The sequence below is a fragment of the Ascaphus truei genome, chromosome 2, assembly GCF_040206685.1.
Source record: "Ascaphus truei isolate aAscTru1 chromosome 2, aAscTru1.hap1, whole genome shotgun sequence".
Taxonomy (NCBI): Eukaryota; Metazoa; Chordata; class Amphibia; order Anura; family Ascaphidae; genus Ascaphus; species Ascaphus truei.
Genome location: NC_134484.1, coordinates 67,310,934 through 67,375,034, shown reverse-complemented (window position 1 = coordinate 67,375,034; position 64,101 = coordinate 67,310,934). Strand labels below are relative to the sequence as shown.

The 64,101-nt window shown below is 41.3% G+C and overlaps 2 protein-coding genes across 3 annotated transcripts; one reads left to right on the top strand and one right to left on the bottom strand.

The window, feature by feature from the left end:
* Positions 1-3,372: 3,372 nt before the first annotated feature.
* LOC142480167 (2-iminobutanoate/2-iminopropanoate deaminase-like) lies at positions 3,373-22,364 on the bottom strand. 2 transcript variants are annotated; one of them, XM_075582656.1, is made up of 6 exons: positions 22,095-22,364; positions 13,403-13,508; positions 12,500-12,554; positions 8,384-8,452; positions 6,249-6,304; positions 3,373-4,695 (listed from the first exon to the last, which is right to left on the bottom strand). In XM_075582656.1, exons 1-6 carry the CDS (start codon positions 22,157-22,159, stop codon positions 4,630-4,632), a joined length of 417 nt encoding a protein of 138 aa, XP_075438771.1. In that variant the 5' UTR covers positions 22,160-22,364; the 3' UTR covers positions 3,373-4,629. The 2 variants fall into 2 exon arrangements, with proteins under 2 accessions (XP_075438771.1, XP_075438772.1); XM_075582657.1 differs by lacking the exon at positions 22,095-22,364 and adding an exon at positions 19,953-20,669.
* A 55-nt stretch (positions 22,365-22,419) lies between these two features.
* Positions 22,420-43,469, top strand: POP1 (POP1 ribonuclease P/MRP subunit). The gene is made up of 16 exons (XM_075582655.1): positions 22,420-22,599; positions 24,135-24,278; positions 24,982-25,119; positions 25,253-25,428; positions 26,221-26,469; positions 27,537-27,624; positions 28,359-28,546; positions 29,487-29,740; positions 30,698-30,791; positions 33,668-33,779; positions 35,432-35,551; positions 36,160-36,275; positions 36,951-37,142; positions 39,881-40,035; positions 40,228-40,509; positions 42,027-43,469. Exons 2-16 carry the CDS (start codon positions 24,137-24,139, stop codon positions 42,661-42,663), a joined length of 2,943 nt encoding a protein of 980 aa, XP_075438770.1. The 5' UTR covers positions 22,420-22,599; positions 24,135-24,136; the 3' UTR covers positions 42,664-43,469.
* Positions 43,470-64,101: the final 20,632 nt, after the last annotated feature.

Below are 64,101 nucleotides of genomic sequence, written 5' to 3'. Positions count from 1 at the left end.
CCCAGAAGGAAGCTTCATAGCCACCGGTAAGAGGCCTGACCTCCACCGCCTCCAGATCCACAGACGACTGCACACCGGGATTGCCCACCGCGGCAAAGAAAGAAGAGATGGAACTGCCGACCCACCCGAGCACCAGTCGAGGACCCGGAACAGCTGACCAAGTCCTGCCTGTGCGGAGGAGCGAGAAACCGGGGGATCAGGGCCCTCGGAACACAGAGGGAGGTATCAGCCGTGAAGGAGTTGTCACCCCTTTTCTCTTCCCCCATCGGCGCGGCATTTGCTGGGCATCTCCGGCAGAACGGCTTGGGGAATGGGCTGGCAGGATTGTGAGTGACCACCGAGGCTGGTGGCCCTGTGCAGAGACCGGGTAGAAATCCCATCATAACTGTGAGTACATTAACCCCTTAAGCTGGGCCCCTATAGCTGAAGGAGAAAGACGCTCCGTGAGCAGCCTCTGAAACTCCAGGAACCTAAGCAATGGATAGGAACACAGACTGTGCACGATGATATACTCTTGATATACCCGCAGACAAACATTGTTCCCAAAATCAGACTATGGCCGAGAGTGACACCAGTTTTTATAGTTACAATAGTTAATGTGATTACAGTTAATAACCCCTGAGTCCAATTATCTCCCTCCCCCCCCCCCTCCTCGGGTTACCAAAAGCTGCCATATCAGTGACTGTCAGGATCAAGATGAGCTGCTGGGTCCACATAATGTATATAGTTGATGATCAAAGCTGTACTATGATAGACCCCCCAGCAAACCTCCCCCTCCCCCCTTCTACTCTTCCCCAACCCCCCCCCCCCCTCTCCTCCCCCTCCCCTGAAGACTGGCCCACAACTGGAGCTAATCTAACTCCAACATAATAAGAGTATGATGAAATGGTTAAAGGGTCAATTCATGGTAGCCCTATACCAACCTGTCTCTCCTCACCCTCCCCCCACCCTCCCCATTCCTCGAGCAAAAAAGATCGCACGGGTTATTTCTATTGTTATGCTTAACCTACATGAGTCCTAAAAATGATATCCACTATGTCGGGAGGCCCAACTCCTAGGGCTGATGTTATTTTTATTGTGGTGTGTGACTTGTGGGATTGGTATCAAGCAAGATGCTATCGACATGATCATGTCCAGCAGGGGAAACTACCACTACGCACGCTATTACTCACATTGATTGGTTCAAACAAGGGGATGAATGTTATTTATGATGTTACCGATACTATGACGCCCAACATAGAGGATTGAAACTGTATAAATTGCCATGTATGTTGTCCTTCCCGCTCCGTGGAGTGGATAAAGACACTCTCGCGCACCGAGTAGTAATAATAGTAAGCTCCCACTATAACAGCGGTTGTGTCTCCCGCCCTCTTTCCTCTCCTCCAGCTGAAAAAAAACACATCAAACTCCTTAGCTGCTCACTAGACAAACCGTACCCAAGCACCCTCCCCCTTCCCTCCCCCCCTCTCCTCCCCCATTTCAAACCGACTCTCCAAGCAGCTCACCTGCTCCTATGGTTAGCTACAGTGTCCTGTAGCAGAGAATGCTCTATGACGACAAATGAGATGCACCGCTCAATTCACTGAACAGATACTGACTTCCCTGTTATTCGTGTTATCATCCCAGACTCATGGGACAAGTTAGTGCTATGTCAATTTACCTAGTTGTGGTGCCTATTTCATGCGCTACAGGTAGCAAGACTGTTAAATATTGTTGAATGATGCAGAATCTAATGTTAAATGATTAGTAGAAAAATGTCTAAGGGTTCCGAATCCCCCTCCCCTTCCCTGCCCCCCCCACCCATTCCAACCCTCCTCCCACCCTCCCTCCCTCCCCATCACCCCCCCATCTCTTTTCCTTTCTTTTTCAAAGAAACTACACTGGAAAATCCAAATACTATCGTTGGAAAGGGGGGGGGGGGGGAATATTTAGTAAAAGCACCAAAGGGTCTGGACCTCTCTGATGCCCACCGGTCGTCGACGGGTGGGCATCACCCCTGAAGGGCACTCTAGCCCAAATGCCGGTCGCCCATGGACCTGGCGACTTTTTGTTAGGTCCCAAATTGGACCTAATCACCTCTATCTACTATCTGCTGACCCTGTCCCAGCGGATCTTTACCCCACTCTCTCTCCCCCCCATGCCTCCTCAGTACACCTGGTTTGTCTCACAGGGAAAAGGCACCCACTCTAAATGTTTGCTGGTGCCCTGCAAGCCCCTAAATTACAGAATCAATAGCCGTGCGGCTATTTGCACTCAACTCTGAATATCCACTGCCTGTATTGTGCGGTAACATGGGAATTGGCACAATTAGATGATGTTGTATTGCGAATCGCAGGGTTACTGTTGTGTGATCCGAATGTTTATATCACCCAATATTAACCATGCGATTCGCAATGCAACATCTCATGTAATAGGTTTTCTATACCCACCAGGTATGTTACACAGGGAATATAATGATGGGACAAGTGCACAGAGACAGAAGTACTGTAAGGATTGGAGACAGCAGTTTCTGTCCTGAGGATCTTACAGCTTAATACCTATGTGGTGAGACAAACAGTAGATGTTCATTCCGGCAGTAACATGATCGGGAGCTCTGCTCTCCTAGGAGTGTACACAAGCCACATCCCACAGTGCGCGAGACTCACAACCAGAAGTGTGGTCACCCAAACCAAGGCAGCCAGTGGCAGAGCCAGCCCTGAGACCACCAAAACTTGAACCAAAAGGCACCAACCACATGCAGGGACTGGATAATCAATGCAGCTACAGCTCGTGAGATTGCATCACATAGCCAGCTTACTCCTGTTTCCTGCAAAAAGAGCTACTCTGCCTACAAGCCCCATGGTTGAGGATACCTGGGTGTATGTGGTTGCACGTAACAAGAAGTGATCCTATGAACAAAAAAAAACAGTACAGTTCCTGCCCTAAGATACCCGTTTAATAAAGTTAAAGAACGTTCCTGGCGCCCTCTGCTTCATTATTTGCTCAACACCCCAGCACCCTGAGAAAGAAGGTAACCGCTGAGCATCACCTACACACATTGGGACAGTTTGATGTGACCCCTCTTCTATTGTCCGGGGGTATAGGGGCATGTGTATACATATATACACCACCCTGCCCCCCAAACCTAGGTCCAGAGTAAAGAGGCAGCACATCGCAAGGATAAGCAAAAAGAAAACAACGTTTTAGTCCCTAGGAGTGGGGACTTCATCAGGGTTGCTATACTTGCTTATACATTCCATACTATCTACTACTGGTGGGCCTTCTGCTTTCAACTCCCCCCACCCTCCTCCCCCCTCCCTCCCCTCCCCCCCCCCACACCAAAAACTAGGATTCATACCATGTGAATTAATCAAAAACACAAAGCTAAATGAATTCAAGCATCAAAAACCATTTATTTTATGCAAGAGCACATTCACTGGTGAGGTACTGCACATACCATTAATGCAGAGGGCATTATAAAAAGGTCATACTGGAACCATCAAACCTCTTGGAATCATATTTTATAATCTTTTATTTATTGCTTTATTTATTTTTTAAATAGTGCGTGTTTTATAGGTTATGGCACAATTGGCCGTGTGTTGTAAGAAGGCAGCTTGGAGCCCCTCAGCGACGGGGCTCATGACCGCTGGGGCCAGGCTCCCTCCTCTTCCCACCTAACCCCCACCCCTTGCGGGGTCCCCTCACCTGTAGCGCTAGGAAGCGCATTGCCTCCCTGTCCCGGCCGGCCGGATACTGCTTCCCCTCCCTTCTGCACGCGCGCCCCTCCCCCTTTTCTTCCCACCATGCCTCGGGGGGGGGGGGGGTTGGGCCTTAGGGGATTTAAACTGGGGAGGGAGCGGGAAGGCAGTAAGGCGCAGGAAGGAACTCCCACCCGGCCCTTTGTGTGATAAACGTGACAGAATTTAATTATATTGTGTATGCTGTATTTTTTTTTTTCCCTTTCAGAATGTGGATAAAAGACTTTGATGTTGACATACCTGAGGTGGACATTCTAAAGGCAGGTGTTGCCTTAGTCGCGGCGGCTGTTGGGCTGGGGGAGGTGAGTGCACCTTGCCAGCGGGGACTCTATGGTGCAGATAACCCCTAAAGCCTTCGGGTGGGGAGCGAGTGGGCAGGGCTCATTTGTGCGTGATTCCCTGAGCCCAGTATCGCTTAACAGCCGGGCCACGGCCGCCCGGCTTGGTGGGTGTGCGGGCCGTGGTGGTGTGCCATCGGCCGCCCGGCTTGGTGGGTGTGCGGGCCGTGGTGGTGTGCCATCGGGCGCCCGGCTTGGTGGGTGTGCAGGCCGTGGTGGTGTGCCATCGGGCGCCCGGCTTGGTGGGCGTGCGGGCCGTGGTGGTGTGCCATCGGACGCCCGGCTTGGTGGGTGTGCGGGCCGTGGTGGTGTGCCATCGGCACCCGGCTTGGTGGGCGTGCGGGCCGTGGTTGGGGTGCCAATGGCCTTTACCCGAGGGGAGAGCACGCTGGCAGGGGTAGCACTCACCAAGGTGTAGTATTATTTGTGTAAATAAAGCCGCGGCTCTTGAACCTCCAGACCTTTGTCGTGCGTTTATTTATATGTTGGGGGGGGGGAGGTGGGGGGGAGTGATCAGAGGGGGAGCTTCCTCGCAGGCTCCGAGGTCATGCTTCTTATAGGGATGCCATTTCGGTAATTGGTCCAAGAACAGCTACAGCTTCAATCTCCACTCTTCCTCCCTATTTGGAAATATGCAAACATTAAAAGTAAAAACAGCAGAAAATTGAGCTATCATACAGTAGCTAGAAAAAGTTTAATACATCAAAGGAATTTACACCCAAACACCTGATCGGCGGCACTGCCGACCCATGCAAGTGAACAGTTGGCCAATGATACATGTAAAAGAATGCTCTACATCAACATGTTGTCCACCACTGGTATCATTGGCAGCTAACTCTTGTGAAATATTACTGTATGTTTATAACATAAATGTGATTAACTTGATAATATTGACGTTAAAAATAAATGGATTAGCAAAGAGGCTCATTTCCAGTACATTGCTATTTGCATTTTTTTTAAACCTTTCTATAGGACTCGTGCATGAATATGTATTGAAGTGGAATTTGAGCACAACTCTGTACATCTGCTCAAAAAGAGGCGTATTCATTACTCATCTTCATATTATTTAAAATCAATACTACAAAAAGTGTGGCATGGCGGCAATGGAAGGCGATCACTGTCAAACTTGGAATATGGAAGGTTGTCCTGTTGACTGGTAACATAACTCAAAGTTACCAGGTGGTACTCAATTTTTAAACATGTTTCATTGATGTAGCCTTTATTAAAAAAAATTAAAAATCCAAAAAAAACAACAAACACTACTTGCCACCATTTATTTTTAATGCTGTAGATCCATAGTAATTCCACGATATAATATGACATTCCATGAGGCTTAACATTAGGCCTCTGGGGACTGGAAAAAAAAAGGTCTGTTTCCAGTAGAAATGTCACCAATTTATTGGTTTATATATTACCATGAAAGATATATTAGCCAGGAGTTATTAAAGCACGATTCCATGCCTGAATCGTCCGCAATCCCGTTTGGATGACTCCCGGTCATGGAGACAAACCCATGAAAAAAAAGGAACTACAATTTCATCTGTTTTTTCAGCCATTTCTATTTCAAACCAATTACAAGCAGCAATCCCTGGAAGATGTGGGGTTTTTTTTTAATTGATTTTTTATGCATAATTTGAATTGGGGTTGTTTTTAAGAGCAGGAGCGCACTTCTTTAGACTTCAGGGGACCTCACCGGTTTCCTAGATAATTACCAGTGAATGTACCAGGTATAAAAGTTACTACCTGGGGAAACAATATGGCCACCAAATCTTGTGGGACCAGTGGGCCAATAGGACGTCACAAAGTTTGTAGCTTCCTTTTGGAAAATGCTAGCGGCGATATTAACTTTAACATGGAGGTGCAATGGCATTAAAAAAGGTAATTATTTGGGGAACCAGGAGGTCCCCAGGGCTGAAAGTAGAGTGCTTAAGCAACGCATGACCCATCGGTTCAAATAATATAAAAAACAAAGTTTAATTTTGCCGGGTTTGCTACTTTCAAATTGAAACATGCCTGGCTAGTGCTGATTAAATCACCATTACAATGAGAAGATAGTCATTTATAACACCCAAAAAGTACAATATGTGACAAAACATTTTGTTAAGAAACAAACCAAGAAGGCAACAAATTATAACTTCGTCATTATTAAAATATTAAGAGAATTACTACTTACTTTTGGCAAAGCAGCAACCTGATATGCAGCTCTTGCTGGGAAACTATTCTGGAAAACTGAAAACAAGATCATTCAAGAACACGTTTCAGTCCATTACAACATGCTACATACTGGTATCTCCCTGTGCCTCAAGATTAGACTGTTAGTTGTTCTGGGCCTGCAAATTCAATGTGACGCCTGTAATACATAAAGCCTCTAATACATTCAACATAGAAGAAGATAACGCATCCTATCACCAACATCAAACCAAGATGTCCTCCGGAGCTGTACCACAACTCCCAACATTCACCACTCCCAAATACCCAGAGATTTCATTCTTTTTAAACTCTTGCCAGTACATGTAAGGACAAACAAAGATGGCCACAGGTTCACCCAGTAGGAAGCTGCAAAGTCATCTCACGATTATGTCTCCGCTTTCTTTTGGCCGCCAGAGTGAGGCTGACCCCAGTGGCCACATTGTTTCTCCCGGACTAGAAATCTTTAAAAAAAAAAAAAAAAAAACAGTCCTGGTGGCTATGCTTTTTTTTTTTTAAATGGGATTGAAGCAGGGAGTCTTCAGAGCTGAAATGCATTGAGTTCAGGTCCGTGGGATCCCCTGCTTCCAGAGATACGTACCTCCGTATGGGGTGCCGGTATCGCTCTCTGGACACACGGGCCAGTAGGGGACAGTAAGGGATGATGTCACGTCTTCCTATTGACCTGTGTGATACGGGACTTTTAAACCACCATATTGTGAACCTAGACAGGGCACCCAATACAGAGGGAAGTATCTCAGGAAGCAGGGGGTCCCTGGAGCTGAAACCAACGCCGTTCAGCTCCGGAAACCCCTGCTTCAAACCCATTTGAAGAAATACATAAATAAAAAAGGCATAGCCGGCAGGACTGCTCCTTTTGAGAGTATTTCACAATGAAATCTCTCACGAACTTCGGGGTCCCTGTAGTGTTGAGTGCTGGGGTTTAGCCACGGAGACCCCTTGATTCAGAAGGTAAAACATTTTCATATTTTAAAAAAATGCATTCTTAGTACTGACATTAAACAATTATGATTGTATCCTTAGCTGTCCGTATTTTCAATACAAACCAATTTTTAACTCGGTTTTTGCCGATTTACACCAGATCTTTCGAAAAATAAAAAGCTTAATGTGATTGTTGAGTATCTTGCATCTCTAAGTAAAAGCATTTCCTGTAGTAATTGGAAAAGTGAGAGCCAAGCACCCCAAACAAATGTAAGGTCAAATTAATGCAAAAAGATTATTTAATGACTAAAGAGTCATGGTATCCAACGTTTCGGTGCAGTGCACCGTCATCAAGGATAATGGAGATGCACTGCACCGAAACGTTGGATACCATGACTCTTTAGTCATTAAATGATCTTTTTGCATTAATTTCATCTTCCATTTGTTTGGGGTGCTTGGCTCTCGCTTTTGCTATGCTGTTCCCTGACAAGGATTTTTGCCTTTAGCACACTTTGTTTTACTCCTTGTTTCATCGAGTCCCCTATATTAGGGGCACCCAAAACAGCTTTGCCTGTAGTAATTGTCTCATGTATGTCACAAGGAGATGCCGTTCGCCTATTTAGTCGCTATTGGTTCTGCTTGAGTTTGGCTCACCTGAAGGTAAAATGTGTATACATTGCATTTTTATTTTTCCCAATGTCTTTATTTTCTATACATTAAAACAGAAAACAAATAACAAGATTTTTTTTTCTTTTTTAGTAATGAAAAATGAAATGCATATGCATAAGGATATGTATCCTTAACAAGTATAATTGTTTGCAGAACATAATACTCAATGTTTCAAAGAGCCACAGAACACACATAGTGTTTAAATATTAAAATGGTTGATTTGTTTTAACCGCAAACCATAAAGAAATGCTTTACAAACAAGTTGTTTTGAGAGTGGAGATTCCCGTTATGAGAATACCACACAAGAGTCACATGAAGAAGATTTTGGAGCAATTCAAGCCGCCCCTTGAAAGTCTTTTTAGTCTTACCCAAGATATTTGTAAAACATGGTGTAGTTTAGAAGAAGTTTACTAATTTGTGAAAAACTAAACTGTTACAGCGCAGCTTCTTGCAAAAGAATTTAAACAATGTTGAAATATATAGTCTTCACATTCAATTAGAAGTACTTACACTGCTTGTAAACTTCGTTCATATCATTGAAGTCGTTAATGTCCGCAAGTAAGACCGTTGTTTTCACAACTAAAATACAGGCAGATGTAAATTAGAAAGACACATTGCTTTTACATTGTTAATTAATATGTAACCCTTTCAGTGCTAAGGGTTTGTAAGTTCCAACGCTGAAGGCATTTGAGAATTTGACGCCAACAGAGTTCAAGCCCCAGTAATGATAATATTCTTGTAAACAGCCCAGGAAATGTTTTGAGGGGCAGATTTCACATGTTGTATAACTGGTTTATTGTTTTCTGGTCACATTTTTCACCAAAATGTTAAAAATCATGCATATTTTTATATGATACAATAAAGTAAAATAAATTGCACACTTATTTCAAACTTTTTACAAGAAATGTTGCAATTCCCAGTCCACATTGAGTCCTTCGGGGGCCCTTGTATTAAACGGAAACATCCAATACATTTCTCGTTTATTTAAAACTTTAAATCTGTCACCTCGTTTTAACATTTCTATATGCTCACATTTCTTGTAAAAAGTTTGAAATAAGTGTGCAATTTCTTGATTTAAACATGCCTATATACTGAGAGGTTAATTTTTCATGTATTGATGTGTGGCCATCTAACCAAATAGAAAATTGTTTATTCTGTCACATGACACCTTTGGCTAGGAAAGCTTCTTCCTTATTAATAACCCTTATTGTAAAATTCTGATCAATAACTTCCATATTATAGTAAGTCACATTTCTGATTTACATTGAATCCAGGGTTGATTTGCATAATCATCTTGTTCTTCTTGCAATTATACTCTCCATGCAACTATGTTCTGTCAAGATACAATGTTCTTTTGAAAATTATTGCAAACAAATAAGAATTATTTAGCATGATTTTGGCAATATAAAAGTGTGGTCAATACCACATAACAACAGGTTTTTAACTGTATATATCTTTTTGTGTATTGTGAGGGTAATGTACAGCTATTTGTGTGTTTTTTATAAATTGTTCCACTATAGTGTTGATAGTGGTTTTAATCTCTTACATGTTATTATGTGGGTCATTGTCTCTTTAAGTATTGCAATGTAAATCATTGCAAGATAAACTAATGAAATATGTATTATAGCGGTGACCCAGTATGTTCTATGTTTTCACTGATATACCCACCATTCCCTTTCCTCCGAGTAAAAGATTTTTAGTAGCTGTTTGTTTACATTCAGGACTCCCCGTCCGAACAGGCATGTGATTGGCTGGACAGGCTGTCGCGTCATAGATGGGAGGTTACATTACCTCCCTGGTAATTACACAGTGAAGTTCAGCTGGCTGTGTTTCAGGCTTACGTGCCTCACGCCAGCTAGAGGAGTGTGACGCCTCCCAAGCTTCCGATTGGCCCTAGCAACGTAGCGTCATAGGATAGAACAGGGAATTGTGGGTATTTAAGTATGCGATCATTTTGTGATATTTTCTCTTTGATAAAGCGTGGGCTACCACGTGAAACGCGTTAGAGTGTCCTTTTGGCTGTTTTTATTATGCCCCAAATACATGTTTGCACCTAGTTCTTTGCAGTTTGCAGTTCCAATTCATCTACAGCAACAGCAGATGCACCGCCGTTTTTCCTGTACCTTCTCCAATTGCTTTTCGGTAGGAGCACGCCTGACAGGTTATGGTTAGCATCACAAGTGGGAATTACCCCTCCCCTTTCCTTTTGTTTACAAATTTAGGAGCAAGATGGTCAAAAATGACTCGTTACATCCGTCATAAAATTGCCCGAATCTATTGATATGACTCATGTGTGTAAGTATTAGAGAAATTAAGTTCCGAGTGTGTTTATATATTGAGGCAGGAAATTAAACGTCTTTTTAGGAGTTATTTTTTCTTCTGGTCGTAAAACAGTCAACCTAGCAGCTGATTTACGACCGGGGTGAGCTTATGTGATTTTCAATGGGAGAAGAATGGTACAGTATGTAGGGCTTGCCCTGGAGTTATGAAATCAGAATTCAAAAGACGTGCTTTTGGGATCGCTGTTTAGCCCTAAACTTAATAAAAACTGTTCCCATTCTGATATCTCTGTCTCTCCCTCCCCTTTGATGACCATCACCTATCATTCACCACCACTCATTCCTTTCACTCCCTCCTACCTGTTCTCTTCACTACTCTCAAGACTTTCGCTCCATTGACTTCTACCCTGTATGTTAATCTCTCTCTCACTCAATATCTCCAAATCTCTCTCTCCAAATCTCTCTCGATCTATATGCCTCTTCTCAACGCCGTCACACCTGTCCCCTCTAACCCACGGCCTTTGTTAAATTCATATACACGCTTCCTTCACACTTGCTCCTCTGAGGAAATCTCAAACTCGGGAGAGGAGAAATTTATAGTGCAGAATATCAGCCTGTTTTAGCTCTGCTCTCATGAAGGCCAAAAAACGACTTTTTCCTCACTCAACACTCTCAAATCCAATCCATACCGTCTTTTCTCTGTATTCGATTCCCTCCACAAACTTCCCCTGAAGCCTTTGCCAACTACTTTAAAAAGGCAAGGTGGATGCTATCCATTCCTTCTGTCCCTGCCACCTCCTCTCTGCTTCTATCTAAACCTCCTTATTCCACTTTTGAGTCGTTTTCTCCTATTACAGAGTTGGAAGCTTCTAAGCTGATTTTCCCTTTTTGAGGGCTATATTAAAAATGAGGTTATCATGGGATGACATCTATTCTGAAGAATAACATTTAGATATTTATAGTTGTTGCAAATAGACACGTGCAATAAGGTCAACCCCTTAACGTTTAGGAGATGGCAAGGGACAGATATCCATGTGTCGCTCAAACATTAGGAGCAAGTCGGTCAAAATGAGTATTGTTACTTCCAGAAAACTTGCCTGAACCTATTGATATGACTCGTGTCTAAAGTGTTGGAGAAATAAAGTTATGAGACCTTTTATATATTGAGTCAGACTTTAAACGTCAAGAAAAGCTATTTTTTTCTACTTCTTTCATGTCGTAAATATTAACCAAGTAGCTGATTTAAGACAGGAGTGGACTTACTGTATGTTGTTCTCAATGAAGGGAAGTTAGCATATAAAGCCCTATTTTTCAATTATGAGTTAGAATTCAACAGGTGTGTGTTTTGGGATCAGAACATGTGAATTATTTTCTACTCCAGGAAAGGACCTATGACTGACATACATACATACTAAACTTTAATAAGTGATGGTTTGGGCTCTGAATTAACCGTTTGCACGCTTTGTATAGAGTAAAGTACATTTTCCGACACATTTTGATACAACAAATGTGTTTGTTAAGTGCATAGTTCTTTTTTCAATAATAAAACAGGGACCGTAGAACCTGGGAAATAGATACATAATTTGCACATTTCTTGGGTGGTGGCAGCAGGTATTATTGCAACAAAGTAAAGGGTAAATATTAACTCATTGAAAGTACCTTGCACAGGAGAAAGGTGAGTTGGCTAGAGTAGCCGTGTGTATTAACCCTGGTTGTATACTGTATATAAAAGTCACATGCTCACAAGTGTGCTGTCTGTGACAACTGGTATATTGGGACAGAGTGAGGGGAGATGGTACGCATTTGAGGGACCTTTACGGAAGTTGGAAATTGGGTCAGCTAGTTAGCTGTGTATTAACCCTTGTCCCATATGCAGGTCACGTGCTCGTAGGTGTGCCACACGTGACACTCGCCTCTTAAATTAAAACATCCCAATAGCCTGGTTTCATGGCTAATGTCTCACCTACAGTCACTCCTACCAACCATTGTGGCCAAGCACTGCCATCAACTGCACTTATTCCCTCACCTGCTGTAAATCTCCCAACATATCAAGTAGATTGTAAGCTCTCTGTGGCATGGTTTTCTCTTTCCGATTGTCTGATCTTGTTTGTTGCACTTATTGTCTTGTATTATTGTAGTCTCTCTCTTGTAAAGTGCAGAATAGAGCCGTGGGTGCTATATAACTACATACTGTATGTAACAAGCGGGAACAAACTCCAGCAAATATGCTAAGGACGATGAGACTCTTATTGGTCTACATGACTGTTCTAATGAACTCATGTCAGTCACCTGGCACTTACTAGATATTTAGCAGCTTTGGTTAAGTAAAAACGTGCACTAAACTTACCATTACTATAACTACATCCTGCTACTTTCAGGATTTCACCCATGTTCACTAAAGCCTGGAAAAAAAAAAAAAAGTTTCGTTTTACTGCAGCTAATATTTTACTGTTTATGTAGGAAGCACAATTAAGCTCTCACAGACCTGTAATAAAAATGAAATGTCCTCAATGTGTCCGTTGATACTATAGGAACTAGTTTATACTCTTTGAAGCATAAAGCCGTCATTAGGAGAACAAACTTCAGAAGTTTACAAATTATTATGTTTAAAATATGCTTAGACCTCCTGGTCCTACTCTGTAGGAGCTATACAAAATTAATTCTAAAATAACATGGTTGTGACACCCGTACTTTCTCCTCCTGGGTTAGAAGGTAGACATATTGGGCCTCTGATGTCATTTATCAAATTGGCAGTATCAGTCTGCAGCTCACTAATCCCTCTGCGTATGACTTCTGGAACCATACAACCTTCTCCTTAACGCTCCAATGTAAACCACCATTGGAAAAAGAAGATGGAAGAGGACAGGTCTGTGATGTGCCTGAGGAAGCAAAACCTCATGGATCACTTAATGAACGATTCGCAACTAGTTCCCTTGTCTGAGGCCAATTTAAGTTTCCCCAAGAAGCTGCATGTAGGATGTGAATATCTCCTAGATTTAGGAGCTTTTTGGTGGGAAGACAAAGGAGTCCTGCACTCAGGCTCCATGACACAAACATGCTTAAGCAGTGCTAATGTTTTGCTCTAAGTCACAATTCTCATGTTTGTCACCTCTTTTTTTCTTTGTTGATTTTTATCTTTTTTTTCTTATTATTATTAGTTGTTTGTTCAATGGTTTCCACATGAAAAAAATATTTAATGAAAGAAGTCAGTATTGTTTTATGCAGCGTGAATAAGGTTTTATTTATTTACCTGCGTCGCCTCATTCTTAATCCCACCAGCCACAAGCTGTCCGCTTACTGGATCCATTCCCAGTTGCCCAGACACATACATGGTTTTATCTACCACCACAGCTTGGCTAAAAAAAACAGAAAGCACATAGCAGCAAATAAAAAAAAACAATCCACCCAATGTGTACCCGTAACCGCTGTGTGACATAATAGGTGAACAAAGCAGGTTTGGTGACCTGTGGAAGGAATGGAAACATACTCCCGGGTACAGCATGTTATCTTTCCTGTACTTTGTATGGTGAGGATTAGGGACAGGGTTAAAAAACACACAGTATAAGAAATGTGTTCCTTTATCAGTATTTTCCGTCACAGCAACATTGTACTGTCACGTCTCAACATCTGGGACCTAACATGGGCCCTGCATAACGCGCAGCAATTGTCAAAGACAACGAGATGATGATTGCTTTCAGCAAAGATTTAACCTTTTAAGAAACGGAAAGCGTTTTACAAATATTCTTGACTCCATGGAACCTCAGCATACCTAAATACAAAAACAAAATATGTACTGTATGTATACTCCATAATTTGCATATCTTTACAATATTATAGTTTGAACGTTCATTTGAAATGATTTCTAATTTTGTTTAAAAATCCAATAAAAAAAAAGTGCTGCAAGTATATAACTACATTTTTTGGAACATTTGTGACGTTCTATTTAATCCCCTGGATGATAGGAGGTTGAAAACTAGTGACTCTGGGAAACCTTTTCTCAGATATTAGTAATGCTTTGGAATACTCTAGGAAGATGTTGTCTCTGGGGCTGAGATTTCTTTTCCGATCATGTTATAAAATCACTGTACTTCGATGTCTATTTTGGTAAGTGCTGTGCAGCTTGCTGGCATTTGATATATATTTTTATTTATTTATATACATACAGTACCTAGGTAAATCACAAGAATACTTAACCAAACATGGTATACAAACTTTCTTGGTTGTTTTTATTAATGATATAGATATATTACTATTTCTTATACCGCGCTGACATTGTATATTTATTTAACAAATATTTTACCAGGAAGTAATACACTGAGAATTACCTCTTGTTTTCAAGTATTTCCTGGGCAGAGTTATAATGACAAATACATGGTTAAAAATACATAGTTACATTAAGTGAAAAGGGTTATCTTATACTATATAATTGAAAGCACTGTATGCCTGTCTGGATGTCCGGTGTCCCTAGGGGAAATCTCATTGGTCCCTTGGCCCGCCCCCGCACACCTCTCATTGGCCTGAGGCGGAGTGACGGGTCAAAGGACACACAGGGACACACACACACACACACACACAATCCCCTCCCGGTGCCCCTCACTCTCCCCCGTCAGCTGGACCGCACCTCAACTTCCAAACCCCCCCCAACTTTCCCTCTCCCTGTGCCCGAACTTACCCGGAGTCCCGTTGTCCGGTTGGGCCTGCGCGCTTGATGCCGGCACGGGGGGGGGGGGAGAGGGGGTTCGATCACCGTGCGCTTATGATGCCTGGGAGCCGTTGGTGCGGCCGCTTGATCCCCTCCCGCTCGACGGATGGGGGGCGCGCGTTGCCCGCGCAGTCCCGCCTCCATCACAGCAGATGGTCGGTGTGCTCGGCCGGGAGCGCGTGTCTCCCGCGTGTCTCCCGTGCGGCGGTGCTGCCTTCTCCCCCAGTCGTCCGGCTACTGTTGGCTGCCGGTTGGGGTGGGGGCTCCGGCCGTAATCGGGGGCCGGGTGCGCAGGTTCCCCACGCGGTCTAGCCTCCAGCACAGCAGGAGGGCTGTGGTGGTGTGTTTGGGGTGGGTAACGCCGGGGGAGAGTAAGCTCGCGCTGGGGCGGCCGCGTGTCTCCTGCGCGCCGCCATTTCTTGCCCCTGCACACATTTGGGAGCCATGAAGTGCCCAGCCTGCCACTCTTGCCCCCCCGCCAACTTCCCCAACCCACCTCCTGCCCCAGCCAGATGCCACGGGGATATCAGTGCCAGGAGGGGAACCGTCTGCCGCCACGAACCACCACCCGGTCAAGGTAAGTCACCCACCCACGCACCCGACTGACGCGCGCGCGCACACCCACCGACTGACGCACACACCCCCACTGACGCACACACCCACCCACTGACGCACACACACACCCACTGACGCGCGCGCACACCCACCGACTGATGCGCGCGCACACCCACCCACTGACGCACGCGCACACCCACCCACTGACCCACGCGCACACCCACCCACTGACCCACGCGCACACCCACCCACTGACGCGCGCTCACACCCACCCACTGACGCGCGCGCACACCCACTGACGCGTGCGCACACCCACCGACTGACGCGCGCGCACACCCACCGACTGACGCGCGCACATTACATCCCGGGCAACGCCGGGTCTCTCAGCTAGTACATTATATACAAGACATAGCATGTACAGTTAGAGATAATATATATTATAGGCGTATGTAACAGTTACAGACCAGATTAATGTGAGACAGCTTTAGTTTTGAAAGAACTTAGACTGGTGGCGGCAGTGAGAGTCTCCGGTAGACTGTTCTAGTTGTGGGGTGCACGGTAAGAGTGGATTATATATAGTGCTGTACATAGACTATTGCAGGCACAATGAGTCCCGGCTCATAGAGCTTACACTCTAATTTGTGTGCCTGAGGCACAGGGAGATAAAGTGACTTTTCCAAGGTCACAAGAAAAACTGACCCTAAGGCCCGTTCCATAGTGCCTGCGCTTGCTGCGTCGTGTGCGCGGCAGTTTTAGTTGGGTCAGCCTTTCTATAATGGCGCCGCGCGCGCACACATGGCAGGGAGAGTGGAACCGGCCGACAGGGGGGGAAGATGAGAAAAATAATGATTTTTGCGCCGCTACTGCCGCTGAAATGAAAGTAAGTGTGTGTGTGTGTACAATGTTATTAAAAAAAGTATTAAAGGATTTATTTATTTGAAAACACACACACACAAAACATGTGCGGCACGTGCACGCGCCTTTGCATAGGCAAGCGCGTGCGCACGGCCGCACACAGTATATAACAGCCCTAAGATTTGAACAAAGTTCACATGCTTCAAAGTCATTGACATTACACCCAATCTACTTCTTCAGGTTGCTTGTCATAAAAATGCCTTGTTTTGGCAATATATGTTGTGTGTATGTCGACTTCAAATGTTTCTGATACACGTTAAACAAAGCTAAAAAGTATACGTGTGATCAATGCCTCATGTGCTTCTCTACCCCCAACCGCCGCTAATCTGTTTGCATTTGTATTGTCAGGATATGTGTTGGAACGACTAATCTAACAGGTATACCAAGATACAATACACTTGTTAGTGACACAATAGAACAGCTGAGAGCAATGTGACATTCTAGGATGTAACCAGCAAGGGGGCAAGAATTGCATGGCTTCTTTGATTGGACAACTTAGGACAACCCCCCCTGCATTTTTGTAACTTATTTAGAGACTGGAAGTTCAAAGGACAAAGGTCTTTGAGAAACATACTGTAGTTAGTAATTGTAATGCCATCAGCAAGTGCTTCCCAAAAAAATGGAATTTCAAGTGGCTTGTCTTTTTCACATACACAGACTTCGTGCAGATAAGCAGTAGCAGGAGTCAAATACAATGCGGTCTAATAATTCACAGAAATGGTTTCATTCTACACATTCAACTTGACATTTGAAAGCTGGTCCTTTTTAGACATAGGAAAAACAGGATAAAAATCCAAATAGTAGTGCTTCAGCAAGGTGGATACATAAAAAGGCAAACAGTATCAAATATAGCCAGTTGGAGGAGAGGTGAAATAAAGCTGTCTGTGGTATTGGATCCAGTGCACTTGATAGCAGTAAGAGTAAAATAACATGTAATGTCCATGTGGGTTGAAGACAAATATAGATATAAGTATCAAACAATCCTGATATTGCTTCACCGGACTTCGTTGATCTTACCTGCAGCACTGTTCCTGGTCAACAACTCCCCTTGGTAGACAAGGGAAGAAACAATACTCACTTGCACAGCCACTTCTCCATTGGTGCGTGCATTGCGCAGTGTTGTATAGGCAAAGTAGAGAATCCAAAGATTGCAGCGGTGCACAGCAGAAGGAGGGGACCAGTACCAAAAATATGAGTTAAAAACGAATATTTATTGAAACATGGTGTAGAGGGGGAAAGGCAAACACACTCTGACGCGTTTCAGGCTAAAGCGCCCTTAGTCAAAGAGTACAATCGCGTCTCACATGCTCGCAGTTATAAAGGGGATTCCCCGTCCACAAAACTCACTGATGTCGCGCGATTTTGGCGCGAAAATCAAAGTTCAATGCTATTGGTGAATCCAGCTCCCAATCAGAGGCTTCCCATTTGACTGCGAGGACGGACAAAAATGTAAACAAACAGATAATGTTAAAACTAAACAAACAATTAACACATATATTTATAAATTCGCGAATTGGTTCCTATTATGGATGATGATTGAAGGAGACATAGTGTGAAATAAGATATCTCCATAGTGGTAATACATAAATCATAGTAAACATCGGGTAAATTCATGATATATGCTTATAGTCTAGTACCCATGTGTTTAGTGAGCAAACGCAGGTATGACAAAACAAGAAAAACATGACATGGTATATGACAAATAAATAAATGCATAATGAGGGCATATGGGATATTGGTCAAATTAATTAAATAAATAAATAACAATAATTTTCATATGTCCATAATATGAAGGTATAAATTTGGCAACGGATAAACATTAGCCTGTCCACTTAATAATCATAGATAGATCATATATTAAATATGTTGGTGAAAGAAATCAAAATAATTGAAAAAGGATAAACAAGGGAGGGGGGTGGTGAGGGAAGAAGGAAGGGGGGAGGGGGAAGGGAGAAGGGGAGGGGGACGGGTGGGGGGAGGGGGAAAGGACAATTCTATTCTTTATATATATACCAGTAGTCATAACAACAAATTTATTAGTAAATATGAAACTAAATAAAAATAACAATAGAGGGAAAAAATATATCATGTTAACTTAGTTCAAAAAATGTTTAAGTTCCCAATCCTGGTTCATGCCCTTGGGTGCTAGTGTCCTAAGGGCATACATCCAGTGCATCTCTCTGCGGTTAAGTAAAGCTTCCCTATCTCCCCCCCTAATATTGGCATATATGTGTTCTATAGCGCTATAGGTAAAGGAGGTAAGTGTTCCAAGGGGACAGCTGGTGAAGTGGCGTGCGACTGGAAATCTATCATCGCAATTTTTTATACTTCTAATGTGTTCATTTATTCGAACTTTTAAGGGCCTAATGGTTCGGCCTATGTATCCGCTCCCACAACCACATCTCAGTAGGTATACCACAAAATTGGTATTACATGTCAAAAATGTTTCAATATGATAAATTTGGTTTGTGTGAACATTCCTAATTGACTTAAGTGGTGTGGCATATTTACATGATCTGCAATTACCACATTTGTGGAATCCTTTGGGCACTTTATTCTTATTAATCTTTGTAGAACAATAAAGGCTGGGGGATACAAAATTCCCAATAGTTTTAGCTTTTTTGAAAACTATTCTAGGGTTAGATTTTGTGTAGGTTTCGAGATCTTTATCTAGTTTTAAAATAGCCCAATGTTTTAGTAGAATAGACCTGATTTGTTCCGCCTGTTTCGAATATGTTGTTATAAAGAGTGGTAACTGGTCTGTTGCATCTTTTCGAGTATAAACTCCACCTTTATTCTTGTTGTTAATGCGGTTTCTATTCTTTAATTGAAGTTCTTTCCTATTTGTGTTTAATGCATATTCAAATGCAACCTCCAGGTCACTCTCTCTATAACCTCGATTCATGAATCTTTGTTTAAGTTCTTTTGCCTGGGTAAGGAAAGATTGTTCTGTTGAACATATTCTCCTAAGTCTCAAGTATTGTCCTTTAGGAATGCCCCGGTTCAAAGGTCTTATAGGATAGGTAAGTGGGGGTTCGGCCATGTTACCACACATTTTTTTAAGCTGATTTTTTTAACACTGATTTGCACAAAGGGCCTTAGTCTACCTCACAGGACTTGTAACACTTTGTTACTGAAAGTCCCTTAAAGTACACAGTTGTCAAAATAGTTATTGACCCAGCTGAGGCAATATGAATGCTGTTGTAGTTAGTATTCAGAAGTCCTTAGCAGCAAAACGGAGAAGAACGAAACACAACTTCCACCGTATTTTGCACAATAAACCTTTAAATGACATGCTTTGAAAAGAAATGCATTGAAGGCCCCTTGGGTAGCGAAGGGGTTAATTCACTCACCAATACACACATCGCAAACGCTGGTTAGTTCCTTTTGTAAAGATAGTGTAAGCAAATTATATGTAAAGTTTCAAAACATAATAATGATCTCACTCAGTCAATAACTATCCAGTGTCCAAAGAGCATGACATACAGTACAGTGAAGTTCCACTATACAAGTCTCTGGAACACAACATGCACATTACACAATGTAGGTATTGATGAGCGCAAGTATGTAACCTTCTCTATTTCATCTGGGATTCCAGCAAGGTAAAATTCAATTAAAAGATTCATACTTGTAAATGTCCTCTCCCACAGGTGCCTTGGACGTATAGAGAATACGTCTTAACGTCAAAGACATGATCAAGTGGAAAATGTCTGCCTGCAAATCCTGTACAGTATCTGTGTTCCAAACAGTGGCTGTAACCTTTGATACTTATCGACACAAGGAGTCACCCAGCCCTATGATTATCGATCCTACGCTGTCACTACTTCATTATGACCAGTAAAGATGACATCACAATAGGATTTGTTTATAGTAAACATGATGTGTTATATGAAATAGCAAAAAAAAAAATCCCTATGAGATGCACTCAACCTCCACTAATATAAAACATAACTTTTCATCATAGAAAAAAAAAAAATCCATGTAATATTAAAACCTCTGGAGCAACAACCTGTAACTGAGGAGGTGGGGTATGTGGGGGACGTGAGGTATAGTGCTAAATATGCAAATATATACAATGAGTGTAAAGTGCAATCTATATATAAGACTGAAATAATGTGTGTGTATTTGTGCCCCCTGTGATTGGCCGGCGGACAGCCACAGCTCATTGGCTTGCGGGGTGGGCTGACGTCACGGTCATGCCAACACAGGGTGTGACAGTCACACCACCCTCACACAGCGTGCACCTGTTGGCCTCACTGTCCATTTGGTGACTTGCAGGACCGCACAGGGACCCACAGTCAAAGCTTCTCCACTCCGCAGCCTCCCTCACTGTCTCCTCCTTCCCCCCCGCGCCGCCATCCTCCCGCTCAAACCACCACCACACACACACACACACACACCCTCTCTCCTTCGCGCTCTCCCCCTACCACCCTCTTCCTCACTCCCCATTACCAACGCGCCATCCTCCCGCACACCCCCGGGGGGAGAGTGTGCGCCCGCAGGGGGGGGGGGCGGAAACGGAGCAGTGGTGGCCGCTCTTTTCTCTCCGCTCCCCCCGCTCCAGTTGCTGGTGCGGTGTCCCCCCTTCTGCCCTGGTCCCCGTGGTTGCCTGCCCAGGGCCGGAGGTGGTAGGGGGGGGGAAGGGGCGGTAAGTGTGCGCCCGCCGGGAGGGAGAGAGCAGAGCAGTGCTTACATGTGCCGTGCTTACATGTGCACCATTTAAAACAATAGTATTGAGTATGTTCTCTCCTTAACACACATTATTGTGCAATAACGTCTGCTACATGTGTAGAAGACTTCTAGGTGATGCCGATGGAATAAACACAGCTCACTGACTAAAAAACAGTTTGAGGTTCTCAGTTTCAGAAATACCAAAATATCCAACCATTTTCCTAGTGTACTCATTAATAATTGTATAACATGCCTGGGGAGGGGGGAGAGAAAGCGTGACATATGGACAGACAATTGCGACTTATGCGCCTATAAAAATAATAATATAAATGTACAAGATAATATAATTGACTGGTCTTAAACATTGTTAAAAGGAGCACATATGGAGCAGATCATGGACTAAGTCAGGAAGAGTTCCACCTACAAAGTTAAATGCTGGGCTTAGCTGGAGGGGAAATAGCATTAGCTGTGTTGTGCAGTTAATTTTTTTTTAATCAAAGTCCAGAAAAGATTGCACTTGCCCGGAACTCCCTCCATATCCAATGGGTCCTGCAATCGTTTGATGGGGTGATGTGGTCTTCTTACATACAGGATACCCATTTAACTGCCACAGGTACACTGTATCACAAACAAGTTATGCCAAACGCACAGGTTGTCCTCGTTATCCAACGTTTCACTTTACAACGAATGGAATATCCAACGCTTTACAATGCAACCCTAAGGGCCATTTACCGACGCCGGAATGCGTTATCCAACGCTCACCGCCACTGATTAACATGGGACTCACTTTACAACTGTTTCACTATCCAACGCTACTTCCAGAACGGATTCCATTGGATAACCGAGGACCGCCTGTATCACATCTAGTGCCAAGGCTCCCGGGGGGCCATTCACTGCGTATATACAAGACATGGCGGTGCACAACGTTTCGGGGCACACAAGTATCCCTTCCTCAGGTGCAAGCCGCCTGTCGGTGTGATACAGGTAACACATATGCTGCACGTTTGTTTTGGATGACTTTATAAAAAAAAATGTGCATGCTAGAAACAGTATAACTTTACTGCATTCATTGTGCGGAGAAATATAATTCATGTGTTACCTGTATGGGCCAATTGCAGCTGGTGCCTTGGTGGTAGTAATAATTCTTCTGATGAGACCTGCCATGTTTCCTCAGCTTGGACCTGACACAAATGCGGGGACGTGCGTCTACTTAATCTTATTTTCAATGACACTCTCGTTGAGCTCAGGTTGAACACATGGGATGGGGGGGTGTAACATTCACTGCGCATGCGCCAAAGCCTTGCCTGCAAGTGGGCTAGGCTTGTTGGACTCTCCCTCGGAGCAAACGTCACCATTCCACTACACTCGAGCAAGTAACTAATACACCAATCGGATCCTTCTTACGCATTCTAAATCGAGGCTTGGAACGCGCTGGGCGTCGCACACGTGTGGACCTGTGTGCTCTCCAGTGTCAGCAGCAGGCCAGCAGTAGTAGTGTGTGGTGTCTGGTGCTTCCTGGGTGCAGATATTTGGGAGGAAGCCGGGTGCTGACTGTAGTGTGTTTGGAGAGAAGGTGGCCAGGCTAAGCCAATGCTACAGATCAGGTAATGGAAGTATAGATTGCAATCACCTATGATTTATTTACCCTTTTGTTGCTAGGGGCCATTAGTACATTGCAAGCGTGTTGCTGGCGCCTGGTAAAAAAAATGGTGCATCGAGTAATAGTTGTCTAAAGCTGTAGAAACCTTTTTAATTGATTACATTGATCACACTACAATGAAATCGGGGTTCACACCTGTCAAAATATCATGAATGGGAGACCTGTACCACACCCTATGACAACCCACACTTCAAGTGTCCTATTAATATTTGGTTCTTAAAAGGTATTTATCATTACATTAATTTACCTTTTCATCTGTAAAATACAATGATAATGGTAAGTTGAGCAGATGCTGATATATCTGTTGAATCGATATGTGAACCCTGTCCCAGGGTATTGTGTTTAGTACAGTAGTATATTGCATGACTCTTCAAACTTGCTGTAATACGCTGTGAAATATGCCCTAGAAAATGAGTTAAACTGTGTTAGAATGTAGTACTTGCATGTACATCTTCAAACGTAAATCAAAATAGTAGAATTAACATTTTTAAATACTTTTTTTATCCTGATCACTTGGGGAAACAAGTGACACACCAGTGTTCTCAGTCAGTGATTTCAAAGCTTTAACAATGATACAGGTGGATAATTATATAAAACAAAAGTGCAGACAAAGATTGGATGATATTTACCCTGCCAGCCGGATAAATAGGGGACATACTCCGGCTTAATTAACTAGTAGAATAAATAAGACTTGTTTTGTCTAACCCAGTGATTCCCAACAGGGGGTTTGTCCTCAAAATATATACAGTATTGGGGTTCCAAGGCAGTATAGTGGATCTGTGGGCCGGAGGGCGGACTGCGCACTTAGTAAGGCTTGCAACTTGGCGTAGGTGGTATAGTTGTCAATTGCAGTAGAAGCTTCCAAAGTCGCTCCCCCACAATGCTTTGTGATCAAAGCAGCAAGGCATTGTAGTGTGTGAATCTGTAAGCTCCCGAAGTAATTAACAGCTATACCAATAGAGGTGCAGGTGAGGTGCAGTTTAGGCCCTTCTTAAGCATCTGTTTCCCCCATGATCTCAGGGTACTGTACTGCCTGAGATGGGTCAAACTGTTTTGTTAGCAGTAGGCAAGAACGTTTATTAGTTTGGGGGTTGTGGAACCAATATTTTTTTTGCAAGGTATGCACAATGTAACAAAAACATGTAACCACTGGTCTACCCATTGCCCTAACCAGCACTGGGTCCCAGTAATCTAGGAGAAAATAATTTCTGGTAAAATAAGGAAAAAGGTTTATAGAGCTGGCTGCCAAGTAAACGGACACTTTGATAAAGGGTCCCAAAGGAAATGTGGACTTAGATGTACCTTAGATAGTTATGTTTAACTGTAATCTTGAGCCTAATTTGTTAAACCCTTGTATTTGTAGAGACTATGCAGGTTGTGTTTTTTATTTTATTTTTTAGTATTAGAGTGGTGCCCTCTTTTGATTTTGGAAACTGTGGTGCAGGCTTAAACCTTGTACTACTTCCTTTTTTATCTTAGAAATGTCGACTGCAAAAGAAAAAAAGTATGCCAAGAGGATGCGAAATCAACCTGCCAACGTGAGTCTGTCCTCTGATTTGGGTGCTGATCAGAGTGGAAGATCCCATCGCAATGGTGGACGTGGAAACTTTCAGCCTCCCAGAGGTAAGAGAGAAACTAAAATCAACATGGGGCCTCCAAAATTCCACCGACACTCACTGGAGGATAAACATTATGACCTGCGTCAGTGCTTGTGACATGTATAGAGCTTTGAAGTGAAGCTTGTTGCATTAGCTAAAAATATCTCTGTAATGGAGATTAACCCCACCCCAAACATGGCGGATTTATTTGATGCATAAAGAAAACTAGACCAGTTAGGCGCACGTTTTGGTACATCTCATAAGAATTCACTGATTGTCTTCTAGAACCACTGCCTAAATCTCTCACTGGCGCAGAATTGGAGCGAAGCGCCTGGATATATTGATGCAGAATCCAAATGAGACCATTTGCACTTTTTTTTTTTTTGCGCAATTCTCCAGTTTTCCACCATTGTATATCCCAAACACTATTCTTTTATAGAATAGATACTTTTTACTAACCCTTTGTTCTGGAGTGTACCATAAAACGGGCTTGTTTGGGCAAGCTTCTACTTTCACTGGCCAATTGAAGTTTAATATTTTAAGCTTTTGAAAACATTTGTTTTTGAGTTCTTGAAAGTTTATATTTTTAACACAGGATGTTTTTGGGGCACACTTTTTTTTTGTACTTGATTACACAGGGGTCCCCACTTGTTGACCTCTTTATGGTTGAATAAAGTCCTGTGATTTTGCATCTTGTGCTTTCTCTGAATTTATCCACTCCTTGCTAGGTGGCCATTCTGGGCCTTCAGGACCACATCCGAGGCTCTCGCATCAATCTCCTGGTCCTCATTTCCAATCTAGAGGAGGTAGAGGTAGAGGAAGAGGAGGACACAGTGACGCGCCTCTAGTTCCCAAATACATAACTGGTAAGTGTATCCAATAGACTAAAATCAATACATTGTATTGCTTTGGGAATGACGCTTTTCAGATATGCACCTTTTTTCATATAAGGTGTTGATTTCTGATATATGCAAACTTACCTTGATTTTATTGTTCTAGCAACAATGTTTGCTCAGGCCCGCGCTGCTGAAATCAATGCAATGGTAAAAGCCGTCTCACAGAAATCGTCAAACTCCCTGGTGTTCCAGTCCTTACCCAGGCATATGCGCAGACGAGCCATGGGTCATGACATCAAGCGCTTACCCAGAAGACTTCGGGAGATTGCTAAAAAAGAGGTGCCGTGTTTTGTATTGGTTTGGATGCATTACTACTTTATATAGCATATATCCTACATGCATAATGTTGATCAATATCTATGGTGTAGGACTTTAATGTAATAACACATCTTGCAAGAAATAAACAGGACATGCACTCTTGAGAGTTAAAAGGTTAATGACTTATTTTTACTTATTTAATGGTCTGTTTGGGGCATTGATTGACAAAATGATGACTGAATTATTACTCCCATTTTGTGTGTGTGTGTGTGTGTATATATTTCTCCCCCCCCCCCTGCTTATTTTTTCTACAGTTTAAAGGCCTTTGGGGCTCCTCAATGAGCCAGTTCTTTTTATTAACTTTTGCGCCCTTGAGTATTTTTATTTCTGCTTTTGCAAAGAAATTACTTTTTACTCCATCATAGATTACATAATGTGTTTTTTTTTATTTTGTTTCAATCCCACTTTGCCTTCTCTTGTTTTAGACTTCATCATGATGAAAAACACACCGTATTTTGTAATCAAAGCATCTTTGTCTAACTCCTGCTACATTTTGACATTAAATGTTCATACATTTTTTTTTTTTTTGCACATTCATTTAACAAATAACCAATAATCAGATTAGTAAAGTTAATATTCCTATGAAGTAATGCATAAATCTCCCCGGCACGCAATATTTCAAACGCTTATAACGGCTGTAAAAACAGCAAAGGAAAAGAGATGAGACCAGAAAAATGTCGATTAGCGTATACTGCTGCTTTTTTTTAATTTTTTTTTAAATTTTTTTTTTTTAAAACCTTCTGCTTTTCTCAGATGGAAAAATCTGTGCACCAGAAAAAGGAGCAGTCAAAAAGCAAGTGTCGCAAAGCTCGGCGGCGCCATGGAAATCTTCAGCTGGAGTTTAACCGTAGGCAGAGGAAGAACATCTGGCTGGAAACCCACATATGGCACGCAAAGCGCTTTCACATGATGAAGAAGTGGGGCTACTGCCTTGCAGACAGACCTACGATGAAGAGTTACAGGGCTTGTTACCGAGCAATGACAAGCCAGTGCCTTCTGCAGGTATCCCCGTGCTATGTTCTGGAGGGCTTTAGGACAGGCTGTAGGGTCCCAAACCCTTGTTGACCCTTCAGCCTCGTGCAGAGTTCAAATAGTTTGCTGAGCCACATCAATAATATAGAAGCCCTAAACATAAAAGTAGACTTGGCATTAATGTTTTATATATCCTTTTCTTACAAACGTGCAAAACTGTTCTTATCGAACATAAACAAAGACTTGGACACCATGTCATAATGCTGCATGCATGTACAAAGTAACAAACTGCATTTCCACCATCCGAAATAACACACATTGCAAGCATCTCCAGAACTATATAGGAAAAATAATAATATATATATCTATATATCAACTGTAAGTATTTCTGTGTCCTAGACAGGTCTGCAACCCTGTCTTTCACCTTAATAAATAAAGTGTGTGTGTGTGTGTGTGTGTGTGTGTGTGTGTGTGTGTGTGTGTATGTATATATATATATATATATATATATATATATATATATATATATATTTTTTTTTTATTAAGGTGAAAGACAGGGTTGCAGACCTGTCTAAGACACGCAAATGAAGATACAGTAATATTTACAGTAGATATATATTATTATTATTATTATATTTTTTCCTGGTGTGAGGGGTGGGCAACTAAGCCTCTGGGTGTGGACTGTGGCTGAGCCCCTCCTGGGCCTCCAGTTGCATGTGAGGTGCCTGGGCCTCCAGTTGCATGTGAGGTGCCTGGGCCTCAATGGTGCTGCAGGGGGGGGGGTGGGTGCGCATCTGGGTTTGAGGTGCACCCGGATGATGCGACGATCTGAAGGAAAGCCACAATCTACATCCCTCTGAGCAATATGTTGCACACGAATCACTAATTTGGGGACCACTGGGCTATAGCCTAAAAGGAAGGGATGTTCATATAAATGTTTTGGACAATCTTTTGCTGATTAAAAAGAACATTGTTTTTGGTCTTGCATCATTCACTTTATCATTGTCTGCAGGAAACGTTTAATTGCATAATGTGCAATATTGCTGCTTCAGGGATTTCAATACTTTTCATTGCATGTTCCTTTTTTCTTTTTGTAGGATTTATCTTACCTCTGTTGTCTGGAGTTGATGGGCAAAGAAGAGGATCTCTTGAAGGTGCTGTCGAGGCTGACTAGCGTAGACACTGGTAATATGAATATAGTTCCACGTTTGGTTATCCGCGTCGAGATGTGTACGAGGATTATTTCAGTAGTATGAACAGATGTCCCTCGCATCCGACCTGTGCTAGTTTTGGAACTGATATGACTAGTGGGGAAAAAAATGTTTGGGTATGCCGTGATTATTGTAGTTTTTGTTTTATTTATGCTGCTAAAAAAATTTTGACGGTCGTTCTTGTTTACAGAACTGTAGAAAACTATTTGGGACATTTAAAAAAAGCATTAAAATACTTTAGTGGAAAGGGAATCATGATGTTTGCTTTATGTATTGGTGACACCACAATTACAAATTGGAGCAGTAGTTGAGATGTATTGCTCCTCACTCGAAGAACTGAATATATCGCAGTGCATATCAATATTGCACATTTATTGTATAATATTACTTCCCACTTCCCATTTTTTACTTGGAGAATGAATAATTGAAACAATAAATGATGCTTCATATTGCAGTCTGTCCACACTCCTTCCCAACTCGTACTGATATCCAGCTGAAGTGGACATGGCTTCCTTATTCACATGATTATAAACAGAAAATTTCCATAGTCTGACATGGGGACTTCAAATGTAATGCGCTGAGCATTCTTTCATTGCAGTGTCTGCGTGCGTGTTCTGCTGTTTGCATTTATATCTCCGTTTAGGACATTTCAGCTCAAAACATTATTCTGTTGGCTTAACATTTGTTTCTTGTTTTTTTATTCTTCAGGACCATCTTTTGCTGCTGCACCTCATCTGTCTGGGAAACGCCAAGGCTCTCTAGTCCTTTACAAGGCTGATAAATACCCAGAGGAAATGTTAGGTCCTGTTACCTTTATTTGGAAACCAAAATGCGTTCCTGTGTTACTGTCTGAAAATAGGCAACTGTGGGTTTGGACTCATCCAGCTCTGAAACAGGTACGAAACCAGTTTTCCTTTCTCGCATAGAATGCAATGCTCAATAGTCTCCTGTACTTTGTTTTTTTTTTAAGAACAGTTTTAAACAGCATAACATTTAGCACTGATTTTAAATAAATAATTATTACATGATTGAAGTAGGGGGTCTCCGGAGCTGAACTGTGTTAATTTCAGCTCTGGGGGCCCCCCTGCTTCCAGAAATACTTCCCTCTGTAGCGGTGCCAGTATGTGCAGCCAGGGAACACTTGTGCCTAACATATATAAGCGGAATTTAAATGCCCTGCGTCACACGGGCCAATAGTTAGCTGTGACCTCATCCGTTGCAGCTTCCTATTGGCCCGCATGACATGGACATTTAAACTCCACAGATACCGGCACCCGCTATGGAGGCAAGTATTTCAGAAAGCAGGGTGTCCCCAGAGCTGAAATTAACTTTTTTTTATTTTTAGCTCTTGAGACCCCCTGCTTAAATCCTGTAATACAAAAATTGCACAGTGCTACATGCTTTGCTGCCTTTAAACTTGCCTGTTTTATTACACCATTTCAAGTGCAACTATCCACTTTTTAAAAAAATGCATCATAAGATTAAAGAATAACTATTTTGCAACCAGTAAAATATTTGCTTTTGTAAAATTAATTTGATTAACAATTGGGGACAAATAAATGGTTGCCTGTCATCTCTTTATAAAAACCCACCCTTCTCTAAGTCAGAGGCAGTGCACCTGACTTTCATTTGAAGACTTGCTTTCCGTATGTATGTAAAGGTAAACCTCCAACTTCTAAAACCTGCATGGAAATAATTGTGTAGTAATGTCGTTCCCTTTTTTACATTGTTTGTGAAATCCCATTTTCTTTCACCTTTCCTAAAGGGAGATGTTTAATGTTACTTTATTGAAAGGCTGCTTGTAATGCAATACTAACCTTATTGATTCTGTGTTAGGATATATTGAAAGAACTACGGCATGTTTGTCTATGTGAAGAGACCCCAGACAACATCATTTGTAAGCCAGAGCCAGTTCCTGTCCCGCAGACGGACGAGCAAAAAGCCGTTCTAAAAAGTGTAGGCAAAAAGAGGAAGAAGCAAGATGGGGAAGGTGAGAGAACGGTACCCGTGAAAAAGATCATCGGCGATGGAACAAGGGATTCTATTGAACCGTATAGTTGGTTGTCGAAAGCTACTTCCATTACCATTAGGTATGTTCCACATTGTCTGATTTGCTGGATTCTACAAATACATCACAAATAGGTTGTACCCAAGAGAATAGAAAAGAAACACAAATACGTATGAAGTCACCAGGGTGCTACCAGAGTAAGGTAACACATCCTGTAGTCATTTGTAGACCTCTTCATAAGGAAATGGCCAATAAGTGGCCTTCATCAGTGATAAGTGGCATGAAGGCCACTTAATGATCGAAATGTTGACTATTATGTTTCAATAAATTGCTGGCAGCGTGCTGAATTGGAGGGACTGGAGACTCTGTGGTTTATAGATGATAACATCTGATATCCCAGGGTAAAGGGGTTCTAGGTGTGGGGGGGTTAATGGTCTCACTCTCAGGAGGGAGAGTGTGAGGAACGAATTAAGTACCCCAGAGGGATGATGTGTGGATGGAGGGCTCAACAAAAAGAAAGGAAGAGGTCTTACCATTCCCTGTTGCAATACGCTGCTCTCGCATGCTCTCTCCCCATGCTGCCTGAAGCTCCTCCCCCCTCCCTCTGAGTCCCCGTTCAGAAGCAGAAAACTGGGGGAACTCGGGGAAGAGACAGAGGGAGCACAGCAGCAGCTTCAAAGCTTCACATTTGACCACCGGCATCCCATAATATCGCGGTAACAGGTTATCTCGCATATCGGCACTCGGGGAGAATGTTTTCACGGTATTACTGAATACCGGTATAGCGACCAGCCCCAGCTGATCTCAGAGAGAGCTCCCCGCTAGTTCCCAAGATAGTTGTAGTATTTCTGTGTCAGTTTGTATCTATGAGCATAACAAACATTTGAGAACTGAAGGGTCCACAAAGGTCAGGGGAACACGGGTCTGCTCCGTTGGACCCACCCCGATTTTCAGGTTTAAAGAAGAAAAAATGTCGGGCGGGACTACCGCTTTAAACTTTGATCCGTTTGGTCATATGGATGACGTCTTTGCTTTCCAGGGACCTGACTATGGAACTTGTCAGGTATCGCTTGATCGGCCCTCTGTCCCACTGTGTTCTTACTGATGCCCTACGTGCTGCTCCTGTTCATAAAGTAAGTTTATGCAATTTTAAACATATAACAAATAATGTTAATATGTAAAAACATAACTAATGCCATTCTAAACACATACGTGTATCTATTAACAGAATATTTGCAACTTTTTTGTTAGTAACAACTCTTACAACTACAAACTCCTATCATTTTGGTGGTATTTAGAAGATTTGTTTAAAATTACATACCTGCTTGATGCAATTTAAAATAGTTGTGCATCCTTTTTATAAATAGCATTAGTAAATATGAATAGTTTAGATGTTTATAATTGCCATACTGTAAAAATATTATGTATTTGGTAATGAAACATCTATGCTGCGTCAAACATGTTCATGCAACTTTAACACTTCGAATTCTGCGTTAACATAAGTGGACTTTGTAGAATTTTTTAGGATCAATATTGTAACACAATTTTGACGGTTTCAACTAGTTTTTTGACGCGTACTGTTTTTACTATATAGCATTTACATCTGCGTTCTAGGCATCAGTACTGTTCTGCTTTTTAACACCTATTTAAACCTGACTCAAACACCTTTTTTGACACCTGTTGTACACATTCTCGATAAGTTTGTACATAGACGCACACATGATATACTTTTTTTTGTTTTGTTTGTTTTTTTGTTTTTTGTATTTTTTCTTGACAATTTGTACACTCCTAGTACATGGATCCCAACATGTCACAGCTTTGATTTGCAAGCCATTTTAATCGTGTTCTGACACCTGAGCCTATGAATTATCCGGGTAGTGATTGGCATTCTATATTACCACATCGGGGCTGGAATTTGTAGTTCAGTTAATGAATAAGCACAGCTGGGAGAAACGTGTATACAATACACAAGATGCACTGCTTTTGTTGGGGCCTCTTGCTTAATTTAGACAATGATGCAGTGATTTCAAAGAAGAGAATGCACAATGGTGCCTTGTGTTGAAAGGAATAAAAATCCCATGAATAATGTAAGTAGGACTGGGACTTTCGCAACTTCTCTCTCGTTATGGGTTATGTCTTTGACTGTTTTTTTTGGAGATGAGCAAAGCTGAAATTGGTGGCCAATAATGCACCTGCTTCATTCTGTTACAATAATACTATTACTGTCCAGTCTGTATACTTGAACCGTGTGGAATAAAACGGAACCAAAGTCATTATTTTACCAATTTCATTTCTTCATGTTTTTGGATGTCTGATATATTTGCACATAATTTCCCCAGACATTTTGTTGGGGGAAGCAAAAAAAAAAAAAGTAATCACTTTTTTTCTGTGCATCAGATATGTTTTCCTAATGGGAATTAACCTGAAGTATCTGCCTAGATGGCAGAGGCACATGGCCATGGAAGGGGGTATGTAACGCCATGATAACCTTCTTAAATATCCAAGAGGGTTTATATTAACCAATTCCATGTCTCTTGAAACAAAATGATGAATTAGACAAATGATGAGTAAGAGTCCAGGTACATTATGTGCCAAGTTAAGGGAAACCCTGGTTTTATCTGCTAAATTAAAGGGGATAATTGGAATCCGGTGTTTAAATAATTAGGTAGATCTTCTTCAGGAGTGAGTTTGGGAGGCCCCACCCTATATAAAGATCAGAACCGTTAAGTTTGGTCTTCACCATACAGGTGTGTGGAAACAAGTCGTGCTACTAACCAGACATTTCTGAGGACCTTGGAAAAGCCGTTATTGATGCTCATCAGTCTAGAAAGGGTTACATCACCATTTCTAAGGATTTGGGGCTCCACCAATCCACTGTTGGTCTACAAATGGAGAAAGTTCAAGACCACAGTCACTCTACCCAGGAGCAGACACCCTACCAAAATGTATCCAAGAACAACCGACAAATCATCCAGGAAGTAACAAAGAACCCCCCCAGTGTAATATCCAAGGATCTGCAGGCCACTCTCGCCTTGGCTAATGTGAGTGCTCATGATTCCACTATCAGAAAAAGACTTGACACAAATGGCGCTCATTGAGGATAGCCAGGAGCAAACCACTGCTCTCTAAAAAGAACATTGCAGCCTGTCTGAAGTTCACCAAAGAGCATATAGATGATCCACAGGACTTCTGGAACAATGTTCTCTGTACAGACGTGTCAAAGGTAGAACTTTTTTTTTTTTTCCCCGCAATGTGAAACGTTGTGTTTGGCAAAAAATGAACACTGCGTTCGAACAGAAGAACCTTATCCCAACCGTCAAGCATGGTGGTGGGATGGTTTTGGGGGCTGCTTTGCTGCCTCAGGACCTGGGCGGCTTGCCATCATTGACACAACCATTAATTCTGCATTGTATCAGAAGATTCTAGAGGAGAATGTTAGGCCATCTGTCTGTGAGCTGAACCGAAAGTTGGTCATGCAGCAAGACAATGATCCTAAACATTCTGCAGGAGAATAAACTATGGGTCTTCGAATTGCCTATTCTTAGTCCTGACCTAAACTGCCATTGAAATGTTGTGGCCGGACCTGCCGTGGGCTGTCCACGTAAGGAAGTCCTCAAATGTCACGGAGTTGAAACAGTTCTGTAGGGAGGAATGGGCCAAAATTCCTCAAAACTGATATGAGACTGACCAGCAGTTACAGGAAACGCTTAGTTGAAGTCATTGTCGCTCAAGGGGGCGCCACCAGGTACTGAATCTAAAGGGTCACATACTTTTTCACACAAGGATATTGAATGTTGAATCCTTTTTGTTGATAAATAAATGTTGACAAAGTATCCATGGTTTTTGTGTCATTTGTTCAGGTTATATTTATCTATTAGGGCTTTAGATTAAGATCTAATAACATCTTATGTTTGAAATATGTGAACATATCCTAAGTTGTTCAGACTTTTTCTCGTCACTGTATATCTTGAACCTGCGAAAGTGATGTGCATTCTTTTTTTTTTCTCAGGGAATGGAACATGCTGATGCAGGACCTCACAGCTGGTGGACTGAGTATTGTGGAAACCCGGACAATATCAGTCTTCATGATCGTCAAGAATCCATGTTTAAGTTGCTGCAAGGTACAGACGAAGTGGCCTTACCATACATTTATACCACATTGTAGTTTTTAAAAGCTTTTTCAGCACCATGCCTTCAGCTGCAAGACTATTGGCAAACCGCATCATAGCATTGCAGTGTCACACTTTGCTATTGATATTTTAATTTATATATGCTGGGGTTGACAAATGCGGTCGCCACGGGCGACTGCATTTTGGCCGCTGTCGACTGCTTACCTGCGGCGGCGACTCCCGGTCTTCTCCGTCTTCTGCAAATTCAACTCTTTCCCCTGCAGCTCCAGTTCAAATATCCGCGCGGCAGAAAATGTTGCCGTGACATCACGCAGAGCCACGTTACCTGACGCCGCATGATGTCATCGCGTCCTGTTGCCATGGCACCGTGGCGTCATTTGACGTGGCCATTTTAACTGGAGCTGCAGGGGGAAACTTTTGAATTTGCAGGGGAGAAGACAGAGCCACACTACGCCGCCGGACCCTGCCGCAGGTAAGTGTTGTGTGGGGGGGGTGAGGGAGTGTTTTTTTGGGGGGGGCGGGGCCGATGGGGGTTTTGCCCAGTTTGTCAGGCCTCTTGTGAGGGGGGCAGGCCTGAGTTAGTAGGTTTAAAATGTCACCTGCTTAGAAATACTAATTGAACCCTAAAAAATATATCGTCTGCAATTAATCTCTGAAATTAAAATAAAATATTTAATGATAAAAAGGAAATACATTAAAAGGAAAAAATACATATTTAAAATATATATATATATTTGAATAAACCTGTAAACTTAGTTACATAGTAGATGAGGTTGAAAAATGTTCAACCGATGGCATATTTATATGACAGATACTTTATACTATATTCGTACTTGCAGTATATTGATCCAGTGGAAGGCAAACAAAAACCCAAGTGAAATATCATCTTATAAGGGGAACAATAAATTCCTTTCTGACTCCAAGAATTGGCAATCAGATTACTCCCTGGATCAACATCCTTCTCATGTTTACTTATTTGGTATATCCCATTATATCTTTTTTTTTCCTTTCTAAAAAGATGTCCCAACTTTTTATTTATTTTTAAACAAATCTATTGTATCTGCCTTTAGTCTCCATGGGTAATGAATTCCACATTTTAACTGCCCTTACTGTAAAGATCCCTTTCGTTTTGTTACTGGTGATTCTCTCTTCCTCCAACCTTAAGGGATGACCCTGTGTCCTTTGTACTGCCCTTGGTATTAATAGGTTTGTGGTGTGTGGGTTTAAAAAAAAAAAAAATTCTTTATATTTATTTATATGCTCCTTGTACTATCCCTGTATATAGTTATCATATCCCCTCTTAAACGCCTCTTTTCCAATGTAAACAAATCTGATTTAGCTAGCCGTCCTCATAAATTAGATTATTCATCCCCTTTTTTCATTTGGTGCCCAAAATTGTATTCCATATTCGAGGTGTCGTCTTACTAATACTTTATAAAGGGACATAATTATGTTTACTTCCCTTACATCCATTACCCGTTTAATGCAAGATAAGGTCTTGTTTGCCTCTGCAGCTAAACTATTAATCCCATGTATATACAAATTTTAGTGGAGACAGCCATAATATAATAATTTAAATATAGTGTCTGCTTTAATGTTTGGCGTATTATGTTTCATTTTATTTTTGCCCCCTATGTGCCCAGGAATAGGATCTCCAGGAGAAATTCCGCCTGGTACCATTTTGGGCCTCACCGTGGGAGATCCAAGGCTGACCTTGCCCAAGAAGAAGACCAAGTCTGTGCCGAATCTAGAAAACTATGATGGTAAGCATCTGAAGTCAACTTGCATAGATACACATACAGTAGACTGGACATTCAGTGTTACTGTTAGCTGTGGGTGTCACTCTTAGTTATAGTATACAGACTCGGTGAAGGAGCATGTTCCTGATTCTGGCCTTGTGCTCGGAGGGAGCCTCTGTCTTGCCATACAGATGATCCAGGTTCAAATCCTGGCAAGGCCAACCAGGGGTCCAACATTTTAGCATTGTGTTATCAACTTTATCATCCTCTTCCTCTTTTCAAAGTCCTGTTGTTTTATATTTATGTTTTGGTGGTGATCAGGATTTGAATGTAACATTTGTTGCGTAAGATTTCCATTCCAAGATGCAGCCTCGCTCGGGCTCACAAGTGATTTCTATGACCATTTCTTTTCCTCCATGGATCAGGTATGATATAGGGATAGCGCACTGGTAAGTACTCTGATCTTAACATCTTTTTCAGCCTTTCTGAAAGGGAAGGGGTTAAAAATGTTTCCATATCACCTCGGCGTAATATCTTCATTTTCTATAGATGCCGAGAGGACTTTAGTGAGCTCGGCTGATTTGGTGCTCACTGACGGATGAGCGGTTTCTGCTCTTCCTTTGCTTCCATAGATAGAGAGAAAGTTAAGTCCATTACCTTGGAAGGTGTCCCTGTGGAATGTGCTCAGAGTGTGATTTGGTCTTCTGATATCCGCTCAAATGTAACAGGAAACAAAACCTCGGAGCAGGTAAATGCAGCAGCTCATTAAGTATTTTAATAGCGACCTCCTGGAAATGTCAGGCTTGTGGCTCTGGTTCAAATCCCAGTGTTCTACAAGCTGCCTTATTTCCCCGGGCCTCAAGCACTAAACTGGAATATAAGCAACGATTTATTGTGCCTATAATGTCTACCTACTGTATACTACACGCACAATCCCAGCAAGCTCAAAACCCAAACACACTACACTGTATATATGTGTCCAAAAGGAGTGTTGCTGGTTTAGTGACCTGATGTATACAACAAAAGACAAAGCCCCAATGATGCATTCAATCTGACAAATAATACAGTTAAGAAAAACACACAGTATTTATCAGTAAGGGTCATTTAGTTAAATTCTTTGATCAGAGCATTATAAGCCTACAACCACATTGCTGGGAGGTCAGTGACCTTTTCAGAAGTTCCTACACTACCTGTAAACGTTCCTTTCATTTCTCTAATGGAAGAAGAAATGCCCCAATTTTAAACTGGTCATTCACAAGTATATGACAGGACTAGCAACTAAAAATGGGCTGGGTGAGTTTAAAACCAAGGGGCAGGGGTCACAGACCTCCCTGCAATTGTTTCCACTTGACATTTAGAAACACATCTATCTCCTATGTCAGCGTTGAATACAAATAAACCACTACTCCTTTATTTGTTGCAGGAAATAAACATTCTTAGGAGTGAGCTGCTTGTACCCGGCTCACAGCTCGATCTGGGTAGCAATGAATCCAAGATTCCTGTTCTGCTAATCCAGCAGCCTGGGAAAGTGACTGGCATGGAGCGCCCGGGGTGGGGTAGCGGCTGGGATGTCTGCCTACCCAAAGGGTGGGGCATGGCCTTCTGGATTCCTCTTGTAAGTTTGCTAATCGGCCTTGTCCCTTGAGTTTAGCCATGAGATCTTTCTCATCTTTCACTTAACCCCCCCCACCCCCCCACACACACATCTCTATATCGGATCCAGTACTTTTTGGCTGATCTGTACGTAGTGCAATTGAAGTCATTTTGAGAAAACAGTCTGTATAGTGCAATGTGCTAGCACTACCTCTGTAGTCCTCAATATTATGGCATCTGTCCTATCTTGCCCCATTGCATTATTACTCACCGTCTGAATTACTTCAGGATCATTTATTCTGATGCAATTGCAGCTATACTTATTTTCCTTGTGTAGTTCTACCTCATTGTATGTACCTGCTAATGAGAAAATTATATTGCTTTGGCTGTCTACATGTTGTACTGTTTCTGCTGTAATAGTGATAAAGTGAAAACAGGTGCAAACAGATAAAGGGTGATCACTGAAAATAAAGTGAAAAAATATATCTCTTATAATAAGTGGAACATAAAAATAAAGTGTATACAATTTCACCCCCTGCTCAGACCCACTGGGAGGGGTAGTCTTCACTCGTCCTCAATGGTAACAGTAGTAGACACGAAATCCAGGGGGAGCATAGGGAAGAAACACAAAATAAAAAACAGATCTAAGTGCAGTAGAATTTCAATGGGAAAGATGCGTTTCCAAAATCTTGGCTCTTAAGAAATAACTACTTACAAGATGTAAGAGTCAAAACAGCAGGGTTGACAATCAGTCAATGGTGGGTGTGTAGTGTAGTGTTCGTCAGGGTGGTTCAGGTACTCAGGAAGGTAAGTCCCAGATGTAAGAGAGAGAACAAACTTGCATAGCGCAGATCAACCAAGGTATAAAAATAGTTTATCTAAGTAAATAATGCACTCACAATATAAAGGATAAAATCGGGCATGTCACACTTAATAAGTATGAGAGGATATCAACAGCCAGCTGGCTCACCATCCCGCAACTCTCCGCACTCATCCGTCTCTCCCCAACTGCGTCACAGCTCGGCGTCTGACGTCGGATCCGGTTTCGTCTGTTGGTGGGGGCTGGACCTTCAGTGTCTCCTCTCCAGACTGCTCCGCAAGAGACTCCCACTCAACGCGTTTCGCTACGTAATCACGTCTGCTTTATCGACGTGAATACGTAGCGAAACGCGTTGAGTGGGAGTCTCTTGCGGAGCAGTCTGGAGAGGAGACACTGAAGGTCCAGCCCCCACCAACAGACGAAACCGGGTCAGACGCCGAGCCGTGACGCAGTTGGGCAGAGACGGATGAGTGCGGAGAGTTGCGGGATGGTGAGCCAGCTGGCTGTTGATATCCTCTCATATACTTATTAAGTGTGACATGCCCGATTTTATCCTTTATATTGTGAGTGCATTATTTACTTAGATAAACTATTTTTATACCTTGGTTGATCTGCGCTATGCAAGTTTGTTCTCTCTCTTACATCTGGGACTTACCTTCCTGAGTACCTGAACCACCCTGACGATTACTACACTACACACCCACCATTGACTGATTGTCAACCCTGCTGTTTTGACTCTTACATCTTGTAAGTAGTTATTTCTTAAGAGCCAAGATTTTGGAAACGCATCTTTCCCATTGAAATTCTACTGCACTTAGATCTGTTTTTTATTTTGTGTTTCTTCCCTATGCTCCCCCTGGATTTCGTGTCTACTACTGTTTCTGCTGGAGACATTTTCTTCCGATATCTGGTTGAAGGAAGGGTTCATCTATATATGTATATGTTAAGTTATGGTGAGTAAAAAAAGTGACAAAAACCCTCCACCGCAAAGCATATAACCCTGGCTGTGCTTAAAGCTGTGACCATGCAGCAAGCTTAAGCCTATGGGGAACCATGTTTTAAAATGGTTTGGAAGCAAAAAGTGGCATTGTGTGCTCATTTGCATGTCATTTCCCAGAATCCCTTGCTGCAGTGGAAGTGCTGTGTGCTGGGTGATAATGGTGAAAGGTGGGGCTGCAGACCTGCCTAAGACATGCAAATGAATATACAGTAATATATGTATGTATGTATATATATATGTATATATATGTATATATATGTATATATGTATATATATGTATATATATGTATATGTTCGACAAACCTATACATTTGCTCGCCCCGGGCGAGTGGATTTAACCCCCGGGCGAGTAAATATTGGCCCAAGCAGCACACGTTTGGTACTAGGTGGCGAGTAGATTTTTTTTGTGTGGCGAGTAGATTTTTTGGTGATTTGTCAACCAATATATATATATATATATATATATATATATATATATATATATATATATATATATATATATATATATATTCTCATTCTTACATTTGTTTACAATTAATATCCTTTTGTAAGGGTGATGGTTTTGAAAGGGATGACCTTTACAGGAATACTTCACATTTGGTAATTTATATAGATAATTAATCATTAGTTTGATCGTTTGGGATACATAAGTCTACCCTAAATACAAAAGAATGCCAAAGATCAAATCGGCTCTAAGGTTTTACTGCAGATGGGAAATGGGCAGATCAGGTGGGCCAAGTGGTTACAATTGTAGCTGTAAAATGCAGCCTGGTATGTTTGACCGCTTCATCATTTAATGTAGTGAATATGTTGACATCAATTGGTGGTGTTTCGTTTTTATTATGATGTCTAATTATGGCTGCAAACCCAATATTGGATTGATTGCAATGGCTAACATCACCATTAAGAATAAATCTCTACACCAATGGTCAACGTGCAGATCTATCGAGGCGTTCGAGTTGGTGCTTTACGACAAGGTTTGCAGCATTCGCAGTATATGGGAGCACCTTATGTACCCAGTGATTTCCCGGACTGCCCAGCTGGGGTTCTGTCTGCAAAAGAGAGGGAGAAGAGTCTGCTTGATGTATACAAGAGGTAAATCCTGTATTGATGCAGTTCTGCCCACGTGGTGCAAAATAAAATCTTCCTAAAAATGTTATTGCATATTTAATAAAGGCGATATTGCACTTAAATGTTTTATATTACGTGTCTCTAAAACAAAAATGTCTTGTGTTTTTATATTAAGAAAGTACATATATTTTAAATATATTTATTTTTCTCTGTTAGACGTCCACCGGCAAAAAGGACAAACTTTATAAAGCACGGCATTCTTGCCCCTTTCCTATGTCCTTGGGGGCAACTAACAAGGGAATGGGAGATCCGGACCAGAGTGGGGACTGAATTGCCTGTATTTAAGGAGGTTGAACCTGAGGGAACACATTCTGACGCTCCCACCATGGTGCAGGACGGGTCCCCGGGAGATGTGAACATGGAGACTACTTCACCAGTCACCACAGAAAAAATCCAGGAGGTGGCGACACAGGCTGGAACTTGTTTCTCTGTATTGAGGTATGAAGGTTTGTTTCTGTATGAATAATATATATCTATATCTCTCAGCGCAAATAAATGTACACTTATGAGTGCACTCACGTGTGTATATAAACACAAATGCAATACTGTGTCCGTCCAGTCGTTAACACACTGCTATACCGTAATTAAACTTATACATTTACAATTCAGATACTATAAATCATATGTGACAAACCTAGTGTATAAACCATAAATAGTCCCATTATGTGAACAATGTATATATGACAAGTACCAACAGGATTTTCCCAGGGAAAATGAATAATCTCAGGAGTCAAAGCAGCTTCTAATAGGGACCAACCAGAGCGAGGAAAAAAATGTTTATTTTTATAAAGCTGCGCATGCTCTGTAAATAATGCACTTATTTGAATGCAGGAAAATAAAAAAGGTGTATGTGTGTAATGTACATACACACCTTATTAATTAATAGAAACACACTTGTATACAGAGCTAGCAACAAAGTAATTTAAATCCCAGATAACAGTCACTGGATTAGACCATGTCTTGTATCAATTTGAGTAGGAATCCTTTTGATTTTTGAGTCCAGGGAACAAACCGCATCCACTGTGGCCTCTTTCCCAAGTTCCACAGTTGGGGTTCACTGTCTGTAAGCCGCTGAGGCAGAACCCCAGTGCATTAAGTGAATAAGCGACGCTTGTTGAGCATTTACTCGCAGAATATATGCAATGTCTCTTTCCTAATGTAATCACTTTGTGTCCCAAATAAAGATTTCATCACCAGTTGTTAGCTTGTCGCAAAATGTTTGATATCGCAAGGTGGAAATAGGTTAGTTTGTTCAGTGTCTCTATCCTAGTTTAACTTCTTATATCCCAAATAGCACTTTAAACACTAGTTGTTAACTTGTAATGTTTGATAATCAGTAGTTGGTGAAAAACAAAATTGAAAGCACCCAAAATTGTTGCTATTAGCGTGTTTAGATTTAAGGCAGGCATTTAAAGCTGCAGTTCAAGCAATATCCTACATGTGTTTTAAAAAAAAAAAAAAAAAAAAAAATTTTTATCCATTCTGTACTATGAATACTTGAAGCATTTAAAAAAAAAAAAAAACCCATTTAAAGACCTTTTTAATGTATTATAATGTAACAAGCATTTTTTTTTTTTTTGTTCCTATAGCAAACCAGTTACAAAGTCACATCCCCTTCCGAAACAGGCTCTGGCACACCCCTTTTTGAGCCCTGTCCCATTTCTAGCAGTGAACCAATTACATCTAGTGACTGCCTGGTCACATGATCTTCCACACAGAAGCAATTTTTAGTGAACCCCCAAGCCGAATCTTCACCGATCGGCAACTTAGCTAACGACTTGTCGGTGTGCAGATTGTATTGATGCATCTATTGAATGGGGGGGAGGAATAAAAATTTTTTAAACGGCAGCTTAAACTGCAGTTTTAAACTGTTAAAATTATTTTCAAAATGTTTTCTGGTTGGCTATGTGGGATTGCACTTATTAAAATTTTTTTTTTTTCTTTGAATCATTTAGGAGCAAAAAAGCCATGAAGCAGCTTTCTGCCTGTTATCTCCCTTCCCGAGGGGGTCAGAGAGCCTGCCAGTCAAAACCAGCAACGAAAGAAGTGACTGATGCGCTGAGGCCAGTTCTGAACCGTTTCCCGCGATCATTGGTGTGGGTGAGACTGTCCATGTTGACGAAGGGCAGTCCAGAACTCCACGCTCTGATCTGCATTCCATCTGAGCAGGATCTGCTGCAGCTGAGCAAAGAGAAGGCCTTCCCTGGTCCTCCGGAACCCAAACACTGTGACACGCTGAAGAAGAAAGTGCTGAAACTGAAGAAAGACAAGAAAAAAGAAAAAGCGAAAAAAAAGACAGAGCCTGAGGTAACCGAGCCAAATGAAGGTGTCACCCAAGCAGATGACCTGACCCTTGGACTGTGGCCAAACCCTCTGCCTGAGGTCACGACGCACTGTAGTAGAGTTGTCCTTGGATATGTTACTCAGGGGGACTTCTCAATGGCTGCAGGTTATGGTGAAGGGCTGGGATTTGTTAGTTTAACAGGCCTATTGCACATGTTATCCTGTCAGTCAGACAAGAAAGGGGTTGTATTAATTAGAAACCCAGCCTCTTTACAATACAGATTTGCCAAGCTAACCATTGACACATGAGTGACCATTTAATCAAACCTCAGCCTTCTGCTATCAAAGCGGGAACAAATGCTGTGCACTGACTGGTGCCAAGTATGCCTGTCCTAGCTACCGTAACTGTATTCCAAATGCACATTATTAGTTCTGTCCTCCAATTTAAAAAAAAAAATCCAAAGTTTTTTTTTTGTTTTTTTTGTTAAACTGTTTCCAGTTTTTGCTCCAAGACTTTCTCCAACAGTATGTTCTTGTACACTCCCATGTAATGCAAATGGAAATCTTTTGAAGCTGTTTGAGTTACTATGCTCTAAATTATAAAACAATTAAGAACAAAGAAGTCTTCCAGTTCCGCTAATAACCTCACATATCGACTTCCAAATCAGGCTCTCGACCAAGGGAGCTGCTTTTTGCTGTAACATTTTCAAAACATCTGAGAAATTTGGCAAACTTGTTTTTGTAAATGAAGAACATACACTTAATCAGAATACCAAGAACTGCTCGTTTTTAAACCTCAATGCAAAGGGAACACGGTATTTGCATACATTGGTTTCCACAGACTGTTAAATCTCACTGCAATAGCAATAAATCAGAGGATCTATGAAACCAAAGAATAAAATGTTTCTTTTATACATATCGACTTACATTTCCATGGTTATGCAAGTTAAGCATCCTGTGCATTGTTCCATTTGAAAAATTTGCCCACCACAATTGTTCCCATAAGTTCTCGCCCCCTCCCCTGCAAGAGAAAATCCAAGCACCCAAAGATCTCTTGAGTAGCTCTTTCTGGTGGTTCAGTAGAACAATCCAACGTAAATAAAATTGGCATTCTACCTGTGGTGCTTCTTTGAAATGATGGACTGCTCATGGGGAAAATTACTACAATGTAATCATTTTTCATAAAAGGGATGAAAATTACAAGTCTTCAGAGAAGTTACATAAGCATCAGAATCTAAAATGTATTGTGTTTAAATTCGTGTTGCGTTTTTTTGGGGGGGGATATTTAGCTATTTTCTGTATCGGAAAAAGTTTTGCATTACACTTGCAGTGCTGATTAATGCAGATTGGTACAAGTTTAGCCCTAAAAAATCAATCATCCAGAAAAATGGTTCATTCAGTAATTGCCACAGAATATTCATATGATGCCTTTAAGTCTTGATTAGGTAGTTTTTTTTTAATTTATTTTTATTTTACTATATAAGGTCATGTACTTGTTTATAGTAACAAACATTTTGCATTACAGCCAGTCTTAAAATGAGTTCTTTCCATCAGATTTAAATGTTTTTTTGTAAGTGTGTACCAAACCTCTCCTGAAATGCATATTCTCCTCCTTTTGCAAACACCAATTCCAAATTCCATAAACTTGCTAGTCCCAGGAGAGCCGCCTGCACAAGCAGCCACCGCACGTGTGAGAATGTGCTCTCTGAGGACACCGATTTGTTGGTGCACCTGCATAAGTATTCATTGTTTTACTCCTAAATCTCAAAAGAATTACATATCAAAACATAAAAACACCACTTGCTGCTCCCCAGAGATTCACATTTCAGTCATTCTGCTCGTATTGGGAGAGCGGTTTAATTCCCTCAAGAGATTTGGAATAATGAGGTAACGGTTGTGACTCCTTGTGCAGCTGTCTCTTGTCTCCTTTTGGAATAGCTTGCAGATAGGTCACACATTGCATGGAGCAAACTATTCATTGAATATTGAATTGTGCTGGTACAGAGCAGACTACAGAATCAGAATCTGTTAAGAGAAATTATATATATATTTTTTTTAAACCATAAATTACAAAAAAATGACAGCCTACCTTTGTGAGTTGTTATGCACAGTATATAGCTGTGGGAACAATTGCTTTTCTACTATATTAAGCGGCCAGCTACATCTGAATTGATTTTGCTTCCTTATAAAATGCCTTAAAGGTAAAAAGGGGTTAAAAAGCTTCTATTGGCACTAATGGAATTCATGCTTTTACCATGCTGTAGTAATTTGTCATCTACAATCTCTCCTTAAAGCTGTGCATCAGCCAAAGTACATTATTCTTTGCCCTTCAGTCTTTTCTGAATGTCTTTGTTCAATGGGTGGTAAAAACTTTAATTTGAATGACACACAACCTATTTTGTAAAATTCCTTACATGTATGAAGAGCCTTGAAAAGAAACCTCCAGTAGTATCATTTCATTTGGAATCTTGCAAAATGTGCAGCATAGAAAATGTTATACTAAATATGGGAGGCTGCATCTGTCTTGTTGCAAATTCTACATCTACTTTTATAGGTGCTTCAGTCCAGTATTAAAGATCATATTTGTGTACACTGGCGACACACTTTATTCGAGCTCGGCTAGTCCCACGAATTCGGGTATACCCGGGTGTATTGAGGTTTGTGACTGTTTTCTGCCCGAGTGCATTGAGTTATTTTCCAGGCAGGGATTGAAGCATTTTATTCCCACTGGCTGCAATACTGCACAGTATATATATATATATATATATATATATATATATATATATATATACTGCATTACAATTCATGAATTTATGCCATCTGGTAGACACGCGAAGCATTGCAGCCTATTAAATCCTAATCATTATCATTTAACAGATCAGCCGCCCATCAGCCAGTCATGAACCCAGGCTGGGAAGGCAAATGCAACGGGGCTTGTCAGAGGTGAAGAGCGGCGCATTCCAGGTATCTGCCAGGTACATACTGGGTATTTGCTCGAATAAAGTGTGTCGCAGCAGTAACTGCTGCCTATAATCTACCAGGTATCAAAACAAAAGTGAAGAGGTTAAAGCACCAATTTCACTTCTAAAAGGATATTTTGAGATGTATACTTGAAGCACTAGGGTATGCATGTATTAAACTATATAAAAAAAAAAAAAAAAACTTCCTTCCCCCCCCTCTATGTTGTGTGAAGTGACAACATCTCGTAAGATTTGCAATATGTAAGTAGATCTGTCTTACTGGTTTCTGCTTGTCTGTATTGGTAATTGTCTTTTCTTTATCGTTGTAACATTGCATACTCCTGCGCATTCAGTTCCTTTCTAGTCTGTATTCAACTGGAACTTATGTGCGCACTTTGCTATTTTGCACCTGTTTGGGGTGTGACATCAGTCAATTAAGGACTATTTAAAGATGGACACCACAATCACAAATTGTAGACCCTGAGCCAGTTCCCATGGAACGAAACGCGTAGTGGAGCATGACCAGACCGGTAAGCACAAGCTGCAGGACCCCCACCCTATTCTCCCGTTTCCCGGTGACCGCGACGGTTCCGGAAGTGGCGTCATCCCCACGGATCGGCGTGTGGCTTGTGTGCGCCGTCTGTGTCGGTTCCTGGGCCCAGGGAGGTCTTAATGCTTAAGACAGAGCGCCCTGTATGAGTGCATTGTTCTTTTGTTTGTTTTAGTAAATTGCATATCTTTTCTATAGTCTGTTTTTCTCTTCTGTGAGTGGATTATCTGAGGTCTAATATTACATTGGATCACCGACGCCCATACCTGTTCCAGCCACCACCTTAAGAGATTTAACCTCTTCATTGCCTCATTATAATGCATAGCATGTGAGTGTGATGATTTGGGCTTTTTGCATCTATTTTGAAGCTTTTCTGCTGTATTGCACTATTTTTTATTTTTTATTATTTCACTTTTTTAAATTTATTTTTTATTCTTGCATATACCTGGGAGTATTTGCGCTCCGTATCCTGTACCAAACAATTCTAAAGACCGATTGGAAATAGTATTTTTTTTTCATCGGAGCTGCACTACCCCTATGGGTTTTTGTATTGTGAAGTATATTCTTATTACATTCATTTTTCACATGTCACTGGGTTGGTTTAATAGCACCTTAATGTACAAGTGAAATTTGCGCTTTAACCTCTTCATTTCTGTGTGTTTTTTTTTTTTTTGTGATCAGATTTCAGATCCAATATTTAAAACCAGAGACAGAACATGAAACAGACAGAGCTCAGTGCACATCCAGTGAAACTTATATATGGTACAGTGCCTAAATATATATGTATAGATATCTATTAAATAAAATGGTCTTTTAGTTTAACATTTTGGCCAAATTGTTTTAAGCCCCTGAGCCACTGCACGGCAGACCACATCTCAAGGGTCCCTAACACTAATATAAATTCTTAATAACCTGTGCATTACCAGGAAGAATGATTTATAATAAATCTGTCAAAATTAGTTGCATAGTTCTAAGTCTGAAGCTTTTATTAACCTGTACATTACCAGGAAAAGCACTCTGTATTAGATTTGTCACAATCATACTGCAAGCAAGCACGTTCCCCTGAGTGGGAGATGCTATGGAGTGAGCTTTTAACCAGTTAAATGTGGGAGGGGATGAGCTTCAATTAGGTAGGAGGTTGTTCAGGATCTTGTTCAGCTGGTCTTAGCTGATTGGAAGGTGGCTCTTCCTATTTTGTTGAAGCTCACCCCCTCCCACATTTAAATGGTTAAAAGCCCACTCCATATCATCTCCCACTCTCAGGGGAACTTGCTTGCTTGCAGTATGATTGTGACAAATCTAATACAGAGTGCTTTTCCTGGTAATGTACAGGTTAATAAAAGCTTAAATCAGACTTGGAACTTTGCAACTAATTTTGACAGATTTATTATAAATCATTCTTCCTGGTAATGCACAGGTTATTAAGAATTTATATTAGTATTAGGGACCCTTGAGATGTGGTCTGCCGTGCAGTGGCTCAGGGGCTTACAACACTTTGGCCAAAATGTTAAACTAAAAGACCATTTTATTTAATAGATATCTATACATATATATTTAGGCACTGTACCGTGTATAAGTTTCACTGGATGTGCACTGAGCTCTGTCTGTGTTTCATGTTCTGTCTCTGGTTTTAAATATATATTGCCATGCTCAGTAGCACTCCTCTGTGACACTCATATGCTTATATATATATGTTGTGGTTATTTTGGGGGTTCAATATGAGCTTGTAGGTGTCCTGTATGTTTTACAGATTTCAGATCCAGTTGAAAATTCTCCAGCTATTGCTTACGTAATCGGCCTAGAGGCACAAGGAGGAAGCCACCAATCTCATTTTGACTAGAAATTGATCAATGTATACATACATGATCTCTGCCCTAAACATTCAAGGCTGTTTGTAAATAAAACAATACATTGTTGTAGACTTGAGCTTTTCTGCCGTTTACAAGAAGATCGGTGGATCTTGAGCAGATTTTCCAGCATTTTAGTCTCCCTAGAGTAGATCCTATGGCCATTCACCAAAGCGTCACTGGTTTAGTACAATATACTTGCAGGATGCTATAAGCACACACTGGTAAAACCTATTGATGTACATCTGGTTATCGCATCCTAGCTCTCAGTTTTCACCTTACTGACTCAATATTGAAAGACTGAAACCATCAAAAAGACAAATTTTATGTACAGTTAAACCGTTAATCTCTTAATTGTATGGTGGAGTTTAAGAGACCTGTTTTGTTGCAGTCTGCAATAGGAGAACCTGACATGTATTTTAGTTCAGTGAGGATTTAACAAAACAAGGGGTCTTTTTTCCTCCTATTTTTCCTGCTCCCTTTTATTTCTCCCAAAATAGCACAAAACTTGTTAGTATGACTGATAAGTCTCTCCCACTTTGTGGCAGCACTAGGCTTCAAAGAGCCTTATCAATGTGTCTCACAATAAGACCGGTTTCCTGACACATCGGTGGAGTCTGCATGGAAAACGGCTGTGCTTTAATAGAAAATCTATAAAGGAAAAACAACCGCTCATCCATATATGGAGTGAATAATCTTGTGATATAGCCACAGGTGCTCAGAGGGACATTACACCCACGATATAACAGCAGGGTATATTTGAATACGCTCCACTGTGATAATTACATCCTACTAACAACGTAATATCAATACGTATAGAGCTTAGACCACACAGGTTTATGTGGTGATTAGGATACAGCTATAAATACCGTCTACCATTTCTCCATGGTGGGGACAATATCACACTTAATCACTGCTTCACTATGCAGTATTTAACACATGATTAATATATCTGTTCGCCTATATGTTATAAAGACATGTTACATACTGTAATATCTACCTAGGCTGAGAGTATTACCTACCTGCTTGTACTTACTGCCAATCGGGACACTTTAGTCTGTAATAATAGACGTTTTTTGACAGCACTATAACAGATATGAATCAGTAACCAATGGTTATATTTTTGCTGATCTTGCCACTTCACTATGGGGTTATTTTAATGTTTGATTGTGATTTGTGTTTTTAATATATATATTTGAATAAAATTGTATTGTTTTTCCTGGCCAATTCGGTTATGATGGGCTCAACTGACCTATCAACAGTATTTATCTATTAGACCATTGTTAGTCCACTTATTGTATTCCGCACATTGAGTGCTCTATTGTGAGGGAACCTTTTTGATCCTTCTTTTGGATCAACCCAGATATACTGTGCTTTAATAGAAACCTGGATCTAAAAACATGGCTGCAGTCTTGCTTTCTCTCACACTCCGCGCTATAATGGCCGGAGTAGAGGTGAAGGTCTCCTGCTGCCGATATCCATTTCACTCTCTTCCTTTGGTGGTTCATGCTGTCCAGCTTTTCTACCCTCTCTGCATGTGGCAGTCTTCTACAAACCGCTTATCTCTATACCCTCTACCTTTTCTCTCTGACTGAATCCTGGCTTTCCTTCTTTCTCGCCTATCTTTTTACTGTGGGACTTCAACTGTCGTGTGGATGAGCCCTCAGTCTCCTGGGCATCTCACCTTCTTTCTTTAACTCCTCCTTTTGGCCTCCACCAATAAACTAATATGAAGCATCCACAAGGATGGTCACTACTTAGACCTGGTCTTTACTAAAAACTTCCCTTTCTGATTTATTAGACCTCCCAACTTCCTCTCTGACCATCAGCTCCTACTGTCCACCACCACTTATTCACCCCCACCCCCCATGCCCCCCTTCTACCTGTTTTACTCGCTACTGTCATGACCTTTGCTCCATTGACCTCTCTGCGCTGGCATATACCCTGAACACTAACCGCTCTTCTTCCTCTGAAACTGACACACTTGTCATCTCTTACAACTTTATCCTCTCTCTTGATATTTTCCCCCTTCCCGACTCCTCTAAACCCACGGCCTTGGCTAAACTCACAAACGCGCTCCCATCGCACTTGCACTTGCTCCTCTGAATGCTTATGTAAGAGATCTCACACTGGCTGATTTTCTGCACTATACATTTTCCCCCTCCTGTTTTAACTCTGCTCTCTAAAACAGGGCTGTCAAACATGCAGCCCATGTGGTGTTGCTGTGTGGCCCTTGGCCGCTCTGCAGACCCTGTGCTTGAACCAGGGGGGAGAGCTGGGAGATTAGAACTGCGGCCTGCACTGGAAGTTGTGTGTGGATGCTGGGCCTCCTCACGCCCCTGACGGTCCTCCTCTTCCCCCCCCCCCTGCTTCTGTGCATCTCTTCACCCTGCTGATGTGTGCCAGAAGTAGGGCCTGTGCGACACCAGAGGCTCTCCCCAAGGTAAGGTGTGGAAGAGTGTATTGTGTGGGGTTTTGTGTGCTTATTATGGGGTGGGGGGATTTTGGATTTTGGAGGAGTGTTGTGGTGGTAGAGGGTATTGTCAGGGAGGTTTTTTTGTGAGGGCTATTGTTGGGAGTGAGAGGTTTTGTGGGGGTGGGAGGTTTGTACAGGTTTATTGTGGGGGGGTTGTGCAGGTTTTGTGGGGATGGAGGGGTCTATTGTGTGTATGTGTGTTAGAGAGAATGAGATGAGTGTCAGACTCTGTCTCCCTTCCCCCACTCTCAGGGACACTTACCGGGATTCTCTTTCTGCTTCTTTAGATAGAGAGAGAACGGGATGGGGGAAAGAGAGTTACCAGTGACGTTTACATATTTTTCATAAGAATAGCTCAAGAAAAAAGTGTTAGTGACTATGTATTTTATTTTTTTCCTGTTGATGCCCAAGTCTTGCAGTCGGACTTAAGAATTGGTCCCTAAGCTAAACTGAGTTCGGGCCCTGCTCTACACACACCACTTAGTGACCTCATCAATTCTTTTGATCTTGGGTATCATCTCTACGCATATTCTACGCAGAGATATCTTTCCACCCCTACCCTCACACCTGCAATCCTCGGATTGCCTCCTGGCTATATTCTCATGGATGGTTATTAGTTGCCTTTAAACTTAAAGCACCTTAAATCTCACCCCTTAAATTAAGAATTCCAATAGCCTGGACCCATGGCTACTGCCCCACACCCCCAGTCGCTCCTACCATCCATGGTGGTCACTGAAGTATACTGCACTTGTTCCGTCACCTACAGTCTCTGTAACTCTACCAACATACAACTTAGATTGTGTACTCCCCAGGGCAGGGATTTCCTTTCCTATTGTCTGACATTGTTGCACTTATTCTATTATTCCTTGTACTGTATTGTCTCTTTATAAAGCGCTGAGTACACCATGGGCGCAATATAAAGATATACATACAAGTGAGAGTTAATGGCTGCCATGTTCACTCTTCTGCAGGCCTCATTAAATAAAAAATGTAAATAAAAAAGATAGGATATAAATAAAACTCAGGTTGCGCTGAAGGTTATCACTTTGAGCCCACCTTCAATACCGTGCTTAACAAGACACTAATAGCATATCAGCATATGGAATAGGGGACCCTCCTCTCCAAACCACACATTAGATCAGGATACACCCGTAGATCAGGATACAAATGGGAAAAGCAGCCAGTAACCAGCTAATAATTTCTACGACAAAGAAGCGATTCAAGGACACAAGTGGTTAGCGATGACATACTGTAAGCACTCAGGGATCTTGAGGACATATGTCATGTTATGTTGTGAGGTCATCGATTAGCAAAAGTCTACACTATAGTATATGGAAGGGACATGCAGTGACTGAATTGAAACACAAGATGGCCCCAGAAGAACATAAACTCAGTTTACCGATTTGTGTTTCACTTTGGTCTGCTGTGACACTGTCCTTTTCTCTTTCATTTGTCTGACATGTTATTTCACTCTGGAAAACGGCATCGATAAATGCAGGTTCCTATTAAATGTACAAGGACAGAGGTAAGTCATTTGTTGATACTCTAATTGCTTGAACGCCTTTCACTGGCAGAGGTGCCCTGATACCACTTGTGCATAATTGCATTGCTGGCCCCTCTGGCAAAGAAGATGTCTTCAAGCTACCAACAAGTCAGGTTCTCAGGATGTCCCTGCTACAGCACAGGTGGTTCAATCGGTGGCTCCGCTCTTGAGGACTGGAGTTGGCTAACCCTGTGTTAAATTAACATCTCCCTTACGTCTTTCCTTGCAGACCAGTGTAAAATGAAACTCCCTTTTGGTAACACAGTATCTACAAACCCGGTCTATTACCCGTCTCCTATTTAAATTGCATTTTAAATAAATAAACGCAATAATCACTTCATGGTTCCAAAGGCAGAGGCCAGAATGACCGAATAGGTCATTGCCTCCTTTTTGTCATTTATCCAGTGCAGCGATTTCATCGGGGCTTTCTGAATGTTTGTGTTATGACATTTTGGCAAATTAGTTGGCAAGTACATCAAAGGTTTCCGAATGATATCATAAAAATGGAGGGAATTGAATTAGCGATGAACTGAAGTTTGATCTTTCTTTGTGGAAAATAACATTGAGTGCTTTAGGGGAGAAAATAAGCAACATGCTTCCAGAATCCTACAATTCAATCCCATGCTTCCTATATTTTTAATTAGTCCGTTGTACCCCTCAGGCGATCTCTAGAAAGCCGAATTAATTGTAAAAAGAAAAGAAAAAGCATTTGAATGATTTGCAGAGCACCCTCCTTTAGGCCGCACCTATAGTGCCGTCGGCGACACGACGGGTGCCGTCGCCACCGGCGTAAGTTATATTTCGCCGGGCGGCGACGCGGGTTTCCGGCCATTTGATTGGTTCAAGGGCCGTCACATGAGGCGACAGCCCTTGAAAAATCAAATTTTGCCGGCTACCAGTTTTCGCGTCAGCAACGTCGCTCTGTCGCATTCTCGCCGTCGCGCTTACTATAAGTGCACGCCGCGGCGGAAATGCATTTGTTTTCAGGCGACGTCGCCGGCACTATAAGCGCAGCCTTAGCATTGCTATGATGTTTAATTGTAACCCCTATTGATTAATCGTCATTTATCTGTTAATTTGATACACGGTGAAGAAGAAAAAAATGAATGGCTGAAAATATCTGCAAGCAAATAACCAAAACAGCTAATACAATTTCTGATCTGATGAAATTGCTACAAACTGCTCTTAGTAAAAGACCGAAGAATATTTTTAGAAATGCAGCTGTCTGTGCTGCTGGATTATTTAAGGGGATTTGTAAAAAATTCTTATCTAAAGCAGGGGAACCTCGGAGATGATCTGTGGTCCTCGAATCTCCGAGGACCTGCCAGTTCCCCCGAGATAGGTTTGTCCACCGGGCAAGAATACTTGGCGGATACAATATGGCGGCAGGCTCGGGTGGCTAATAGAAAGCTGCAAGGTCAATGGGAGATGATGTTGCGACTTTCTATTGATGGCCCTCTGACTTATTTGTAGTTTTTTTTTTGTTTTTGTCACACAATGACAAAAACATAAACTATCTTGTGATTCAGGGGGTTCCTCGAGGTTGCAGGACCATGGATCAGTTTCAGGAGACGCCCCCTCTCCCCCAATTCAGGTACTGTTCAATAAAAATAAGTAGAAAAAGCTGGGAAGGACTCCTTTAGTATAATATGTATTCAGTGGTTAGTGCTTTCTTAAGTACTGTACTGTGATTTTAAGAGGCAATGAGAAACAGTTCTGACCTAGTGCCCTACTTTTCCCCATCTATAACCATTAGATGGCTCGCCTATTTTAGAAACCAAACCACAGGGGCACCGGGAAGTAAAGCTGCATCATGCTCTTGTCTTAGGCATTTGCTCTTGTCTTAGGCATGTGGCATGGTTCCTTTCCAGGCGTCTTGGAGGGCAGGTGGAGCACAATCCAGTGGACTAGAGGGTACATGGGTAGAGTAGGTTTCTATGCACACATACAGCACTGTAGGTAGGAATGGCCATGCATTAAAGAGTTGAGCATCGCTCCAGGTCAACCCTTGTTTACTGCGATTCAGTTTTGCAGCAGTATGATACTTCTGGGGGGCATATCTTAATGTCCCTCAGAAATCTGGTAGTTGAAGGAACACAGGGCACAAACGGATTTGGAATAATTAACTCATTTATTGAGCCAAACACAACGTTTCATCCTTATTGGTCTTTATCAAGTGACATAGTGCCACTATGTCTTGATCTTACACACCTACTTTCAAAACAAATCTAAATTAGCTAGCCACGCCTCATAAATCATATTTTCCACTCCCTTTATTCATTTGGTGGCTCGTCTCTGCACTTTTTCTATTTCCATAATGTTTTTTTGTTTTTTTTATGGAGTGGTGCCCATATGTACTCCATATTCAAGGTGTAGTCTTACTAATGCTTTACTGAGGGGCTTAATTTCCTTCCATCCATTACCCATTTAATGCAAGATAAGATCTTATTTGTCTTTGCAGATACTGCATGACATTGGGCAGTAGTGCTAAGTCTGCTGTCTACAAACACTTAAATCCTTATCAATTAAGGATTCACCTACATTTCCCCATTTAATTTGTAAGTTGCCTGTTTATTCTCGTTTCACAAATGCATAACCCTTACATTTATCTGTATTAAACATCATCTGCCATTTACCTGCCCAAGTTAATACAAAATAACAGGATAAAATAAAACAGAAAATCTAAATATGTTACCACATAACAATATCAGATCTTTTCAAAGAGGCCTGAAGCTGGAAATAAGTGTCTATTGGCAAAACACACCCTCTATGTTGAATTCTAGTTTTCATATCCCAAAACATGCTTTTTATCCACAAACTTTACAATGGGACCAAACTAAGCCCACCCTCTTGGGCATGTCCTATTTTCCCACTCATCCATCTCTAATTACATTTTTATGGCTTTGGAGAGAAAATAGTTTTTTTTAATTGAAAATGCCTCAGAGTATAAAATGTCCTATAACTCTTGCCCTGTATTTCCTACAATGATGCCACCTTTATCGTTGTATATTAATTATACAAATGCATGTGTAGACACCACTTTTGCCAACGTAACTTCTACTTTTGTATAAGAAAAAAAAATATGAGATATGCCCACAGATACCTGGTCTTGTGTGGTATGATTCCTCATGCCTGACTTTATATGTAATGAATGTATATTCTGTACTCCTGTGAACATATCAGATTTTAATTATCTTTTGTTTTGTAAATCTGTAAGGAAAATGCTAAATTGACTTTCTCTTTGCATATAGTAGGGGGATTTTACGAGCTCTTTGAAGATGGGGTTCTGGCAGAATGGCTATTTCTGTGTATATTCTGCCACTTTACTATAAACAGTTGTGTTAAGTTATGGCTTCATCACCCCACAATCCCAGATCAGGTTGCTCTTAGATAACCTGACCAGGAATTATTTCTAGACATTTATTTTGTTTTATTGCTTCATTGACAAAAAAGAAAAGCAAGTATTTCAAAACATAAATGAACCTGGTTTTGCAGCACACTGCATAGCAAAAAGTTATTATTGTCAAAGTCTCTATTTCTAAAAACCTAAATTCTCTTCAACAAGGTTTTGAGAAAGGCTTGAGTCAAAACCTTGAAAGTCCAGGTACCAGCCTTGTCTGCACAACTGAGGAAACCTAGTTTTAAATACTTGGGCATATGGTTTGACACCCATTTAACATTCGGGATGCACATTGATACCCTGACATCCAAAACCTATGCCAAACTAGGGGTACTTTACAGGAACAAATCCTCCCTTAGTCTGCTGGTGAGAAAGCGTATCGCACAGCAGATGCTAATACCAATTATTGACTATCGGGACATAGAATACAGCTCGGCACCCCAAACCGACCTTATCAAACTTTATATCCTCTACAATTCAATAGGCCGTTTTGTTCTCCAATGCAACTACAACACACATCACTGCGAAATGCTCAAAGAACTAGATTGGTCATCACTTGAGTCTAGGCGCAAAGTTAATCTTTCCTGTCTTGCCTTCAAATACTTTCTGGGCAAGCTACCCAGCTACCTGAACAAGCTCCTCACCCCTACCACATGCAGCACTTATCATCAGAGATCTGACTCCAAAAGACTGTTCATGGTCCCAAGGTTCAGCAAAGTATCTGGTTTCTCCTCCTCTTACCATGCACCCCACAACTGGAACAATCTACCGGAGACCCTCACAGCCGCCACCAGGATAGCTTCTTTCTAAACTAAAGCTGCTCACATTTTAATCTGATCTGTAACTGTAACATACGCCTATAACATATTATCTCTTAGGCCTTGCCCCCGCTGCCTACTACAGCGTCCGCTGTGGTGGACGCTGCACGCACGAGAGCCCTCCCCTCAATGGCGCCGGGCCCGCTGCGAGGGGGGGCCGCAGCGCTTGCGTGAGAGCTGCTCCTGCTCTCAATAGAATCAGCCAATGAGGGCGAACCTGCCGGGTGACGTCATGGCCGCGCCCCCGTCACTCCCCAGCCACGCCCCCCCCCCCCCCGGTCTTTCCTCCTGCAGTGAGCTGCAGACCGGGGAATCGGCTAAACGCGCCGCCAATATCGCGGGCGCGCGTTACAGCGGCGTGACCGGGGCCTTAGCCTTACTGTGCATGCAATGTCTTGTATATAATGTATACCCTGTTCCCTTATGTAACTATGTATTTGTAACCATGTATTATTTGTATTAACTCTATGCCTACTACATACTTGAAAACGAGAGGTAACTCTAAATGTATTACTTCCTGGTAAAAAAAAATTCTAAATAAAATAAATAAGATGTTAAAGCATTTATTAAAGCTGCAGGAAGAATAAGACTGAGAATCAACGACCTAATACTGTACCACCATGGGATCGGAACCTGGTTCTACAAACTCTGCAGTTACGTCTGTTCAAGTCATTGTATTCTGTATCTCTGTAATAGCTTTCATTGTTAATATTATGCGTAACCGCAATCACTTCAGCTAGAAGGGTTTGCAAGCTAAGCATTTATCTTGTCATCCACCCTATTTTATCATACACCAGGACAAAATATTCATGAGAACAATTCTATCATTTTGCCAAAAGGTTGTGTGAAGGTTTTATTTAAATTAGTAAGTAGTGGTACTGTACCTTTATCTAAATGTGAAGAAAAGGTCAGAGGGGAAACTGCACAATCATAGAAATTTGGATTTTGCAAACCTCAGCCAAAGCTAGTTTGGGGAATAAAGTTCTTCATACAGTTATCAAATACAATCTCGCCCTTTATTTCACTGGAATTTCCCTCTGCTGCACTATCAAAGATGTAAGAGAAAAGATTATTTTTTCCTTACTGATAATCTAATTTCACATAGTCTCTCATGACAGTGCATCCTTGACTCATGTCCCAGGGTAGTTCTATTCTGTCACTGTTGTGCATTTGTTTGTATATCTTTTGTCTTCTCTCCTGTATCTGATTATTTTAAAAGATTATTTTAAAAGCGTGGCTAGATTTACAACTGAGGGAATAGGAGCGAAGGTACACCTTTTATATGGTCAAATTTCAAATCCGCTGTCTTATATCCTGCCACTAGCAGGGAGTAGCCTAATACTCTATGTTGATTCATGGAGAAACTATGAGAAATTAATTTATTTATAATAAATTGTACCTTTTTTTTATACTTTTTTTTGTTATTAATATTAGCTCTCCTTTTGTAATATGTATGTATATCTTTATTTATATAGCGCCATTCAGGTACCTAGCACTTTACAGAAGTAATAAACATGACATAATAATACAACACATAATTGGAATAAGCGCTTCAAACATAAAACAATAGGAAAAGGAGTCCCTGCCCAGAAGAGCTTACAATCGATGTGGGGAGAATTTAGAGACAGAATGGTAAATTCAGACACTGGAAAATTATGGGATGTAAATGACTGGAAAAAAACTAAAGTGCATAAACAATTTAATATACCTATACACCTAAAGAGGAATGTAATGCACTACAACAACTTAAAAAAAGAGACAAATTTGATTCTTAAAAAGGGCAGAGAAAGGTGGCATGACCGTTATAATGGATAGGGAGTTGTATCTGGGGGAGTTGATTAACCAACTATCTAACTCCCAGCATTATTGTCATCTTGAAAATGTCCCACCATTGAATTTTAAGATAGATATAGATTTCTTTATTGATGAATTGCATAATGAGGGGTTAATCACTAAGGAGTTTAAAGCTTTTTTGATTACAGACCATATCATACTAAAATCCATAAGCATTTAACGATGTCCTCTGTCATCCCATAATTTCAGGGAGGGGTTCCTTACTCCAACCCCTCGCTCAATATCTAGACACCTTTTTGCAACTCATTGTCACTAATTTACATACAGTTTTAGGAAACACCTACTGATTTTCTATTGAAAATGAAAGTCATTGGAGAGTTGGATGATACAGACATTTTTGGGACAATTGAAGTACAAAGCTTGCATATGTCCATTCCCAAATGATGAGGGGATTGGATGTATACCAAGAGGCACTGCTAAACAAGCTGTCTCACATTTTAATCTGGTCTGTAGCTGTCACATAGCATAGGGTTGCTAATTTCGTCTTGTGGACTAATACCACTGCTGAGCCCTGCTGTGTTACCGCTGTGAATCATTTGTGTGACCAGAGGATCCGCTGTTTGCCTGCCCGCACCTTCGCCGTTACTGTGAGTCTAAGGAGATCCAGCACCAGATCGGTGGAGATGGCCTGTGACATCACCCACCACATGAACCCGAAAGTGGGCACTTTTGGAGCAAACGCCGGTTGGTCCACTACACAGCGCAACTCTATCCAGCACTACAGGACCCAGAGTGGTCAAATTGGCTTTTTTATTCCGAGAGCATGTGAGTTGAATGTGCTCCAGAAATACTATTGTAATCAATTGTGTTGCACTATATTTCTCTTCTCTTTTACATACTACATTGAGAATACCAGCTGCATCCTACCAGATTTCTTGTTTGATCATCACCACACCACCTGAGGGGAGTTATTGTGCTTTGTGTGTTTTTTGTAACGGTTACAAACGCCTATAATATACAGTGATGTGAAAAAGAAAGTACACCGTCTTTGATTTCTATGGTTTTACATATCGGGACCTAATAACAATCATCTGTTCCTTAGCAGGTCTTAAAATTACGTAAATACAACCTCAGATGAACAACAACACATGACATATTACACCGTGTCATGATTTATTTAACATAAATAAAGCCAAAATGGAGAAGCTATGTGTGAAAAACTAAGTACACCCTTACTGCTTCCATAGGAATTAAGATGCTAAGTAGCAGACTGGTGCTGCTAATCAAATGCCCTTGATTAATTGATCATCAGCAAGTGTGACCACCTCTATAAAAGTCGAAGTTTTAGCAGTTTGCTGGTCTGGAGCATTCAGGTGTGTGTTAACACAATGCCAAGGAGGAAAGACATCAGCAATGATTTAGAGAAGCAATTGTTGCTGCCCATCAATCTGGGAAGGGTTATAAGGCCATTTCCAAACAATTTAAAGTCCATCATTCTACAGTGAGAAAGAATATTCAAAGTGGAAAACATTCAAGACAATTGACATTTTTCCCAGGAGTGGACGTCCCCAAAAATTCAACCCAAGGTCAGACCGTGCAAAGCTCAGAGAAATTGCAAAAAACCCAAGAGTTAGATCTCCGACTCTACAGGCCTCAGTTAGCCTGTTAAATGTTAAAGCTCATGACAGTACAATTAGAAAAAGACTGAAAAAGTATGGTTTGTTTGGAAGGGTTGCCAGGAGAAAGACTCTTCTCTCTAAAAAGGACATGGTAACACGGCTTAGGTTTGCAAAGTTGCATCTGAACAAACTACAAGACTTCTGGAACAATGTCCTTTGGACAGACGAGACCAAAGTGGAGATGTATGGCCATAATGCACAGCGCCACGTTTGGCGAAAACCAAACATAGCATATCAGCACAAACACCTCATACCAACTATCAAGCACGGTGGTGGAGGAGTGATGATTTGGGCTTGTTTTTGCAGCCACAGGATCTGGGAACCTTGCAGTCATTGAGTAGACCATGAACTAATCTGTATACCAAAGAGTCAAATATGAGGCCATCTTTCTGACAGTTAAAGCTTGGCTGAAATTGGGTCATGCAACAGGACAATGATCCCAAGCACACCAGCAAATCTACAACAGAATGGCTGAAAAAGAAAAGAATCAAGGTGTTGCAATGGCCCAGTCAAAGTCCAAACCTCAACCCGATTGAAATGCTGTGGCAGGACCTTAAGAGAGCTGTGCATAAACAAATGCCAACAAACCTAAATGAACTGAAGCAACGTTGTAAAGAAGAGTGGGCCACAATTCCTCCACAACGATGTGAGAGACTGATAAAGTCATACAGAAAATGATTACTTCAAGTTATTGCTGCTAAAGGTGGTTCTACAAGCTATTGAATCATAAGGTGTACTTAATTTTTCACACATGGCTTCTCCATTTTGGCTTTAATTTTGTTAAATAAATCATGACACGGTGTAATATGTAATGTGTTGTTGTTCATCTGAGGTTGTATTTAACTAATTTTAAGACCTGCTAAGGAAAATATGATTGTTATTATGTCCTGATATGTAAAACCATAGAATTCAAAGAGGGTGTACTTTTTTTTCACACCACTGTATATCATCTCTAACTTCTAACATCTACTTCAAAGACAGTTTATAATTCCTGCATCAAAAGCACTTCTCTAAGCAATTCTCTTGGGTAACAGATTTGTTTTGCAAAAAAAGGGCACAACAATCGGGACCCTGCCCCCTTGTATACAAACATTTTCATGTAGGCTATAAGATTGAAAATCAAATATTTTTAAATCAAACGTTTAATATCAACATTAGTATGTGGTTATGCTATTTACAATATATTCCTCATTTGGAAGGGTACATCTTATGACCTATAAAATATGATTAAATCTGCTAATACATTGCATAACCTGATTACATTAACACTTAAAATAGTACACGAGATTAACGTTCTTGATGTTCATGTAAAAAAACAAGAGAAGAGAAAATTAAGGAAGCAGTAACATTAATTTTTTTGAGAAAATGTGTTACACAGTAAAATAAAAAAGGTAATATGGACAGAATACCATTGGTAACGTGATCGAAAAACCGAGGAGCCATCTTGTTTGAAAAGCCGCAGACCAGGGTTATTTTCTTTCTTCCATATGGTATTATTAGAGAAACCAGTTTTTATATAATTTTGTATTTTGAAATATACACATTAATTGTATAATTTTGATGTTTACATTTGTTTTTTATTGCTAGTAATTGCTAATAGAGGTTTTTTTCACAGTTCATCTTTGTGTTTGTCAAACACACATCTTATCTGGTGTTATCATATGGTGTGCTACTTTGTGTGTTTTGTATCATACTGTAAGATCTAAACAAAATTATTCTTCAACACCTGCCAATTTTACAAAAATATACAACATATTGTAAATTGTTTACTAAACCTTTATTTTCTTACAGAGAAAGTAACAGGGGGAAAAATGTAGGGGATGTAGATGTGGTGGAGGATGTGGGGGACAGAGAGGGTGAAGGAGAAGAGGAAGGGAAGTAAAGAAAAAAGAAGTTCCTTGAAAACCATCAGTCCTGGCAGAAAGTTTGAGCTGCACTGGTACGGTATAAAATTTATTTTGAGAAAATACTCTGTTAGGAAAAAAGTTTAAGCAGGTACTGTAATTTACGAAGAAATTTTGGATAGCGGGAGCATTGGAATAGACATAGGAGTGTTTGCAACTCACTATGCAATACGTGCATGCTAAATCCCTCGCTACTGGATGTAAGGAAACTGCAATAAAATGTATGTGGTAGTGGAGTTATTGCAGTGGAGATCAGGAAGTCTAAAAATGCTTCAACATACTGCAGTTGTGACCAAGAGAATGAGTGCTTCTTCAGTAAGAGAGAAGTTGAAGAAAAACATGGGTTTTGGCAGCTGTGAGGTAGAATGTATCCAACCATTGGTATGAAACGTCAATGAGTTAGGCCTATCTTGGTGATGTCTGCTCTGATTGGGCATTAGCGTCTGAGTTGTAACTTCATTATAATTGGAAGAGGTGGAAAGGGAATAAGGTATTGGTCTCAAGACTCGCATCGACTGCATACAACAGAAGCAGGATGTACATTGCATGTCGATTAATCAGCCACAATAGGTTGGGGAACTTCAAGGCATATGTTGATGCTGACCTATCAGCTCTCCGGTAATTTGGAACCCCTTGTGGGGCTTCTAGACCACAAGCAGCACTGCTATCTTTTTTTTTCAAAACTGGAGTACATACAATGAGGGGGTCATGTGAGGGTAGTATTACCATAATTAATCTCCCAAAAACTAGGACACTGGGTCACATTCATGAGAAGCTGGTGGCTGTTATTGCATGGTAACTGATACCACCATCTTGTGAATAAGTCTATCCCCATGATCATCAAACAATCTTTAAACTCCCCCAGATCATTTATTTATTTGTCCAAATCGCAAATCTGCTGCTCTCAACCATACACAATGGTTGGAGAATACTTTGCAGATAAAGGGGAGGATTACAAGGAATGGTACTGTAAAGGGGTGACACATGGCAGGATGGACAACTGCCAAATAGCAGAAAGCTGACATATAGCAGAAGTCAAATAAAGGAAAGGAGCCGCGTAAAAAGTAGATGACTGCCCTCTCATCTTCTCACTGGATCCCAGATAAACAGTGCATTTGTCCTTAATCCAGTTGGATGCTCTTTCAGCACTTTAAAAAGAGGCAGAGAAGAACATATTCATACCACCTCAATGATAGATTTTAACTTATTAAGTAAAATATGAGAGAGAGAGAAAAAAAAAAATCTAGTGTGCTAGGGTAGCAAAATGCACCATGTGACAAGCAAATCCAAGAAGGCTAAAGTCAAGTATTACTGAAGATGTACCTTCCAACCACAAATTTGAAGAAACAAAATGTTCCGATTAGAAATATAGTTATAGTATAAATGTATGGAGACCAGAAAATAACAGATGTCTAATGCACAATTCTCAGCAGTAAAAGTAAAGGAGGAAGATAAGATACAGATAAAGAACGGGAGCAAAAGGGCAGTTGCATCAATAGTCCGTGCTCAGGTTAGGGAGTCCTGTTACTTTATGGAATCCTGGCATTGCGTCTCTTCACTTTTAGGTGATGTAACTAGTGTTCACTCACCTTCCTTTTGTCTGCGGGAGTATGTCACCATCCTGGAGGCAGAGACAGCTGGGCTCAGTGTGGCAGAGCCACTTAATAGACAACCTGACATACATTCACTGTTCATGCAGAAAATGCAAATATTCTATGTTTACAAACAAACCGTGTCATAGAGTCCATTATATTAACATGATGTTTTCTTGTGAGCTAAGTTTACTTCCCCTTTCATTATATGGTATCACCAATATACTGTATAATCCTGCTACAATGCCGTTAAGCATAGAAATGCAAAATGGTTCCTTTGAAAAATGATGCAAAATTGTTTAACTAATGTATTATAATTTTTTATCATTTGAAGGTATGAGCTCACTCACACATGGCAAACAACTATAATTAATTCAGATCAGTTTGCTCAATGTGTATATTCCACAGGAAAATACAGTGAAACAGCTACTAAAGGATGTTCTGCATTAAAAAAAAAAAGCCTTGTTATATTTGCTATTCACATGGGATTTCTCTTGTACTTACGTCCAAAAAGTCACTTAATATAAAAAAAAAAAAATGCTTTTACCTTTTCCACATTTCATCATGCTTCAGTTTGTAAACCCTTCAACAGTTATTTGTGTTGGGGAACTATTGATGTTAAAGGTGCGTTTCTGCCTAGGTTTGTTTTCTAAGTGAGAATGAGGTCTCCTCTCACTCCTGACTTCTCCCGTGCTGCCCCCTCTCTCTCAAGAATTCCCTACCACGTACCAGACTCTCCCCCCAGCTTCCAGACATTTAAAAACTACCTGATAACTCACCTTTTCAAGGAAGTCGATCTGGCATACTCGTAACATCCAACTCTTCACACTAATCCTATTGGGACCAGCTATTCGGCTGGACCAAACTCCACTCTAACACCCCCTAACATCCTCACCCCCGCATCTTAATGGGATCAGCTGTGTGGCTGGACCATACTCCATCCCACAATGTGCATCCCCTTTACCCCTTTCACATTGTCCCTTATTCCCTCTAGATTGTCAGCTCTCACGAGCAGAGCCCTCATTACCTCTTGTATCTGTTTGCGTTTGTTTATCCTTATTTGCTATGTAACTCTGTTTATGCAATATACAGAACTCTGTAACCCATTGTACCGCACTGAGGACTATGTTGGTGCTTTACAAATAAACCTCAATAATAATAATGTAACTGTTTAAAGGTCATGT

Coding starts and splice junctions, on each gene's coding strand:
- LOC142480167 (XM_075582656.1), bottom strand. CDS start 22,159: ATGGCAGGTCTCATCAGAAGAATTATTACTACCACCAAGGCACCAGCT. Junction 8,453..12,499: donor AGGATGTAGTTATAGTAATG/GTAAGTTTAGTG, acceptor CCTGTATTTTAG/TTGTGAAAACAACGGTCTTA. Junction 4,696..6,248: donor AGGTTGCTGCTTTGCCAAAA/GTAAGTAGTAAT, acceptor ATTTCCAAATAG/GGAGGAAGAGTGGAGATTGA.
- POP1 (XM_075582655.1), top strand. CDS start 24,137: ATGTCGACTGCAAAAGAAAAAAAGTATGCCAAGAGGATGCGAAATCAA. Junction 24,279..24,981: donor AAACTTTCAGCCTCCCAGAG/GTAAGAGAGAAA, acceptor ACTCCTTGCTAG/GTGGCCATTCTGGGCCTTCA. Junction 30,792..33,667: donor GTGCTGCTCCTGTTCATAAA/GTAAGTTTATGC, acceptor TTTTTTTCTCAG/GGAATGGAACATGCTGATGC.